Source organism: Pieris brassicae, chromosome 7 (assembly GCF_905147105.1).
Source record: "Pieris brassicae chromosome 7, ilPieBrab1.1, whole genome shotgun sequence".
NCBI lineage: Eukaryota > Metazoa > Arthropoda > Insecta > Lepidoptera > Pieridae > Pieris > Pieris brassicae.
In genome coordinates, this window is record NC_059671.1 from 20,250,075 (window position 1) to 20,322,163 (window position 72,089).

General features: G+C 32.9%; 1 protein-coding gene across 1 annotated transcript; it reads right to left on the bottom strand.

Annotated features, from left to right (window-relative positions):
- Positions 1–7,794: 7,794 nt before the first annotated feature.
- LOC123711884 lies at positions 7,795–58,712 on the bottom strand. The gene is made up of 11 exons (XM_045664732.1): positions 58,534–58,712; positions 37,817–37,993; positions 34,964–35,162; positions 23,028–23,166; positions 17,990–18,106; positions 17,150–17,398; positions 15,260–15,364; positions 13,851–14,081; positions 11,104–11,263; positions 10,275–10,402; positions 7,795–9,583 (listed from the first exon to the last, which is right to left on the bottom strand). The coding sequence occupies exons 2-11, from the start codon at positions 37,833–37,835 to the stop codon at positions 9,455–9,457; spliced, it is 1,476 nt and encodes a 491-aa protein (XP_045520688.1). The 5' UTR covers positions 37,836–37,993; positions 58,534–58,712; the 3' UTR covers positions 7,795–9,454.
- Positions 58,713–72,089: the final 13,377 nt, after the last annotated feature.

Consider the following 72,089-nt stretch of genomic DNA (forward strand, 5'->3'; position numbering starts at 1 on the left):
TAATTAAAAGGTTATTTGAAGGCTAATCTAGATTACGACTGGTCATTTACCATATAGATTTCAGCTATATCATATGCACAAAAAGAAAGGCACTCTAAAACTTGGTACATAAAAAGATTATAATTAAGTTCAGGCGTAAAATGTTCACCATAAGTGCTCATGTTCCAGCAGGAATATTTCAAAACTTCCAAACTAACTAAAAAAATAAAATTCCCTCTTAAATTTACGGATAACTTACATAGACATAAGAAAAATCTTATACAGAGTAAAATAAAATGTGAACATCCGTTCCATCCAATCCCGAGAAAGGGCTCCTCCACTTCAATCCCCATTCTTCATGAAGCCTTGCCTGCAACCTGTTTTGTGTTCTTTTCCCATCTTTTGTACTGTCTTCTTTCTTTCATTATTGTTTTCTTTCAGCTCCACTTGTCTTTTCGAAATCTATGTTAAGTATTCCAATCTAAGGTAATAAAATCGGAATTTGGAAGACATTATTGATTTATTTACCTGAAACATTCGTATAAATAACAAGATACATAAGTTATTAGGCAACCTTTGATCCTTAATAAAAACGTAAAACCTTATCTGAAGGTGAATGAGTAATAATTAATATATATAACATATGAGAAATGATGAAAATTAAGAATCTTGAATAAATTTCAAGACTAAGCTCGTTCGATATCAAGAGGTAAGGAGTTCCAAAGCGTGATAATATGCACATTAATTACAAAACCAATACGGTGATAGTTTTTTGAACATCTCACAATCAAAACATTTGCTAATATATCTGCGGTGTATATTAATTAAAAAATTTAATCAGAATTCTCGTTTGGGTGTGACGGAGTGTTTGACAAGAATGATGATTGAAGTGCGGTCTAATGCGAACGAATGATGTAATAACTGACCGTGATATGACGTGTCGTTAAAGATTGACATCGGTCACGCTACATTCATTTAATACCAGATATTTTATCGTGGTGTGTAATTAGTATGAAGTACAATAAATATTTAATGATTTATGAAATTTATCGTAATGTCACAGTTTTTTCTATAACAAAGAGATCTGCTGGATATGATAAACGTGATTATAAGTTTTTTTTTTAAATATGTAACCGAAGCGAACCGGCACGAGGCTAACCTTTAAGGTTTTAAGTATTACCACCCATAGACATTCACATTGCCAGAGGCTCATAAGTCCGTTTCGTCCGTTTAAAAACTGTTATTTTATTCTTTATAATTAAATAGGGTATCTTAAAGTAAAAACTTTATCAGTAAGATTATTTTTAGTGATAAATAATGTATGTACTAGTAACCCGTAAAAAATGATTTTCCCAAACGACATTGGACATGAGCTAGTGTATTGCGATATCGCAAAAAATTGGGTGAGAGAATCCAATTAATCGTGACGTCATGAACATTCCCAAATACCAAGCGGCATCGTCATGTCATTAAGCCTTTATCAGGATTTCTTCATTCTGCTTAAGTGTTATCAATTTAAGCATGATGAGTTCGATGTGATTATCGAAGAGGATGTTACGCGGTTTATAATTCTTAAATTTGTAATGTATTTTTAAAATATAGCTGTAAATAGACAAAGATCACTGTTGCCTTTGTAGTTTCAGCGACTCACCCCTGACTGAATCCTATTGAATAGTGGCTGTGGATCTTCACATTTAAATCCAAAACATCCTCCTAGAGACTAGGTTATATGAAATTAAAACAGAAGCAAAGTGAGACCAACATCCATGACTGTGGAGGACACTAGCGTAGGTCAACCACAGACCGATACAGGCCTTGTACCTAGTGTCACCTTATGTCTAACGGACATGACACTCTTTTTTTTAGGAGGAAATAGAGGCGGGAGAGGACAAAAGACGCTTTCTTGCCAACGGCGGCTATGTGCTTACGGAAGTGCATGCCGCTATCGAGCGTGACTCCTAGATATTTGTCGGACTTTTGCCACGGGATGGTTTGCCCGTATAGGGTTTAATTTTTTATGAAGCGGAATTTTTCCCGAGATTAAGCGAGAGCACCGAGGTTGCCCCTGGCAATCAGATCTGCGACTGTAAGATTTATTTGGAACAGGTCTATCATAGTGAGAGACCGGTGCCTATAATGGGACTAGAGAACATTTTTGGTAGCAGATAAACCTTCCATTGCGGTAAATATATTGTAAAACAGCCAGCTAACAGCATTTGAGATCCAAAACTTAAATAAAATTCATATTTGTATGATATACATGCTAAATCTTAACTTGATATAAAAATATCAATAGGGGTTTTTCAAAATGTTTATTACACTTACTTAAGTATTGAGCGCAAGTTAATATTAAATAAGCTATACAGTTTTTCTTTCTCAGTAATTTGGCATTATGAGAGCAACATTACTGTACAATTAATACTCAAAAATTTAAAAATAATGTAATATGGTAGACCGTTGATTATATACTGGCAGGAGACTCACCTGATGTGACATGGACACTCTCAATCTCAGAAGGCTTGCGAGTGCATTGCCAGCCTTTCAAGAATTGTTACTTGTAGATACTTTCTATTTCATATATTACATTTGTGTACTGCGCCTGGCCTCTTCCAATTGCTACTGAGTCTGGCGTTTTTGTATGAAATTTGTTTTTTTTATATAAATGTAATCTCACTGTTGGCCTTTAGGGCCTTTACAGCTCAGTTTGAGAAGTTTTGGCGAGTGGAGGCCGGAATGTGCGTTTTCCCGCAACTAGCGCAAGGGCGTCTACTGCGAGACTCGGACTGGGCCGTCGCGGGGTGGTTACTGGAGGAGCGAAGTACGAAGTAGACTCCACACTTTCCCCGGTTAAGTCTGTTTTTTACCGATTATCTGATTTTGACTATTACTTGCTGCGCATCTCTTAACATCGCCGTCCGCTTTTAATTTGACGATGTCGATTTGTATATCTCAATATCCGAAGAGCAATCTCGCGCTGTTCAAAACTTAACGGATTTACATAGTACCGGCGTACTCGAGTCTAATATGGAACATAATATATCATGACTGAGATAATAAATATATAGAGCTTTCTCGTGTCTTCAACATGATGTATGACGTGCCAATATTCTTTGTTATCATATTACACACAATATACGCGACATAGGAGTAGAATGAATAACGCTTAGAAATTCCAGCATAAAAGTGTAATTACGGTCTGGCTTACATCATTTTACTGACAATGAGGAAAATCTACTAAATTATTTGGAATAAGTAAAATAAAATATTGTAAAGTTTATCATACCTTATCATAAATTTATTAAATTAATTTTTTTTGACTTTTAAAAACATTGTACTGGGAAGGCACATGCTGGTCACAGAATTCTGTTTACTGTAAAAGACTGATAATAAAACCTGTTATGTCCAGACAAATCCGTTACCTTTAAGTTACGTATAAGAAAGTACCTAAGAATATGCAATACTTCTATTACATCACTCAACAAGTGATCAAATCTTGATAAATAAAAAAAAGATTTTAAGTCAAAGTCAAATCCTTTATTTTAATTATTTTAAAAAGGTACTCGTGAAAGTCAAAATATCGAGTTAAAATATTAAAAAAATAAATGACTCCATACTGTTTTAAAATAGTTTATACAATATTTTGTAGACCATGTACTAACTAAAAACAACTATATTAAAATAAAATAAGCGGACAGTGCAGCATCTAAAGAAATTATTATGTAGATACATGGTGCTCACATATCTACACTATTAAATATTAAGTTTAGTTTATATAAGGTTGTTTACGAAGTGCCATCTTCGTAGCGTGTTCGCAATTCAAAATCATTTATTCGTGTAGGTTACACAATGTACACTTATAAACGTCTAAAAAGAAATATAAGTGAAATGCTTCTAATTTAATATTTACTGCCAGTTCTCAAATCAAGGGCGTAGAACGGAAGAGAAGAACTGGCAATAATGTTTCCGTCACTATTTTTAATCGCCAAGGCTTTACACAATGTTTCTAAGGAGCTGTAACCATTACACCATGTTCCACGTGACATATTAAAGTAATTAATAATAATAAAAATAAAAAACAAAGATTTGTCCTATATCAACAGGATGCAAGGTGAAATAGGAGAACGCACTTACATTCCCGTGGGAATAACACGCAAATACTCAGGCTATATAGAGGAAGTTTTTCGCAAATAATATTGTGTTGGTGTTTACGGGAAGCCGAACGTAGCCCTCAAAAATGTATGAATTGGGGAGTCACAAACTCTATTTCTTGCCACGCAATGGTAAATCTAAACACCCCACGGATCAGTATTTAGGACACTAACATCAGCCTGGTTATAGAGATAAATTTACTGGAAAAAAGACGAGGGACGTTTACAAAACATAAAAGCCGATAGAAATATACAAAAAGGGGCAAGAATGGCAAATCTGGTTTGGGGGTAAACGGTGATATATTAAACGAAATATACCGAGCAGTGATCAAGCCGATCATAACTTACGCCAACTTGGGCTTCGACGGAAAAAAAGTTATGCATACGAATAAACCGTTCTCGCAGAAATTTGCAAAACTTACCGGACTGCTTCGTTAAATTCCGCGAACTAAGAGTTAAAAGACTGCAGATATTTGCGAAGCTAGAATATTATAATTTAAAATTTTTGAAATATACATTTTATTTTATTAACCAAAATACATAGTCCATTGACTTTATATTTTTAATAATCGTAAACTATTATTTTCTATTCTTCATATAATTTATATCAGACACAACTCAAACAATGATAGCTGAAATAATCTATGTTTTGCCAGGCTATATTTCTCAATGGGTTTTTGTTGATTTCTATCACGCTATTGCCTCGTAAACACTAATCTATTGAAACAAATTACCCCACCCTGTTTTACGTTAAGTCTAAAGCCTAAATGAAAAGTGTACCCTACACTAAGCAATGGCAATGGTGTCAAACATTATGACTAAATCTCAGCTCTTGACTAGACTAGATATAAAATTGAGTTGCGTTTCAAATACACTTCTGACATACAGATTTAAGTGATATCTTAAAACGTAGATAAGATATTTTAAACTTCATTTATGCAATGATTATAATGTGCTCGATAGAAAATGTTATATAAGATCTTAACGACACACCCTATTCCCGGCGACAAAGTCAAGCGAGCAGTAGCTAGTTTCATACATTTTATGTCCTTGAGGGCTTTAATCGCTTCTTTAACAGATATAGCATGCGTTTACGACGGTTTTTGCGTAATAAAATTTAATATTTTTATACATATATACCAATGACACTACAACCTTTTAGTTCTGGGTCTTAGATTTTTGTAACTGTTCCGTGATCACTTCTAAGAGGCAAGTAGGTGATCAATCTGCTGACATGTGTGTGACACCGTCGACTATTATTGGGTCCTCTTCTCCGTACGAGCGAGTGTTAAATGCGGTCATAGACATGAGGTCCATTGGTCGAGGATTGAGCCTAAGGCTACAGGGATGAGAGTCACAAGTAAAAGATTGTGCGTCCCGTTCGTTGGATTGGTCAACAGGATCTCCAGTGACACGTCGACACGCAACGTTGCGTCTAACGTGTTTTGTTTTAAATTCTCACTCTTATAAAGATTGGCTGAGATTATGCTTATTATGGTTTGAAAGTCAAGTCGTAATAACGTCAAAAACGGTTAATTAGTGATCAAATCAAAATTTGAAAGAAAACACCTTTTTAACCGGATTAAAACTATTTGTATAAACTATAATTATTTACATAATTTTAAATTTTCCGACGTTTCGCGTGCTTTACAGCGTGCTTGGTCACGGTGACTGTACGCAACGCGACTGTAATAATACAAATAGCTTTCATCCTGTTAAAAAAGTGTTTTCTTTCAATGTGTAAAAGCTATTTTAACAAAAGACAATACTAAATCAAAATTTATTTGTCATCTTGTTATCTATGTCCACTCATATTAGTTTTAAAATAATTGTTGTGGCGAATGCCAGTGACACTTTTGTACTCGCTGTCTCGTGTTGGGCCCAGAGGAAGGAAAATGCGTGACATGCACACTAGGTTACTTTTATTAACTAGAAAGTCGTGGCGTTGTGTGACGGGTCGGTTAATTCCCTCAAATATGGTTGAGTAAAACGATGGCTGGCTGACACGTCATGTCTGTGAACAGGTGCCGCTTCGGAAAACTGGACTGCAAAGTTTTTTGTTCAGTTTTGTAATTTAATACAAATCAAGAGCTGATCGCCCTCCTTTCTGGTTTAATTTTGTATGATGATTTGATAATTTCAAAGATAATCGAGAGTTTTTTTTACCCCGGCTTTATATCTCGGCCTACAACTTTATTTTTTACTAATGAGTAGGTGTATCTACTGAAACAATATTAATGACGTGGAATAAGTGATACCTGTATCTTATATTCCATAATAAAAAAATTTACTTACGAAGGTAAAAGGACAAAGCCCTTCAAGAAAAGAGCGTATCAATTCTTAAAAGGTCCTCAAAGCACTCGCGAGCCATTGAGAGTGTCCATGGGCGGTGGTATGACTTAACATCAGGTGAACCTCCTGCCCGTTCTATAAAAATGGTTGATCCAAACCGCTGTACCTTTACTGAATTGTCCTTTCAAAGAATACTTAGTTTCATAGTAAATGGAAATATCGTGCGGTTAGACCGAATAATTTCAACATAAAAGCCAAATGAAGCAATTGATCGTTAAATGGTGATTATAACATGTAATTTATATTGCATTTGGAATCTATACTAATATTATAGTGAGAAAAAAAATTGTGTTTTTATATATATGTTTGTAATGTTTTCATACAAAAACTACTGGACCGATTTGAAAAACTGACGGACATAGGCCATTTTAGATTTACAAACAGAAATGCAATAATATACCCAAGGTGTGAAAAAATTATCCATACAAAATCTGTCATCACATGCGCTGTGGAAACTTGTGATGATAGAACAAAAAAAAATATTTGTACAGTTATAAAACGTATCAATATCTAGAAAAATAATGTTTTATCCATGGGCAATTGTATATTGGTATCCGAGTTGGAACTACAAAACATGACATTGTGCTACTGCTACAAAACAAAACTATGTCAAATGTTGTGTATAGGGAAGTTCTAAGACATTGAAGTTCTTTATTTGTAATAAATCTCTTCTCTAATATTAAAGAAGTTTTGCATTTCGAATGTTTGTTTTTTTTTCCCAATATATAATTTCATTAATTACTAATAAATATTTTTTCAATATATATAGAGTATTTTCAAATTTACTCATGTCGAGCATTCTACGTAAATGAATTAGATATATATTCGTTTGAAAAGTAAAATATGTATATTGATTATAACTGTAAGTGTGAATCTACTAATCTGAAAGGAAGGAATTAACAACTAAGTAAAGTAAAACTTTTATGATAACAAAAATATATAGTCCGATTTAGTAGCCTTTGCAATACCGAGATGTTTTATAGGTAGATACCGATCTACCTGAGTCAATCCGCAGGGCATTGCTGGTAATTAAATAAAACAAACTTTTATCATTATTTATTTATTAATTCACATTTAAATACTTCATTTTATTTTATATATTTATAAGAACACAATTTTATAAATTTCTATTAAACGCCTGTATTTATCTCTGTATAAATTATTTTTACATTATATTATTTGTATAATTTATAAGTTGATATTATTATATTTATACACAACATTACCGTGTTGATCTTAATTATTTAGTTGACATTTAGGATTCATAGAATTCAACGAAGAATATGAACGTAAAACACATTAGTCGGAGGAAAAATTAAGATTTGTATGAATTTATTAATAATATAACCATGAAACTTACGCCAGTTAAAATTAATGAAATCAGTCTTGACAGATAATAATGGATGGAAAATCTTATATTTAAGTGCATTAATAATGACTAAACTAGTTCTAAAAGTGCTTTAAGTACACAATGCAAACCATGCTAACATTAAATTTTCTTAGGCAATTTTGCACTTATAATTTAAATTACAACACTGTAATATTTGACACTTAGCGCAAACTATAATGTATCCAATACGTTGCTTTATATAGGAGATACAAAAAGTCTCGCCTTTGGATCTCTCCCTACGAAACACGCATTGTCGAAGCAAGACTAAACGTTTAGTATTGAGTTACTGGTGTGTATATCCTTCTGTGAACTAGCGAGCTGTGGAAGCGGCCAAAGTTCATTAACACCCTACTCTGAGGCCGGAAACGCCAAAATTGATGACGCGGTCCATAAGCTAATAGGCAAGTAATTATCAATATATAAGAAGAGGATTTATGCTTCTATTTATGAAGTGATGTAACAAAATCTTCGCACAATACCGCTACAATACAATTGTATAATTGTATTTTTTTTGTAATCACAAATGAACAACTTCAATTGAGAACAATTTTTAATGAACCATAAATTACATAGTTACGTCGAAATAGGTTCAAAGCCGCATTAATTGAGCGTTTATAAACTATATAACCTATTTTATACTAAACTATCTTTATAATTACTTTATGTTTGGTGTTTGTGTTTCATTATGTCAAAAAATACTTTGGCACTATGAATGTCTATACTAAAAATAATGTGTTTAGAATTTGAGCTTTCTCATAAGTTTACAATATTACGCTTAAGATTATACATTAATACATTGACATATTACGAATCGTTATCTTTACTTACATTACATATATATACCACTTAAGTGAAATGAAACTGACACAATGTTATACTCAAAATAAATAGATAATTATACGACCTATTTTGATAGAATATACTACACTATAAATGTATAGTTTTATCCACTTAGCTATACATTAAGGTGTTCAATTTTAAAATTTAAAAAAGACGTAGAGTGGATGACGGCAATAAAATTATGCACGAGTTGTGGATGTGAACATATTTACATTTCTGAGGCAAAAGATTTTAATTTCATTAAAATTTCACCTCTAAATTCAGTTTCATATATTTCATGAAAAATATTTTTCTTTTGGGTTTTGTTAAAAGTTCTTCACTTAGTTTTAATGGTAATGATCGATTATGACAGCTTAGTTATTTAATATACACTTATGTTAACTACGAGTATAAGCAATTTATATTATAGTACTTATTAGGGTTAAATGTAAAATGAGATAGAAAATAAATTGAAATATTGACAAAGCTTATTTAAAATAAACTATTATTTTTCGAAAATTAAATTAGACTATTTAAAACTTCAAATGTAAGGTTACTTATAACTAAGACAGTTCTTTAGTTTTCTAACACACATGAGTTTTGATTATTTAAAAACCACTCCCACTTACAATGCATGCTATTATTAGTTCGAGAAGCTCCATAGGTGAGGAGCCAGTATTTACTCTACAACACAGGTGTAACCTAACCGTACACTAGAGCACACACTACAAGTGCAGTCCAGCGACACGCCGTGAAGGGTTGGTGCTCAAATCGCGGGCAGGAGGGGACTCGGCGAACGAGGTCGCCGCACACTGCTCCACTCCATCATATCCTCGTCTCCCTGTACACGTGCACTCGACATACTCTCAGCATCACACTCCTCAACTTCCCAACTCTGAGATCGAGATGTGATCATTAACTAGGACGGGGCACTACCGGGTGATCTAAGACTAGGACTGGACACTATTTGCGGATAATTGTTGGAAAGGTACCCTTGGAATAGAACCTATCAAATATCTGGAAAGCACGAAGCGCGAAGAAACTTTGAAAGATTCATGCAGCACCGGAGCTAGAAGCATACTGCATAGGATACGGACGAGGACAAAAGCGAAGGAAGACAGAAGATGCCCAGAATCACAATTAGTTCAAACAGATTTAGCCCTTATTTCGTTGTGATTTGGAAGCTGAGGAGTGTTGCCAACATTTAAACGAAACCTGAATATTGAGCCAAAATTAAGAAAATTATTTATATGAAGAACTTATTACGAGTGGCAGAATTAGGGTCTATCGGAAGGCCAAACACTATGGGGTGAAAGCATAACATGGTCATCTAAGAACTAAAATGATAAATGAACATCTATGAACGTTTGGAAGATGGAACAAGTGGAATAAGAGATGTACTCTTCTCTTGAAGCAGCATGCCAATCGGAATAGGGGTAGAAGAACTTGACTTGATGACTTAAATTATTAGTAAGTATAAATGAAATTTAACGTCTCAAAGTCCAGGCGTTCCAACTACAGGGTAGATGCAGGATGGTGCGATAAACCACGTATGAGGTGAACACTTACATATAAGAAGTAATTACCATCATCGTGTGTGGCGCGTTGTGCGGCGCAGGGGGCGCAGGTGGTGCCATAGGGGGCGGCGGAGCAGGCGGCGGTTCCGGTGATGCAGCTGCAGGTGAGAAAGATGAGGGAGCTAGTGGTGATTGAGCTGAAAGAAGGCATCATGTTGTAATGGTGTCGATAAAATTAAAAATCATTACGGTTCATTCAGTCTAGTTTAATTACGTTTAATTACGAAATTCAGTATCTGTAATATACAGGCGGACCACTTTTGAATAACACGCTATTTGTAAAATGCATATATTAACGCTTAGAAGGCACTTTAAAGGAATTTTATTTTTATATTTCTCAAGTATTAGGCTCGTATTTCCATAACTAATAATAGAATAGAGATTTTATATGAGAGTTTTTAGTGAGATTTTATACACAAACATATTATAGTAGCCAGTAGTATACAAATATTCAAGTGGCGTTATATCCATCTATTTGTATTATCTTACTATCATTTCTGTATTTGTTTTGTAGTCGTTTTCTTTTCTTATAATAAGCATGTAGGTGAGCCTTCTGACACAACACTTTTTTGGGTTAAACCGGCATGCTGTAGCCGTTTTATCACGATGCTTTCCTTCACGTACGGTGAGTGTGAATGTTAAATACGCACATACAGAGAAGGTCCATTGGTGCAGATGAGAACCGCACGCTGATTCACTAGGCCAACACTGCCCAATGAATGGTTAAACAAATAATAAATAAACAGACTCAGACGTCACCAGGTAACAGTTTATACGGAAATTCTTAGGAAAAAATACCGTGTAATTCCAAAGATTCCCATTTAAATAAAATTCTTACCAGCTGCTGTTAATGCGAGGACAAATTGGCTCCAATGCACGCAACAGCCACAGCAGAGCTGCAACGCAGCGCGCCGCAAAGCTCGATGCAAAGCAATAAAGAGGAGAGGGTTTACCGCCGCATGGACATACGAAATGTGTAGTGTTATTTGGAAATATAACTGGAAAAAATAGTATGTCTATTGTTAGTATTATTATTTTTACGGGCTATACATAGTGGGTGGATAGATATCCCCTTTTTGCTGGTTGATTTCTATAAGAAACAATCCCCCCCGAATGCGACAACATACAATTGATAGGAAGCGGGAGAACTTTAGCTTTATTTAGCAGAAGTAACAATTAATAATAATAATAATTTATAGTTCTTCTCTCACATATACACATAAGGTTATTATGATTAAACTAAGATGATAACATTTGTTGTGTATGTGAGAGACTGGTCTCTGTATCAGGAGACCTGAGTACCAGTTAGCCAGCCTCCACCACCGGACCGGAACACGTACAATCAGGTCATTGTCATAAGATACAATAGAAGGAAATAAGTAAGTGCCAAAAGAAAACATTGAAAACGGAGTCGTAAAAGTAAATTTGGTGTGTGTTTGTGTCTGTGTGTGTGTGTGCGCACGTGTGCGTGTGTGTGCGCACGTGTGCGTGTGTGTGTGCGTGTGGGCGCGTGTGTGTGTGTATGTGTGTGGACGAGTGGGTGTGTTACAGAGTAACAGTTATTAAATCTTCTGTTTCATCATTACTCAACGTCTTCAGCCAATTAGTCACCGTTTTTTTACATTCATATTTAGATAGTGGGTAAATATGTATATATTTTTTTTCATTTAATTTATTATGTAGGTAAAAGCCTAGGAATTGTATTGTTTAATAAAATATGAAGATGTTTTTCCAATGTTTCCGCTTTTAGCTAAGTACAATACAAGTTATGTAGATGTATGTACCAAAGAGGATGTGAAGAAATATTTTATGAAGCGGGAAAACTTTGGCTCTATTTAGCATTAGTAACAATTTTATTGTTTTTTAAAATATTAAGTTGTATGTTTAGTTCGTATATTTTATTTAATATGTTATCTGTGGACTTTGTACACTGTCTAAATGTTTTCTTCCTTTCGGAGCTAAATTATTGTATTAACTTGAAGTAGATTCATTCTTCGCTCACATTATATTAAGATATAGTCGGGTTTTTCTTGTTCTTCTCAAGACGGGCGCAGTTCCGAATGTAAATTGAGGCTTAAGTGACTTCATGAGTGGCCTATTGAGACTTATTGAACGACTTCGTGACTGAATAATTTCTACGTAAACATATCGTAAATGAATAATCAAATTATTAACAACACGTTGTTGGTTACAGGCTTTATTAGCTGTGTTCAAGAGCGATTCTGAGTCTTTGGAATGGAATTTAATTATTATCAAATGATATATTAATACTATTTCGTACCTAATATAAATAATGAAACATATAGATATGAATTACACACCAGCCCGCCACAAGCAATGACATTTAATCGAGCATGATGATCCTTGAAATGTGAAATTGGCTACACAATAAAATATTAATAATTATTATACTGAAATAATTTGATACCATATTCCCACTTTACATTAAAACATTCGTGGATGTTGACGGTCGCCCCAGAGTCTAGAAATGCAGCCCAGAGATTTAGTCGCGTTACCTCATTATACTTGAGCAATACATATCCAAGCACTAGAATCTTTTAAATATTCATTTATATTATAATAGGCAGTATTATATATAGCAGTATATTATGTATAGCAGTTTTACTTTAATCTACGATTTCAATTTATTAATTGACAACACTAGTAGTAGGGATTTTGTTGAAAATTGTTATTGAAGTTGTGATATTAAGAGACAGGTGAGCACTTTAGTTAAACTGTACAATTACACTGATAATTGTAGTGATGTAAATATAAGTGTACTTATTATATAAAATAATTGTAATACCAGTGAATTTCAAAAAAAAAAATGAATAATAACTCTTTTTCTAATACTTGGGTATGGATGTGGTATTTATTTTTCTAAGTTATTCAAACTCAGTTTTTGATTGTATTTTTCAATACACGTGGGTGTGATTATGGTATTTATTTTATTCAAGTCTATGATAATAAAAGCCATTTGTTAAACTTTATCTAATTTAACGAATTAAAGTTGCATATAGTATATCATTACCATATCAGTAACGTTTTACGTCTTACGTGTGTACACTAGTACGTGTACACATTTTTATAACGTAAATCTGTGTAATAGCACTTCGGTTACTCTTTTTCAGAGCAAAAACTATTAATTTATACCGTGCTACTTTACCTGCACTATAAAAATGTCATCGTAAAACTGCAAATACTGTTACACAGCAATCTAAATTGCGATATTGGAAACTGTCGAAAATGTGTGATGATTTTTAGTTTACAATTTAACGCGTTATGTTTTTATCTAAAATAAACTACAAAACTTCGATTTTATTCTACCTTGCATCGTTTAGTTTTTTCTAAACGGACATTTGAGTATTTCGGCCTTACAATGTGAAGAGGCGATGAGAACTTGGAGAAGCTAATCGAGGTTGCTAATAAAGAAGGCAAAAGATCACGTGGCCTTTCACCAACCCTATGAACCGATCTGTACACTGTTATAAGAGAGGCGCTGGGTAGAAACCTTGCTGACCACGACGCTCAGACATGAGCTGCCGACTGAAGGAAGGGATTTCAGTATTTACTACTACGACTTACCTCGTACGCAACATGTGAAGTCAATGCTGGGTGGTGTAGCAAAGTTATGATAAACAGCGGGCCCCAGAAAAGCACATACGCTGCTGTGATGACCAGGAACATTCTTACTCTCCTGACTCCCTCTCTTTCTACCCTCGCGAGATAGCCTCTCAACCGTCTACCCCCTCCCAGAGGCAAGTTGGCACTGCCAGTTGGACGGCAACGGCCGTCTGCAAGGGTGCCGTCGACAGTCTAGGAGCATAATAACATTTTAATTATCTGTTCTAATATAATATTCTAGAAGATTAAGAGAAAAATATAGACACTAAAATTATTAGTCGAAAACAATTTTAAAGATTCTTAAGCACCTAATTATATAATCAGCAACATTTAACTTTGTCGCTCGCTAGAAAAATGCAAAATATATATGTTATTAAATTTAAACACGAAGCCTTTGATAGTAAATAGAATTCTAATCAACATCTAAGAAGAATTTAGAAGAAGATTTATTCGGAATTTTGAAAATGCCTTGAACTTATTCAAGAGAAATTGTATAGTTAGGATATGTGTATTTGTACTAACCAACATGACCCATTAATAATGTCTTAATTATCGCTTAAGAATAATTTTATGAGCTATTATTTATTAAGTTTTACGTTTATACGCAACACATTACTTATACAGCTTAATTGTTTTTGTATTATTTTACATTTTATTTTTTATTGCATATTAAAAGGAAACAGTAGGACGATTCACTTATGACACATTAAGGAAATGTTGGAGAACTGCAGAAATACGTTTCTTTAGCAAACGATAATAACAACTGGGTTTGCATCATTAGAATCGCCTCACTGAAGTCAAAATAATTAAAATCACGTCTAATTTATGTTTTTATGTTACCAGCTTTTGGGCTTTATACATTTTACAAAGCTTATTAATGTTTTTTATTCATGCACTTTGCGTACGAATTCTACGAAGCTCACAGCCATATCGTATCTATGTTTACCGACGTGTTAATCACCTAATTTCAATCCCAATTTTTGAGGTGCGTGTTGTACTAATAAACATTTAATTCTCTTGAGAATACATAGAAATATACTTTTATATATATAAAAAAGGAAATGGTTGCTATAACCATTAGCTTCCTTATATTTATTTTTTCGAAAATTATAAACCAGTGAAGTTTCACAATGAATAATAATAGTTACTGACACTGACGTGCGTGGTCACAATAAAAATTAAAAATTATGTAAATAATTGTAAGTTTTTAATAATAATACATAGCTTCAATTCGTTCAGAAAGTGTTTTTCTTAATGTGTGAAAGCTATGTTAACAAAAGGCAATACTATAATAATAGTTGTTCAAAATTTAAAATTGCGGACCATTAATACATCGGTAAACTGTTATCTAGGGTACATGCAATAGTTACCCTGGGTCCTACGCTGTTTGGTAGCGAATCCATCCGCCGATTGTCCCCTGCCATACTGACCAGTGTGGTCACTAATCCTGCTACACGTACTGCCTCTACGTTAGCCTGCATGCGTTAAGATTTAAATTATTACCTCCAGCTTTTTAAAATACGTATATATTTAGCAGTAATCGCACAAAACAAAAACAAGACTGGAGGCTAAATTTAAATCTTATAAAATTGATTATATTTTGTATTAGATCGCGTATTTGATAATTCAAACAACACTATGCATTCTTCAGCCTTAAAAGCAATGGGTGACGTGGACTTACGTTAGTTCAATCAACTGTAAATAAACTATTTTACATTTTCCACCATACCAAACAGGCTGTGAGGATATATATATTATATATTTTAGAAGCGGGAAGACTTTTACTATAGTAACAATTTTTAAGTATAGTAAATGTCGTTTGTTTAATGTTTAGTTTTCTTTTTTTTATCTGCTATCTAGCAGATTCGACAGTCGTTGTCCTGTCAAATCAAATACCAATTTTCAAACTTAACAAACATATAATTGTAAATAATCTGAACTATTCTCGAACACAATTAAATACTCATCACAATCGATCCACTCATTTATTGCCTTACGGCTTTGTCGGGAAAGTTTCGATCATCTTGGTCGTGGCATTGTTAATGTTAATGTCGGATCGATAAGCTAATAGACACTCGTAATAAACACATCAACTTCAAAGTTTTTCTGCTTGTTGCGTTTTGTTATACGACGTTTCATGTCACGTCCCACGCTATCAGGATAAAAACAATTTGTCCGTCTTCTGGTTCTAAGCTCCTCACCAAACTGAAGGCAAATTAATTTAGCTCTTCTCTATAATAGTGTGACTTATACGACTTTATTTATATATAAAGATGTACTTAATTGACTTATGTTTTCTGTTTCTGTATATATATTTTTTTTAAATCTGTTTTGGGTTTGTATATTGTCTTAGTGTATGGTTTTATAATATAAGTGTAGCTGTATGATTACTTATTAATAAATAATTAATTTTGATTGTCTCCTAGGAAAATATTGGTGTTTTAGAGTACTGAATACTTTAATTGACTGAAATAACTGTCAGTGTGGTGGGCTTTTATACTATTTATTAAAATTAATGGTTTGACACGTATTCTTCTTAATACAATATATTTTATAAAAGAGTATTAAAAACTGAATTCTAATTAAGTATGTCATAAGCCTAGTTGTAAAATTCGTTTATTTTTCAATCCTAGTTATTTTATTTCGCGGGATTTATAAAATGTACCAAAGGTAAAATACGAATGTATTGTCACAACGCCGTGTGACTATATAACAAAGTGACATTAATCGAAAACTATTGGCAGATCCGCTCTGCGAGCCAAAAATTAAATCACGTTGTTCTCGTAAATATTTCTTGCTTCGTTCAATAAATCCGGTATTTACACAATCGTGAGCAAAGGCAAATTCTGGCAAGTTGATTGAACTATTCACTTATAAAACTTAGCATTTATACAAGTATTTTAATTGAAATAAAATAACTCCAGGTTTGGCTTAGGCTTATCACTCGCCACGCAGGAGATATGATGGTGCACGGTTGTGCGCAGAAAAACGAGTGCACACTATTCCATAACTCTCATACTACGATGAGACGGATGTCCAACACGACCGCAGTATCACAAGACCAAAACCCACACCCTTACGTCATTAAAGGATCTTCAACATCCAAGCTAGAAATTTACCTTACAAAAGTCTAAATTTATTTTTGGTCCCAACCGGGAATCGAACCGTATACCTCATGATCTGCAGTCAAACATGCTAGCTACTAAACCAATGAGGCAGTTATATAATTAATACACACAATCATAATGAAATAGCCTTACCTTAGTCAGATCTCGGTGTAATTTCTTTAAGTGGAAAAGTGTTAGTCCTACGCACACAGCGTTGACTCCAATCCATAGAGCATTAAGTACGTAATGCCTGAAGGGTCCTCTTACTAAGGGGCACGATGGGGACGGCCCATACGATCCATAGGACCCAGCACTGGCAGCTAAAGCCCCGGATAAAAATGTTGGCCCCAGGTTTATGGTAATTGATGCGAACCATATCATAAATGTACCGAAGAGAACGCACTGGAAACGATAACACTTCTTTAATATTATTCCTCTGTCAAAAACATTTCTTGTAGATATATTTACTATTGGATATTAAAAATACGACGTTAAAATATCTAAAAAATCACAGCCGAACGGAAAATACAAAATATTCAAATATTCGTAAGACAAAATTGTAGACTCGTGCGACGCTCATGAATTCTAGGCACGAATTCTAGTTATTTAAGTGTAGAAGAGAAATTGTTATTATGACAACATTTTGTCAACAATAATGTATAAATACAAAGCTAGCAAAGAATATGGTATTGAAGATTTTAATATAAATAGTTCATATAAATGAAATAATATATTAGATCGGTTTAAAGTTTTCTGAACTAATTATATTTCTTTTAAAACTGCAAATAGTTTCATTTAAAACTTATAGCCAGAAAATTCTTCGTCTGTACTTATGACTGTAAAATTTTGACGTAAAAAAACATAACGTATGTGCTATAGATAATGTCTGAAGATGTTGAGAATCAAAGCAGCTAATTCCAGGTCAAACTCACCATCAAGATTGAACCATTTCCCTAATTTCATGGTTAATACTTCTGTAAATATCTTTCTAACCTGCGGACTATCCATGAGCAATGGGGCGGAAAGATCTGCTTGCTCCTCCTCATTTTCAGGAAATATAGGACTGTCGTTAAGTACCGTTGTCAGCATATTCACCGTTGATACTGTGACCTGTTCAAAACAGAAAATGAAAATAGAGTTTTAAGATAATTTACTGAAACATCTATACACTCCATGGAAAATCGCAATAAATCTTGAAGCTGAGTCCAACGGACGGCCTAGAAAACCTCTGCTAAAAGACTGCTAAGAGAGCACAGAGTAGTGTAAAAATACAAACATAAGTAAATGTAATAAATAAAGATATTACAGACATAAAATAATATAAATACGACTTCTACAATAATCACAAATTATCACCTAATTTAAGCATATGAAAAAACAAGGTGTGATATTAAAAAAAGTAACATCACAGTGGTTTTACAGCTGTGATGAAAGGGCCGGGTGACTGATCCGCAAACAAAAGAAGCACGGGTGCCTTAAAAATAATGTTTTTGACAAATTCATTGAAAGTTTAAGTTTTTGTTGATACGCTAATTAAACTCAATTAGTTCTCAAGTATTACGCAAGCTAGTTTAACATTTGTGAATGCTGATCGTAATTGGGAGCATTTTTACACTTTATTTATATTTAATTTGTGTATTTATACTGTTATTTACAACGAAATAATATTTATTTTTATAAAATAAAATTTTGAAAAAAAAAACACCGCGCTTTTTCAATATCCCGCCAAGAATCACAAATTTTCAATCCATAGATAACATTACGTTTACATGCTAGTTGCGTTTTGTTATACCATATTAACAAGTAAACGCTAGACTGATGTTTTGACTAATACATTTTTTGTTTATCTCCTGGTTCTAAACAATCTTCTCCCCACCAATTTTCAGCCAAATCGGTTTAGCAGGTCTTGAGTTATAAATTATAAATTTAAGTTTTTGTTAATATGCTTTAATATTGGCATTTTGTATTAAAGACAATTTAAGCTAGTTTAAAATTTGTGAATGCTGGTTGTAAGTGGAAGCACTTTCATATAAATCTTCTTCTTACATTGTGTATTTTGTAAAATTACAAGGCAGCTCTTGTGAGCTTTCTTGTCTAACTAAATAAATAAAAAGAATTACCTAAGAGAATTAGAAAATGTAATAATTTTCTAGTGACGTCTTAGTGCCGGTCGTTAAAACTGATAATTGAACTGTCCTACTGTTTTATACCCTGACTTGAAATTAGGTCAACTAAAATATCACTAGGTTCAACCCAGTCGTGGTACAACCTCATGTGTGATTAATATTCAAAACTATTAGTACAGACAGTTGAAATAAATCTAATATATTTAATTAATTATGTATACTACACTTCTTTGCACTATTCTGTGTTTTTTAAGTAATTTTTAGCACACCTGGAAGCTTAGCGATAAAGCCGCCAACTGCCCTCAGAGTATTTTTTCAGGTATTATATAATATAAATTTATAATTTAAAATAATCACATCAATGGTCGTCGATTTACGGGCACTGTAAACAATTCCTGGTGCAAATCAACTTCACAGTAAGCCCTTTAAAAATACTGTCAATGCAAACGAATCAACATTTTGGAGTTGAAGGTACATAACGATAAACTATAAAGGAAATTCAGTAGAAACTATATGTGTCTGCTTTTCCCTATAGTACTATACACAGAGATCTAAGCGATGTAACATGTTAAACGATCTGTATCGTGTTCTACATCATGAAGAACGCATGCAGCATTCATAAGCTACGTGCAGATTTTAAGTGATACCCATTGTTGAGCTGTCCTGTACTAGAGCCATTGGGTATAATATCATGTTAAAATACTTGTAAGCGAAAATAATTTAATCAAGTTTTAGATTTGGGTTACTTAACATTCTTAACAGCTCCAACCTCGTAATCCTACTGTGTTTCGGCTTTCTTTCGATATCAACATCTATGCAAAAAAAACAGTTTTGTACTGTGCAGCCTGGACTTACAACGACCACTATATAAGCCTTGACATGTTAAAGCTATCGTAGACCTTAAAAGGAGTATCCATAGTGCTAAATCACCTGCACGATGAGCACACCCCACATACACACACACTTACATAACCTCAATTTCACACCATCACACAACACAGTCGAATTATGCATTACTTATTGAAATGTATTTAATAATTTTTATTATATTTTTCCGTTGTTAAATTTTGTAACTTTTTTGTACATTTTTGTAACTTTAGTATATTTGTTTTGTGTTATATAAATTGCGTTCTATAATATTGCGAAATACAGTAAAGTCCGTCTTCTTTCAACGCCACCTCAAATAATGCAATTAAACTGAAAGGGTTTTTATGAATGTATTAAACGGGATAATATAAATGTGTTTGAAGAAAAAAGTTAATAAGTGTTAATAAATGAGAAAATTAAAATTAAAATTCCGCTCCACCAATTACCGCTATAAAATTAGACCTATAATTAAAGTTTCTCTTAAGTATTTCCACTTCAAGTCCAAATTAAACCGAGTTTAAGATCCAGCGAATCTTAAGAGAACGGTATAAAACTTTTAAAGAAATTTTCGTAATTAATAATTCAGAGTGAAACCGAAGTGAAATTCAGCTTTAAGCATTTATTGGCAAAAAATTGGTAAACAAGCGATGATACATTAAGAAAAGACTCATTGGTCATTATGCCCCTTTGGAACGTCCAAATCTGCCTGACGCATTCGATGACGAAGAAAATGCCGAATCGGTAGCCGTCGATATAGTGGAGCAGTGCACGCCTTATCTCGACCACAGCAACCCAGCCCACGTTGAACACGTGAAAGACTTGGATATCAGTTACACTAAATTGTTCTAAAGGTATTCCACGTTATTATGGTTGACTTATGGTTACCATCTGTGGGGCTGTACCATTGATAGCCACATCCAAGTAATCCAACGATTCCAAAACTCAGTGCTCAGAGGAATATTCAATTCACCCTGGTACATTCGCAATTACGACCTCCATCAGGACTTACTTATTAGTAAGTTAAGCTAGATCGTAACGATGTCTTAGTAAAGACACATACATAAGTAAAAAAAGGATGTTCGTATTTTCCAGGCCATTCTAGGCAACTTTAATAGATCCGCGATGATTTTTAGTGTATAAAATTCCGAAGGGGTCTCATACTGAAGATGAAGTTACCAGATATAGAAATATTCTAGTTGATACAGAATTATCTCTTGTAAAGATGTTGATCACGTATCAGTGTAGAAACGATAATGGCAAGATGCCAATTCACCCGCATTGCGATTCAGTCTTAGCTACAGCATCTTAGTTACGGTAAGGCTAAATTTTAACACAATATACAAGAAAATTCATAAAGTATGGAGGCAAATGGTTTCAAAATATATATTTGTCGTTATTTTACCACTGTGTTGGTACGACTTCGACTTAGAGTAAGACAGAGATGTAACGCTATATACGATCGACATAAAAACGATGAACATAATTGCCGTGACATAGGCCCAAATCCCTTTTTCCGTACGAGCCTAATGGACGCCAAAAAGAGGTAGTCATCGCTGCCCATGTAAACCCATTACAACGGATGTAGTCTGAGGAAGGATTATACTCTTTCTTTAAACAATTGGAGGTCGTATCTACCGGGAGTCGACATTACATGTTGCTATTACGCAAAAGAAAGTGTCTTGTAAGACTTCCAGCCTGCAAGGTGTTACTGATGATCTTTTCATTTGTGGCAAAGCTCATCTATAAAAAAAGATCGATCAGTTAAAATTTGAGGCAACAATAGATCGTACGGTTATGTTAACCTTCCAAAAAATGCTGAAAATGCACAATAAAATTCGTATCTCCATTATAAACCACAATCAACGTTCTCGGTGCTATTGGAAAATGATAACAGTTATCTTATGCTTCATAAACTTTTACGTGAGTATTAACTATTAACAAGTATCGGTGGTACTCAGAGAAAGTTTTGCTTCAAGTTGGAAGCTCATTTTTTTAATAGTGATTAGGGCTAAGGAGACACGGCGAAACTGAGCTGTATTTTCTCGGTCAGCGTAACAATACAAACAAATATTTGAATATCAATAAATTAAAAAGGTTTAATAGTATTTTATATAAAAAAATTAAATAAACAATAAGACCTCTTGTATGATATTACATTTAAATTTAGAATATACTTAAGTTCTTTGATGTACAGTTCCTGTGTGGATTCACCAAACATATATTGATTAAGGATTTTTTGAATGTTTTTAGGTATCTGCTCTAAAAGTGTGATATGAGTTTTCATGCAATAGGAGCTTACGGGCAGGAGGCTCACCTGATGTCAAGTGATACGCAAGTCCGATGACGGCCTTTTGTACTATTGTAATATTGTAAAGTATTAAACAGTATGCAGCTTCGATTTTAAATATTAGGATGAAAATACTGCAAGAAAGACAACATTGTATTACTAATGGAAGAAACGAAGAGTGAATTCCAGGGGAAGTAAGACAAAGATTCTGGTGACATAACAATTGTATTGAGGCAAAGAAGATCGCCGCCATGAAAATATTAAACCTCAAACCTTAGACCTCAAAATGTTATACCACGCCTTATCAAGCGACATATTTTTTTATATATTCTTAGGATATTTCGTACATTCTAACTTCTTTTTTAAATTCCATGATTAGCGTATGAATAATGTCTGGTTAATAGCTCAAAGTTGAATGCACTAAGCACTTCTTGAACGTAATTCAAGTTCATACCTTGGCGTACTTCCAAACATCACAGACATAATACCGTCCTATTACGTCTTAATATAAATTGTATGATTATACAGCAAAGATGAAAATAAACATCGCTAGTGAAAAATATGATGGGGTTAATATATAGGTTATTTCGTGTATACGTTGCATAGAAATTTGGCAAATTTAGTACGATCACACATTAAGGGAAAGTCAATGCAAACAATACAGGTAAAAGTGAAACTATCAATTTATAATAAAAATCCAGGTTATCCTATAATGTGTGGTTTTCGAGATTACGATGTTAATAAAACTCACCAATAATAGAAAAGCGGTCTCCACCAATGAGCATTTGTATACAGGCTGACATCTAAACACGGCGATCCCAAGTGGCAGTAAAATGGCAGCGCGTGCGCAATCCACAACTGCTTGATGGAAGAGTAGCCCGTGAGACCATCTGAAATATAATGAATAATATACGCAAAGTAGACATTTTGAAGTTAATGTCATTTGTTATCTCCATCTGGGTGATTTAATGTTAAGTGAATCACCATATCAGGCATTAGAGGTTTAAGTTTAAGGACGAGAATGATTTTCTTTTACGGCACCGTAATTAAGTTAACCTCCTTACTTAATTATGCTTAAATCGATATCATAACGAATATGCATTTCTCCAAATAAATAATTTTATGCAATGTTATGTTGAGCTGAGTGGTTACACGATAAGTGACAAAGCTAATTACTTAAATACTGCGTTGGGTTATCTTGTCTCTATCCAAGGAACTTTATTTTATTTTTTAAGGTTGCGCGTGCGGTAGAGTACCAGTTTATACATGTCACTTTGATTAATTAATATCGTCTATAGTTTACGCGGGTAATTAACATAATTATATCTTTGACGAATGTGAGTATATTACGTTATGACAGTATCAAATATAATATATGTAGTCAATGGAATAGAAACATTATAGCTGAATGCTCATATGGAATTTTAAAATGTTTGTAGTTTTATAAAGTGAGTAAGTTGCAAGCCCCGTCGTCCGAATTCGGCAGGCGAAAGATGATTGTATCTTTTCTTGCTTCCTTCGTATGATAATTTCACCAATAATTTTTTTTACTTATTCTTCCTTTCAACCATAAAATCACAATTTAACTGCCTTTCATTTATTTTTTTATAAGTAGAGCCATTTCCAAATGGAACTGTGTAGTACAGGTTTGTTATGTGTTTTATCTTTATTTACATACTGATAAAAAATACTAATAAATTGAAGCTACTCTAACTATTCATATCTATGTTGGTAAGAAGTTATGGTTCTATTTGCAAAACAACAGTGAAAATAAAACTAAACTTTACACAGTTCCGACGGGTTCAAGCTCGTAACAAAACATTTTAGATAAATGTATACAATATTTATAATTCCAAATTAATTCCTCATTTAATATTACTTTTAAACATAAAGCCGAACACCAAAAAGGAACAATAAGAACTCCACATTGTGCATATGCAAATTTAAGTAGCAGATAACATTCTTTTGAATCTTTTTAAAGCTAGAGAAAACTAACACGAAATTTAAAAATGATACGAAATGTAACACATTTATTTTATTTAGACCGTATAAAGATAAACTTTAGACATACTGCGTTTGTTTTACCTTTATGTGTATATTAATAAAAATTAATAGCAAAATATATTTATAGGCGCAAAACTCGTAGACGTCTGAACCAATCCGAGCACTTTTTTTAAGTTCATTTCTGAAGGAAGGAGGAAGGTTTTTATGGGGGAAAAAATTGAAAAAGTGCTAAATTAAAAATAGATGAAGCCGAAACTATATATTTTTTTAATTAACATTCATTAGATACTTAGTTCCAGTTATACGCAGTCTCTATTTAAATGCAATTTTTTAACCTCTTTGTTAATCTATATGGCAGAGATTATGTAATCACAGAACATGATGGCTTTTGTTTTATTAGAATGGCAACACCATATCATCTTACTTGTTGTAAAATGTTAATGCGTCAAAGTCAATTTGTCAGTATCGATCCTTGAGGTTACTTGTTGCCATAAACAAGAATTGCATTGAGGTTCTTTAATTGGCAACTGCAACCGTGCGTGGCCTTGTTTAAAAAAAATGTCGGACGACGATAGTGACAACAACTTGGCAACCATTAATCGTTTCGAATCTGCTACATATATGAACGTATGTTATGCACAATCTTCTAAGATGTGGTTTTAAGATAAGACGTGAAATTAATTTAAAAAATATTTATTATATCATTTATTCAAAATCACGAATATATTCATAAGTTATATTAGTACAATCCTTCGTAGATATGAAGAGTTATTTCCACAACTACTTCTATACTAAGATAAATAAAAGCATTAAAAGCAAAGCTATCGTCTTATAAGCGGAATCTTATATACCCAGCAGCAGAAAATCACAGTCATCTTAAGATATTTTCAATTACTACAACGATGCGGTTGTATTATGTATGTATTTGATTCTCCGTCGGATACGCTTCTTCATCGAAGAGATTAACTTTTCTGATATTACTGCCATCTCGGTAATCCTACGAGATATACGTCATGTTATGCTTCGGGATTGATCTCAAAAAATGCAACGAGATCTGATCGCGTATAGTTTAATTATTTTATGTTACATAGTTATTTCATTGGTTTTAATAAACAAGTTGTTTACATTTCGACATCCCGGTGGACAGAAAAACTGTGTCTACTACTCTCATCTCGCTATTCAGCGCTTATAAAGACGAAGGTACAAACAAGGACTATGGATCTGTAAAACATTTAAAACCTCGATTTGAGCAGTTAATGCAATGTAATTTATATATTTACATTTAATATATTTACATTTAATATAAATTACATTAGTTGTATATATATATATATATATATATATATACAACTGTACAATAGATGACTGGCTGTGGCACCTTACGCAATGTTAGAGATGCTTCTGAGACCTAATACGTAATACACACTTCATTCATTCACTCACTGGCTCACTCATTCATTTTTATCCACACACTTACTCATTCACTAACATTCACCCACACACTCACTTTTATATATAACTGTACACTAAAGGACTGGCTATGGCACCTTAGGCAGTGTTGGAGATGCTTCTGAGACCTAGTACGTAATACACACTTCATTCATTCACTCACTGGCTCAGTCATTCATTTTTATCCACACACTTACTCATTCACTAACATGCCCCACTCACTCACTCATGCACTCAGAGGTGTTGAAAGCAGTTGAAAAATCAAGAACAAAAATAAATAAAATAAAAGATGCAATTATATAATATATTTATAATTATACTTTTAAGTATTTAAAAATTTAGTTTGTTATGGAACAACTGGAAAACCCGATACAGGTTTTTTTTTACTTAAAAGGGTTCCCAAATTTAGGAATGTAATTATAATGAATAAATACATGTGTTTTTACACTATGTTACCTATATCAGTAAATTATTATTAGAGTTACTAGTACAACTATAATGAAAACTGCGTGTTATTAAATCTTAAAATTAGGAATGATTTCAAATAATACAGTTAAAATCTGAACCAGTAAAGAAATTAATTAACTTAAGCAAGCTAATACCACGTGCTAAATTCAATTTCCGATATCCAATCCGATGCTAATTAATTCACTAATTAGTCATCAATATAGATCTTCAAATGCTTTCGAAACCATATTTTGCTACAGTATCTATTTTTATGAAATATATGAAGGATTACTTCTGTCAGAAATGTTTGATAGTCTGTTCTGAAATCATTTTTATTCAAGTAGATGATGTCGATTTCCACATGTTTTTTAACTTATATATGGTACGAAAATAAACTAAAATATATATCGAGATCAATTAAATCATGTTTATTCTAACATTAAAAGTTTTAATTAAGTTATAATTAAGGGAACATTAAAAGTAAAATCAAAAAGTGTACGTGTAATATCCGTATGTACCTAGGTAAATTTTTATATACGATTATTGAATTCATCCTACAAACAATATGTATGACTCAAAACTTAGCGATTAAAAAGGGTGGTGGAGGTTTTCTTACCAGTTCTTCTTGCTCGCTCTACGCCCGTGACTTGCGAACTGAATTTAAATTTAGAATCAATTTAACATCTTCTCTGTTGACGTTCATAAGTGTATTAGGTTACCTACAGGAATAAGTTATTTTGACTTTGAGTTTGAACTTGGTCTTAGTTTATATACTTGGTCGTATTATATTCTCTTTAATACTATCTTATTTAATAAATGGAGAAATATAAATAAAAAAATAACATCATGAAACATGAACACTTCTTTCAATACACGAATTCTCATTCTATGTTAATTATACTGTTCAATACATTATCAAGTCTGCAGATGTTTCCTCAAGAAAACTTTAAAAATCATAGATATCACTGGAACACAAACACTAACAACTTGTCAACGAGGAATGGAATGTATGTACTCAATACACAACTAAAGGGTAAATTCAGAAGTAGGAATAAGAAACAAAACGAAAGGTATGAAATACAGTATCCCATTGCAAAAACTTAAGTGAAAATGGGTGGGCATACTACTCACATGAACAATGGCAGATGGACAAAGTGGAGAGGGCCACCAGGAATAAGAAAAAGAGGTCGCTGTAAGAGGGCTGACGAGCTTAAGGAAGTTGATGGAGAAGATTGGAAGGAAATGCTCAAGACAGAGAGAGATGGAGCCAATTGGAAGAGGCATTTACTGTAGAAGAGGTCCTGAAAAAAAATCATATATTTATTTTAAGTGTGTGTATATTTTGTAAACGTTTCAAGGATTACATGAGGTCTAATTATTATACTATAATAAACTATACACTGTATGATGGTAGTATAATATTAATGTCACTTGTTTGATATGAAATACCCAAACAAGCAAATTTAATTGAGCCCCGCTTAGTAAGAAACAGGGTTAGAAGGACCTCAAAATTATAATTATAATAAAAAACTCATTAGAAAAAGAATTTTCACAACAACAAATTTTTCAAAGAGAAAAAGTAAAATTGTTGCTCATATAAAAAGTAATTTCAACATTTCCAGCTTTTTCACAGTAATTCGTACCCCAACGTTATTACCGTAATTGTTGTCCCTCGGTGAATTTCGCATTTTAAAGTGTCTTTATTATGAACTGTTTTCACATAATTTTAGTAAATTTTCTCAGGGCGAAATTTCAAACATCTTTATTACCTCAGAAATGTAGTATATTTGAACCTGGGCTACGAGATCACAAAATGTAAACAAGTATCGTAGTCACAGCTTCTTCGTAATTATTGTAATATTATAATTAACTGGTCTAGGCTAGACAAAATAAAGGAAAGGATCTAAAAGGCTTGACGAAGCCATAAAATAATTAATGGGGGCGAAATATTATGAAGATATCTCGGTTTACGGAGTGGACGAATGCCTAGGCTTGCCCGTATCTGCTGATAGGTCACTTTCTTTTCCTCCTCTACCATGCGTGGCACAGCAATGGTGTTATCTTCAGTAGTCGCTGTTCTTTTAACAGCAACGTCCCTCGCGCGGATCATCATTGAGATTGCTACCACGCTTAAACTTGTTAAACCAATTTTAAAAAGTGGCACAAGAAGGGGCTTCATTAAGAAATGCTAGTCGCAACCTGTCATAGCGTTATTGTTGAGTAAGCCCACAACGAAAGCCATTACAAATCATTGACCGATAATTTTCTCGCGTTAGGTTCATTTCCAGGTGTAACAAGAGTTATAGATTTGCCTCCAATACACAGAAACAAATGACAAATGTTACCAAAGGGTTCTAAAATTGAAATTCAAAAAAGTTTTCAGTGCCAATGTTTCTAACTGGCCAGTTCTAAACAGTTTCAGTGTTACCTACGTATAAATATAATATATAATGAAATATTAATATTATGTAGTACAGACTTTATTCATTCACTCACTGACTCACTCATTCACTCACTCACTCACTCACACATTTGCACTCACACACTCACTTATGCACTCCAGTGTGTTGATAACAGTTAAAAATCAATAACAAAAAAAAAGAAAAAAAAGTTAATAGAAGATGTAACTAAATTATATATAAATTAAATATTTTAAGGAATGTATAACTAAGTTTGTTATGAAAGAGCTGGAAACCCTGACACAGGTATATTTTTTTAAATTTTCCTCTCAAATTTGAGAGGAAAATTTAAATTGGATTTACATGTGACATGTGACACATTCGTTTTTTTGTACCTAATGTCAACCATCAGATGAATGTTCTATAACATTCATCTGATGTTAAGTGAAACCGCCGCCCAATAACATGTTAACTTGCTACTCTGGGCCATAGGGCGGACATTTCTGTGTATGTTTTAAGGTCCTTACTCCCAATCAGGAAAATATATTATTTTAATAACCTAAAACTTGTTTTTCATTTAAATATTATTTTTGTAATAATTTTAAGTCGTAAATTATTAAGTAACACAAAAATGTCTTAACCGGGTAATCGAACTCGAGACACAATTGATTAGACTACTAAGCTAAGTAGGAAATAGTACTGTTACTAAATCAAAATTCACGTTAGTAATCGAGAATTTAAAATTAATTGGAAAACGAAAAAATTATATCTTGATAGAGGCTTTATATTTGCATATGACGTTTCAATGGCAATGTTAATTGGTTTGCGGTCGGACCTGGGTCATATGAATAAAAATTTAAATTTTATGTGTTAATTATGATAAGCTTGTTGAGTGTGATTTTGACCGACTCCAATACACGATGGTTACAATTACACGTATGTCCATAAAACCATTGATGATGAAGATGTTGATGAGTACGTTACACGATTTGGACTTGTTCCAAAATAGGTTTGATCCAATCAAATGTTAAATATTTTCTATATTTTTGATTGTGAATGAACATAATACCAAAAAATTTAAAGAAAATTCAAATTAACAATTAGTTGAACACTCATTCAAGTTTTGGCAAGAATTTGTGTATCCAATCATTTTATGGAGCAGCAACTTTTCATCCCTGAGGACATCCCATGGTTCCAACATACATATGTTGGAACCCGGCTCTGCATCACTTTCTGACTAAGTACGCATTTTAAACTCGCTCATACGTGGCGGAAACATCGTGAGGAAACCTGTCTTAGACACACACGACAGCATGTGTCTGGAACAGGAAGCTGATCATCTACTTGATGAACCAAAGGTTTTTAGCGCTACTGACTTTTTAACCAACCATTTCAAAGTTGTTATTGAACTGCATTTTATTCCCGTTTTAGCAACAAAAGTTTTATTCCCGTTTTCTGCAAGTAAGCAACGCTTTAGATATTATTTGATGATAAAGTTAGTTGTACCACCGATAACGTATTAGTCTATGTTAAGTAGTTCTACCATAATACTTATTATCAAGATCAGACTAGACGGAAGACAGAAGGTATTGTTTTGTACAATAGCCCACTTTGTCCTTACTACTTGCAGACTTTTTGGTTAAGCGTACATAGACCGTATTTAGCCAATATTAAGAATACTCCTGGTTGGCGATAACAAAACTGAGCACATTTAAGCCGTCTATATCGTCGCAACAAAAAAGTGAATGTTTAGAATTTCTAAAATTTGTCATTGGCGGATAAATATCGAAGTAAGAAGCGTGTATTTCTCCAATGCCAATGCCAAACGTTTTCACATACGAGGAACCTAGTAAGTCGTGATTAACAATCTTCCCCTTAGGATAAATAGGGCTGGTTGTGATAAATTACGTAAGTCAAAATGCAATTGTTAATGTTAATAATACAAAATATTAATTGCTATGCTTTTTGAACGTTAAGATTGGTTACTAAATCTAGCTTTGCACGTAACTATATTAGTGTTTTTTATAGAACAGCAGAGCAAACTGGCAGGTGGCTCATTTAATGTTAAGTGATACCGCCGTCCAAGGACACTCTCAATGCCAGAGGGCTCGCGAGTGCGTTGCCAGTGCGTTGCCGGCCTTTTAATTCGTACGCTGTTTTTTTTAAGGACCCTAAGTCGAATTCGGTTCAGAAATACTTCAGCGGAATAAATAAATAAAAGCGTATAATGGTTTAATGTATTACTAAACCGTGTTTTGTTTGAACCTCTGGAGAACGTTGTGCACAATTAACACTTCTTTGAACGCTAAAAGATTTAACTTAAATTGAATATCCCAGTCAGATGCTGAAAAAGAGAAATCATCAAAAAACAAATGCTTCTGAAAATAAAGATTTTTACTGAAACCAAGAATAACCTTTCAATACAATTCTATATTAAGGACATATGGGAAATGTCGAGTGACACTTATATCGGCAAAAGGTTTACGAAGGGAGTTGACATATATCGATTTAAAAAAGTTCAAAGTTTATTTCACATATGGTCAAAAATGTCGTCTAGAGATATTAAAAACTAATAATAATCGAGTAGCCTCAGATTACATTAGTTCCTTCGATAATTTATATTTAATAGACAATAGAATCCTTCTTTGTCTGACACTTGACATCGATTTTCAGATGGATGCTAATTTCAGACAAACAAAGAAAAGTCCATTGGTTCACAGTTGGTGATGATTCGAACGCACGACGGAGATGCGGTTCGCACGCTTAAGCCACTAGGCCAACACTACTGGCGAGAGTAGATATTTAAGACGTGCTCAAAAGTACTAGGTATTGTATTAATTTAGCTTAATCATATTTTTTTTATTTTGTATATATATTTATATAATACTGTAGCTGGAATATTCGAAGTGTTATTCGAGTTTACGTTTCGAAGTGTAAATAGTTACCAATATTTATAATAATTATGTAATTTTAATTATCTTACACATTAGGTATTTGACTCATTGTTAAACCCGTTGAACGTATAACCAAGATTTTGTCAACTGAACCAGTTATAAGTACAATTGGTTAAAACATACGTTTAGCCCAATTATTGCATTTCAAATCGCTTAGGCCTATTTTAATGTAAGGGGCTGCTTCAATGATCAATTGAAATGAATTTATATATTTTTTTTAATTCATAAACTTTGTCTAAAACATTAATCCCGGCTGTGTTTTCACTTTAACATGCTAATTACGCCGTATTCTCTATTCCCTTTAGACATTGTTTTCTTTAATTGTGTTCACGCTGTTATTAAAAGAGGCAGTTGAATAATTTTGTTGAATAATACAGATATATTTTTTATTATGAAGAAAGTTTTTAAAGTAGGTTTTTAAATTAAATTCGCAATATTAAATTGATTTGTCCTGATATTTTGCGTTTGCAAAATTCATTTATACATATTTATGTAAAAAATCGAAAATATAGACAAGTAGGCATCAAAAGCACTTGGGGAGAATCTTGGATACAACTAAAAATCAAATCAAAATATAATTTATTCATATAGGTAATTTAATGTACACTTATAAACGTCAGTAAAGAGTTTTAGTTGTACATTTTCTTTACGGGCAATTTTAAAATTAATGGCAAACGAACGAGAAGAACTGGCAATAAATTCTCTGTCACTCTTTTGAAATGCTAAGTTATAGACTACACTTGCTTGCTAAATGTTTGTAAGCAAGTGTAGTCTCTTACATGCCGAAGGATAGAAAAAAATAGATAGTCGAAGTAGATAGATGAATAGTCCGTACGAGGCTTCTACTCGTCATGAACTTTATACACCTAAGGATTTATTAAAATTACGTTTTTTATTTGATATTATTAAATATATATAACTATACTTTTAATATGTAAGTCAAAATCATTCGTAATATTTCAATTAAACTATCGGACACGTACATGGAATTCAATTTCGGAACGACTCGTCGTATCTCTTAGGACATGCCTGATTCAATTTCCAATATTAAATTATTGTAATGTACTGAGAATCCTCAAAAGCTTACTTAGAGGAAATCCGATTACTAAAATAAAAATATGTAATTCATTAAAAACTGTACCTTTTTATAAGAACATTTGGAAAGAAGTCAACGAAATAATACATTAGATGTAGATTTTATTTATAAGCGTATAGATTTAAAATGTTGTGTGTTTTTTGTAACATGGGCAGGATGTTCAAGGTCCTTTTAAGTATTGGTGTCGAGACCCTTGTCCGTGGGGTCCAACGCTATAAGGTTTTTTAAGCAAATATCAAAAACGTTAGTGGATATCACAGGAGATCGAAGAGCTGGCAGCTATGTCATGCAAAAAATGTAGTCTAGCTATTTAAAGGGGGAATGCTGCCAGTGTCTTCAGAACCTTGCCTAACGGGGCAAATCCTTGCCTTTTAATAATATATTTTTATTTGTGTAGTTATTGGTTTTTGTTATATAAATTTATTTTATACGTATTATGTTATGTTTTAAGAACTGGTATGCTCTTTTTTGAAGGACCCTAAGTCGATATACTTCGAAAATACTTCAGTGTGCTGGTCTTAAGAAACGCTCATTTGTGGACGGATGTCGAGGTGAAACGGATGATATTTTGTATTCTGCCTTGACTCAGATAAAACTCAGCAGCAGGTAATTGTAAATTTACCACAAATTTTGTTTTATTGTAACGACATAATAATTGGATTATAAATACAAGTATCATAGTCAAAAAATTTTTTTTACAATTGTTCAATAAAAAAATCAAGTTTGATATATTAAAGATAAAGTGATTATTAGTTCACTATTATTTACTGCGTCTTAAACGCGATATAAGTTTAAACTGTGTGTATGTTATACTGTTTTGCATATTTTTTTAGTATCTACATTTGTCCATAACGACCAACAGAGAGTACTAATTGTTAAACAACCAGCAACGCACTTGCAGCAGCAGTGTGAGCTTCCATGGGTGACGGTGTAACTAATCGGGTTCTCTTGACTGTTTTCCATATGACCTACAAAAAACTAAAAACAAATAAAGATGATTTCATATGACATGAGCATTCCCGAATATGTTAAATCGGTAACACAGCTCTTAAAACTAGATTACTACACACTTGAAACAAATTTATGATCGCAATGTGACGTTAAAAAAACATAGTTGTTATAAGTTCATGTTCTATATTTAGATAAAATATTTGTTTCAATGTATAAAATGTAATTTCTCCCTAATACCTCATAACGTGTAAATGTCTGAAGCAATCAGAAAATCAATTAAGAGACATTGGTACATTATACGAAAGCCAACAGAATTCGCTGACTCTACGTGATTCGGCACGTCTGAATTTCCATTTTCCATATGTTACATGTCTATAGAAATACAGTAAAGCGAAATGTTCATCTGATAACACCTGGCATGTGTTTGCTATTGGAAGCACTTAATATTTAAGAATCACAAACTATTTCAAACATAAAAAAAATATGGGAGCGTTAGAAAATCAGGAGACTAGAGCCTAAGTTTTACCAGACATCCTGAAGGAAAATTGTCAATAAATTAGCCAGATAAAACCATTAAACATGGAGCAGTTCAAACTTGTTACGGTTTACGCTTAATAATCTTCAATATCAGTGACTCAGGTTCGTTAACTGTGGAAACGGTTACGATATATTGGTTTGTTTGTGCCATATTTGCTCTCACGTAATTAGTGTGAGGCTAATTAACCTTTGTCTTTACCCAGACGCATTGACTAATAATTCAAGTGGCGTTTATGGCTCGAAAATATAATATTATATGTTTATACATGTACGAAAAACTAATATAGTCGTTGAATGCACAGATTATTACGTAAATGCTACAATATGTGGACAATAAATATACCTGACATTGCAAATACAGATAAACATAAAGTAAATTATAGATCTAATATAATGTTTAAGATGTTATTTTAAAAAAGCATTTAAACGTTATGTCTTTCACGTCTCCAAATGTTGTATAAAATATTAGTTTATTTTATAGATTGGTTGAAAAATGTCATTACTTAAATACATTTATCTATATTAAATTTTATCTTTTAGTTTCTCCAGAGTTTCTCTTGAGTTGCAAGTATCACTTAAATAAGATAGCGAAGATCGTATACTGTTGTTTGCTTAGAAATTTTGTCTCCGCTTTACTTATCCTGGGAATATATATAAAAGAGATGTTAGCAGTTTTCGTGCTCGATGTAGTATATTTTTATATTGTCACATTATCTAATAATGTGTATACATTTTGCAAAGGGAATCTAAAAAACGTGTAGCATCGAAGTCGTGTTTTTAGCAATCCATTAACTATCATAAAACATAATTATAAATTAATTTATTCAATTATTATATAAAATAATCCTACCTTCTTAACTGTTTCTTGCTAAGAATGACGGCCATGAGCGCTAAATTCGCAGACATGCCCAAGCTTGACAATGCCAGAAGTGCCGCAGCACTTGCTGCTCCACCTGGTGGGCACAACCTGGTGTTATTGACTATAGAGGCGTTGGTGGCTCCTGCTGATCCAAACCGGAGGTTGGCTCCTATCATCGCCACCGCTGACCCTGCTGAAAATATACTTATATTACGTATATATTATAAGTCGTGTCGAGTTCTCCTCTTTCTGTGTTACCTTACCAATTAACCTAGGTATAATAAACATACTTTAGGCCCTAATCTGACAATATATTATCAGTTCTATTTATCAGTTAATGTTCTATTTATCAATTTTTAAATATTATTAAGACTATGTCATAAGAATATTGTAATTATATTTTTGTGTTGTAAATATACCTAACAAAATATGCATTGAACATTCAAAGTACATGCATGGGTCATGTTGATAAGGTTCATGTACAGATAATTAAATTATTTCTCTAGAAAAATAATTATTACTAAAATTACGCGGATCTATTTATAAATTTATTCTGGAAAACAGTTGTCGTAAAAATATAACTAATGTGACACTTCGTAGCTTTAAGTTACATGGAATGTTTAGCCCTTTCTAATCGTATGTTAGAAAACAATTTAAAACATTTTTTTTAATTATTGTGAAAAAAACAAATTTATATTTTTGTAAAAAAATTTCATCTACATTTAAAATACCTGCTATACGAAACTTGTGATTTGGCTAACTGCAAAGGCATTATGCAATACAATTTGTTGAGTAATGAAACGAAATCTGTTTTCTCATTTAAATTCTGTTTGAAGAGCTTTTATATTGAATCGCTTTACTATGGACATAATGTACTTAATATTTCATACTCTGTAGTGGTGTAAAAATTACTTCACACGTTACTAGTTTATTTAAGTTATTGTATACATAATAAAAAAAGAAGTCTATATCAGTGTGGTGAAACACAAACTGGATACAGTTCAACTACTAAGGTAGCAGATGTATAGACTAAAGACAAAATATCACATGGGAAAGAAACATAGATAACGTCATAAACCAATAATGACGGTAAAGGACAAAATAATTTAGAAAATGGAATTATCAAATTAAGGAAATAGCCGAGACACGGTTTGTAACAGAATACAGAAAACTTACAGGACTTGGAGAGGGCTTTTGGCACAAACAGATATATATAAAAATTAAAAACCAACTCTAATCAGTTTGCATAGGTCATCTACTATACATATGATTGCCCCTCAGCCCTTTCAATCATAATAATGCTGTATTTATCAGTCCTCTCTTTTAGAAGGTAACTGAATATTTAAAGTTTCTTCATTTTCTTTTTTCATTTTCCTACTTCATATTATTTTCTTTTTACGCTGACATCTATTATAAACTAAACTCATCTATCCTCTCATCTCTGCGCTCTCTTGTTATATATGTAGTTGATTTATAATAAATTACGTAAATTTTATGTCTTCTGGTCAATTCAATTTAAATTGTTTATTCCACTTCTACAAGTGTTTTAACTCATAGATTCAAATTTTATTTGTACAGGTGGGCTTCTTGCTCATATAATACAGGATGAAACATAAACTGATTTGGATATTATTGCATAAGAATATCTTCTAACTGGTTTAAACTCTGAAGTTTATAAAAACAGTTATAAGTGTTTTATGGTGTGACTAAATCACTAACGAATATCAATATCCCATCCTAAACAATTACTTCTCAGAAACGGTATTTAAAAAACGAGTAAATAGTTCCGGCAAACTGATAAACTGGTGCTGGTGCCCTAGCAAAGTATAATTGAAAAGTGCAGGAATATCATCATTCACAAAGATATTCATCTCAATTAGGCCTTGTTTTATAAATAGAACAACGTTTATTCAAAAGATTTTACCTTATTTTATAGGTGTATTTATATCATTGATTGGTTCACCTGCATCTTCAAAACAACTATCGCCAACATGGCATTTACTTTAATCACTCCCTGAATCGATTATATAATTTACTGTAACACGATAGGTATTGTGACAACATCAGTTCTCGACAGACGTGACGCCAAACGAATACGAATGTTTTTGCTATATAAATTCGTTTGGCGTTAGTGGAGCCCGCCTGTCGAAAAGCCCCTTGTCAAACCGTGTTTTGCAACGCAATTCTCAATCTTGCCGCCAAACAACGAATCAGGCGTCGACTATTCGATATCACGTGATTTTCAATTGTGCTATATTTTCATATTTATTTATACGTTCTAAAGCAATGTGTATGCCTAAAAAACTACGAGAAAATATGACTTCAAATATCAGTTATACTAGAACATAAATATTGTTTACTCAAATCTAAATTTTGTTCTGGTGCAATATTTTTATTAATTATTCCGTCTATTGTATATGGCTTTGTAATAAAATTCGTAGAATTTCCCTTTATGCCCAACTCCTTCAAAATGAACAGGTATTCATAATACGTTTCGTCTTTTTTGACGACTACTGTATATATTTGATTCGTGGGAATCCACTGTTTAACTGGAATTCACCTAGCAACTTTTAAATTCCTCATAAGTTTTAAAAACATGTTTGGCATTAACTCATCATTCATTCAAAAAAAATTGAAATGAACACACAATTAATTGTTCCACCACCTATCTAAATGTAATTACTTGTAGAATAACTTTAGGCCGGACCTAAAGAAAACAAAATAGTAGGTGGGTGCCAGGGATCTAGCTAGCTCTATTTCAATTAACTGGATTACAGTGAAAATGAGGTTTAATTCATAAAAGTATCATTCAAATTATTAATATATGAAACAAATATACAATACCTGCCGACATCTTATCCATGTTGGCGGGTTTAAAAGCTCGTATCACACAAACGTATACCACTTATGCCCTCCACCTTTCCACTGCATCTTAGGTTGTTCTTCATTAGTCACTTGCATCACACGTTACACTTAAGTGTTAAACATCATTTCACTTCACACTTATCTCGTAAATCTGACCTAGATTAGTAATAAATATGTTTTTAAGGATGCTAATGTTGAAATATTTTTCGCTTCGGTTTTTACGAAGTTATCCGTTATCCGGTTATCCGTTTATAACGAATCTATATTCGTTCGGATGTTTATAAAATATTTTCTTCTACTATCGTCTAGATATATGATATCTAGAATTGAGTATTTGTGTAGATTTCAAGAAATCCGAAATCAAAACAATGAAGGTATACCACTACTGGTAGCCTTACCAACTTGTTATTTAGTTCATATGTGGCATGAGCCATAGCTCATGGAAACATATAACATACAAAAGGAACTCTAACATTCATAGTGTTTGTATATGATGCAGATAACGTTATACGACATTGTTATGTTCAATCAATCAAGGTTTATAATAATTTACCGAAAACATTCAATCGATCTTCCTACTACAGTTTTTAAAAATCTACTTAATGTACTACTTTTAGAAAAAAAAATTCTTAATGATTATTTACGTGAAACATTATAATTAATATTAATTTGATAACGTAAATATATTTTAAAATGTGATAATGAAGTGATCAAATAAAATAAGAATTGACTATTATGATGATGAATGATATGACTCATAATGTAATTGTAACTTCTATTCTACCTTTTAACACATATTTTCACGCCATTATGTGTGGCAAAATTTGCAAAGTTTAGATTGTACAACAATGATATTTTTGTACCATATTATTGCAATTAGGTACTGGAGTTCTGTTAATAATGCAATACCTTTTTAATATAATTAAAATTCTCGTGTCACGATGTTCGTTCCCATACTCCTCGGAAACGGCTCGACCGATGTTTATGAATTTTTAATGCATATTCAGTAAGCCTCAGAATTAGCTACGATATATTTTTCAAACCCCTAAGTGAAAATCAGTATCTACCCCAAAAGAATTTTATTTTATTTTTTTAGGCAATTTTTTTTTGTTTTTACTTTTTTATGATACAACATACAAATAAATATACAAACAACCCTAAATTGTCACCCCTCATCAACTAATTTTTTATTATAGTAGATAGGTTATTTTTATTGAACTAAAAATGTTTGCCGGTAATAATGTACAGTGCAAAACGCCATTTGCCGGGTCAGCTAGTATATTATATCGATAACAACGCCTATTATACAATTTTTTGCCAAAATAAATGTTAATATTAACAAGTGACCAAAGAACAGTTACAGAAATACAAAGATTGCAGCGCCACTGACTTATTATTTTTCTCGTTATATTTAACGAGATACAGAAAATAGCGTTTATTCAAATCTACAACTATAATCAGCAACATAACAAGCTAAGTTCTTGTACATTGTTAAGTATTTCTCTCACTGCCCTCCCTCGGGAGGTATCCATTGTGAAACACAATTTATTATATTGCTTACACACAAAGATACGTTTTTCTGCGTTCCGTATACCACAGTCGTAATGTATCTGTAAAACTTAATTAAAATGTATGCTTTATTTACGTTGGGTTGAGATATCTATTCTCGTATAAACAATAATGACATTAAGGTATATGTACAATAATAAAAACAATACATAACAGATTGGGTCACAACTTTAGAAGAGAAATAAAAAAAAATACAAGAAAAAACAAAACACGGTTTACAAACGAAACGCTATCTATAGAGACTAAGAAAGACTATCTTATAAGGAGGTTATGAACGCCCGATCAACAATTTTGTACTAAATTTTATACTGTACCGTAATGCGTTTTGGTATAACGCGATTTCCATATTGCGCTGTATTTTACGTGGATATTTCTCAAGTTATATATCTGTTGTATGAAATTTATAATGATTTGTGAATTCCATAATTAGCTTTGCGTATTGCATCTGTTTCAATTATGTTATTATAAAATTAAATTATATAACTTTATTAAATTCGTGTACCTAGTTTTTAAATTATTAAAAACAACGTGTTTACCTACAACGCGGTACTGATCTACCGCGTTATAGGGGCATTACTGTACTTGGTCTTTTGTAAATCCGTGTGATTGCCGAAGACAACTGGACTTTTATATTTGCTGTGTAAGTAAATGTACTACAAACCAACCAACGAATTTAGCTACCCAAGAATTTGTGTGCTAAATAACACTGTGAACACATTTAGTACTTTAAAGAAGTTAACATTAAGAAATGCACATATTTATACACAAACAGATATTTAAGACTATGACTGTATTTAAACTTGATAAATCAAGATTAGTAAATGAAATAAAAATAAAGTAAATAAATTGCGAGTCGATCCACGATATGTGTCATGCTTGCTTGTCACACTTGCTGCTGCCATATCAGCACTACAGACATTGAGAGAACTACAACAAAATTTCATAGAAACACGTCGGGATTGATAACACAATCGCTGTTGGAATTCACACTACCTAGCTTACACTTTTACATTACCTAGCTTATGCTAAGGAAACTTGATCAACGAAATAAGTTTAGAAATTTCAGCCCTATTGTAACTCAGTTTTCGCATTAAGACACACATTCGGTCCGTTGTGCGTTACGTCTTGGCTTATGGGATTCACAATAATAATATACGTCAAAAATTGTTAAGTTCTAAAAGTATTTAAAAAGTTTCACCTAAACTTCGATAATACTGTACAAAATTTTCCAAGTTTTCAAATTACTTCCTCACCTTGGAGACTCAAACTGGGAAAAGCTTGGAATTTAAAATGCATTTTATTTTTCAACTGTCGGCGCCGACCCAGTAACCTTTTAACTAATATAACAATTTTTATTTGGGAGGTTAATTTGCCAAAAGCTGATTTTTGACATAGTGATGATTTTATGAAGAAACAAAGCATAATTCAAAGACTATTAAGAAATACTTATATTTGCCTAGCTATCCTTCGTTTCGGACTAGTCCGATTGGTTTATTTAGACTTTTTAGTAGCTACTTACGAACGTATGGAATATTTTGTTTTGCTACCCCACAGGGGCTGTTTGCTTTTCTGAAATAAAAACTAAACCTTTTTTCATTTCTTAATTCAAGGACTAAATTAAAAAAAAACTTGAATTGGTCTAGCCATCTTCGAGTTTTGCGAATAATTTATGTTTATGCATAGGAACAACGAGCTCTTTTAATCTTACTATGATAACGGTGTAATCTAATAACAATAAATACAATAACTGACCTTATTCATTTCAAAGGTTGGGCAACAAACGCCTGAATTATAATATTTAGTGACAAAAACCTTGTTAATATGGAAATGTGAAAACCATTTTCTGAGATAACATCACGCTATATGTGCAATAAAAAAACATAACACATTGGGGTTACAACAATAAAAGAGAAATTTAAAAAATTACAAGAAAAAAACAAAACACGGTTTCTAAACAAAGCGCTATCAAACGATAGAAAATTGGATACTACGAATCTGAGGGTGTTATGTAAAAAAATATGACCTAAAAACATGTTGTATATGTGCCACATACTCTTTCAGTCCCAAGATACGCAGTCCATTGAGATCTTGTCAAAGAGGTATATTTGAAATGAGTGAAAAACCGCGTTATTCATATGTAACTTGTTAAAATGGTTTTGCGCTTTCTGTTGTAATAAATTGATAAAGTTTTCCCAAACAACTGACCAAGGTTATATTGATGATTCATGGCTCAGTTGTAAAACTTTCTACTTACAAATACGGAAATTTATGCATTATAAGTACTGTAAATTATGTGTTAGCCTGTTAGTCTCGCGATTAAGTGTCTTACTCGGGATATACAAAGTTTCTTAATCACGTCTTTACGTGAATGACATTTCATTAGGTCGATAAATTGAGAACGTGTGTATGAAGAAAACTAAAATAGAAGATGTATATATATTACTTAGAGCAGTGTTGGCCTAGTGACTTCATCGTGCGTCTCTCATCCCTGAGGACGTAGGTTCGTTCCCCAGCTGTGCACCAATGGATTTTCTTTCTATGTGCGCATTTAACATTAGCTCGAACGGTGAAGGAAAACATCGTGGGGAAACCGGCTTGCCTTAAACCCAAAAAGTCGGCGGCGTGCGTCAGGCACAGAAGGCTGATCACCTACTTACCTATTAGTTTAACAAATGATCATGAAACCGAAAATATTCACTTGAAATGCAAAAGAAACAATAATATTTTTTCATAGCAAAACAATATCTAGAAGTCCCCGAGCGAATTGAATGCCCACAAGTTAATAAGTACATAGTACTGGAGATGTGAAACTTACCTTGTAAATATATTCTATAGTTTTTATTTTCTTCTTTTAATTATCTACGAATTAAAGTTCATCTATTTACTATACCTAAAAAAGCGTAGAAGGGTTACAGCATTGCTACAACGCACGTATCATGTCTACGAAAAAGGAGTCGTAGCACGTCTACGAGACTGTACGTAGCGTTAAAAATACTTGCCGCTTTTACAAAGACGAGGAAGTGGAAAGATAATACGTGTACATTATGATTTCAAGAAGGCTTCATTTCGTATGAGTGTTCTTACATGATACGTGACAAGCTTTTATATTCTTCGCTTACCACAAGATTATTTCGTTGCAGGCAATCGTGGAATTAATTAACCATAATTTACTTTTTATTTTAAAGTAATTTGATTTATGAGAAATAATATTTTATAGTTATATAATAATAATAAAAAATTACGTAAAAAGTGTTTTATATTTGATGAATAACATTAACAATACATGCATAAATAAATATAAGTTTAACATATTTATATTTTTCGACATAACGCCACTAACAATAGAAAAAATATACTGCACGGACCACAGAATATGTCTACAGATATTTTATTGATAGATGGAAGTGCCCAGGTTTATATCTTAACTCTAGGACTTTCATGTTTTGGCTTAGGTAATTGATAAATTACTATAAAAAATGCGCGACCTACTACAGGTTTTGATTCTTTTTATCTCCGTTTTTTAAAAGTAAGCGACTTAAAATACTTAGTAACATTTTGACCTAGGAACCTATAACATCCTCTCCAGAAATACGTGGATACCCAAACCAATATTTATAAAACTTAAACTTTTCCCTCATATGAAATACGCTTACATCAGCTAGTAATGAAATGTTCGATTCGCAAAAATCGTTTAAAGCGAGCCAACCGACACTCGAATATTATTAGGTTGTTATTTAGGTCTATAGGTTGCATATAGGGAAGGTATAAATAGCGTGCCCTAAAATGTGAAATGAGTCTCTTGATGTCAAGGCCCATTCCAATATCCATACAATAGTATGGTGGTATGGTTCGTTTCGAAAGCTCATTGTAAACGCAAAATTGTATTTAATACAAAATTTAAGGCAAGTTCAAAAGTAAAACTAATTTGTACATGAAGTTAAATTCAATCTTCATGTATTTTTGTTATATAATTAATGCTTCAAGAAACCGGAAGCTTTGTTATGATTGCATCGTGACAATCGTACGTCTGGATATGTAAATAACGATTTTTGACGTTATATAAATCAATTATTGATATCTGTTAATTACTTCTATGCTAAAGTTTAATTTAAAAATCAGCTTCCGTTAAAGCAACAGTGACCTTTATATGCGACTGGTATAAACGCGATAATATCTCTCTGACTTCTCGATATAAGCACTTAGGAATATTACGATCGGTTTATCGCAGCTTATATCAATAAAAATGCTCTTAAATTCTGAAAACATTTTGATTTAAAGATTATCTGTATTTATTTTTTTATGTAGAAGAGATGGCTAACGGGAAAGATGTTTATCAAATATATGACGCCGCCCATGGACACTGGCAGAAAACTGAAAAAGAAACGGTTATGAAACAGTTATGAAACAATGGAAACCAATGAATGGAATTTTATAGTCTGCCTTGATGTCCAATGATGAAACCGTTATACAGCTTATGTTCTGCTATATTATTTAGCACCAGCTGTTCTTCTGGTTCATCTTATTAGAACAATAAACTAAAAATATAATATTCTAATAAAAATAATGAAATATGACGGACTATGACATCAATGCTACATCTAGTAAAAAATCTAATTCGAACTATGTTCTATGTTTTGCTTTGTTGACTGATCGAGTTTATTATGTCTGTTTTGTTTTGTTATTTTATATACCTACATCTGTTCGCTCTAATTATTCATCTTAGTTTTACATTTGTTTCTCAGTAAATTATGTATGCAACTCTTACGAGAAATAAAGTTGTTCCTAAACCAAAAAAATCTTGTGTGTGAGGGGATATTTTAAGACTATAATAATAGTGAAGATAGTGAACACAATTTTATTATTTTTTATGATTTGCAATTTTTTTTGTAATAGGATTTTTTTACGTCATACCGCCGCGCATGTATAGTCACAAGTGCGTTGCCGGCCGTATATTATAAGTCATAACCAACCCCATTTTAAAAGCAACACTAGAATGCGACACTACTGCTTAACGACATCAAAACAGGAAATATTAAAAGCGTACATGTTTCGTAATAAACAAAGTTATTCAACCAGTGCATATCACAAACCTCAAATCATTTTAACTTTCCCGCCGCGGGATTAGGGACTTGTTAAAAATTACGCGCAAACTTTGTTAAATAGGTTACAGCAAAGTTTACGCAAACTTATAATTTGGTTCAATGTAAATCTTATATAAAGTGAAGCTCGTACGTCGAAGATATTTATAAATTTTTATACATAGCTCCTCCTTAGGTGTTCACCTGCTATTCCAGATATTTCAGAACAGCTACATTTTTGGAGAGGGCGAAGGTTCTAATTATAACAGACCCGCCGGCTCGATAGCCTCTCTCCTATTTTTATATTTTAATTTAATTTACAGTCTTATACTACATACGTAAGTAAACAATGATGGCATCCCACCATATGTACGTTTGCATATTGTAAGTTTCGCATCGGACCCTTGTGCAGTTTTCATTAGTACAGATAATTGGAGAAAAAAGGACTTATTAGTTATGTTAGAGAAAAGACGCTTCGACGATTAGGGCTTCGGTAAATCATGGTTTTATTTTGGTTACAGAGTATTGTACTTTTATTAAATTTTAGTTTGCTTACTAACATTGTTTTTGTTTTTTTAATTCCATGACGATTGTCAACTGGCATCATTGTCAGAGGAGTCAGGAAGTCAGCATTTCTATGTATGTCAATATCATTGTGTAAAAAATAAATGGAGGAAGCAAATTCAGGCAATATATGTAAGCATTTACTCTTGGCTAAAATGCTTGAATGCCTTGCCGAATAAAAACGTATTGCGTAAAAGTGGATCGTAAAAAGATTTACGAGTTTGGAAATATTTAACTTAAGATGTGCGTGAATTGAAGATGCTTTGTATATGTTAAATCCTATTTTATATAGTTATAATAATGTATTTAGTGTAAATTCAATACACTAACAATTTTATTGCAGTTGCACTAAGCATTTTAGCACACTTTAACTTTGACATCATTTTTGTCTCCTGGTTTCTGTTCTTAAACTGTGTTAAAATCAAAACTTCAATAATAACAATGGTTTGATAGATATTAAGACTAGATTTAATAAAAGTTATTAAACCTAAAAAACAGTAACTGGTACTAAACTAGATATAAAAGTTCAATAATGAGGTTATTGAACTTTTATCATCATCATATCATCTTTTTAACCCCTGGATGGGGCTGTGGATGCCACAGTGAGTCTCCATCGCGTTTGGTCTTAAGCCTCGTATTTCACCTCGCTCCAAGTCTTTCTCTGTTTGCCTCATCTGCAACTTTTCCTGGGACGGCCACGCTTTCCTTGCGGATTCCAATCAACCACCTGCTTGGGGATATAATTGGAATTATTCGTAGTGTCTGGCTTACCGATTATATTTTAAATCTTCTACCAAATATAAATCATGGCTGGAAGTTTCGACTGTGCTTCAGAAATCAGATCAGTCATTGGAATGAAGCGTGAAAAGCACTTAGTACAAAAATAGAAACGTGAGGTAAATAGTGAAAAAATGTGTAAAAATAATACTGCTCTATTGACTTTATCCATTTAAGTTTATACCTTTTTTGTAGCAAACTCTTCTGGCATAAGTGTCAGCAAACGCTTCATGGGAATCCAACATAAAAGGGCTTTTAAATACATATAATATACATATTTTTATATTATATTATAAATAAATTTTATTCCTGACGTTTTTAACTGTATATTAAGTTACATGAATAAATTATGTTTAGATTTTTGTATCTCGCGTTAAGCCTCAAAAATTGTCAATGTATTTATTTTTCAATTCAATTGCCGCCATGCTTGAGACAAGTTTGTATGCAACGGTTAACGTGTCAAAGCAAGACTAATAAACAGTACTTGACTATTATATATAGTAAAGCAATAAAGTAATTTTATAAGAGTATCTTTAAGTGGACAAACCTGAGTTCACGAGTCCACGTAAAAATTGATTTATTAATTAGCACTTTATTGTGACATCAACCATCGTAAGGAAACCTAAATCTACAACACGTAGCACCCACAGAAGACTCATATGTATATACTCTATGTATAAAACACGTGAAATCTGTGGTGAAGACCCATATTTTATTTTTCTCTCAAACATCACACCTAATAATAATGAGGATAATCAGACACTTATGAAAAAATATACGTGTGAAAATTACATGAGAACTTAAGAAGGATACCAGATGCATGTAAGTTCCTCATAATCGAGTAGTCTGCACACAACTATTTGTATTGAAGCGAATATACACTGTAAATACTTGATAATGGAGGGATAAAAAAATAATAATATTATTATTTTTTTGCTATTATTAGCAAGGTTACAAACCTTATAAGTTCGTTAACGGTATAAGTTCTGGCACCACTGCGTTATTACTCTTTTCCCGAAGAATATTAACAAACTTATGTAATCTCTCATGTTTCTAATTCTCAGTTACATGTAAGCCATCTTAATCTTTTATCTTTAGCAACGACTGCCCTTTGGCGAGGTTCTATTTTAGCCTAACCTACATTCGGGAGATCTTGTAAAAAGCATTTAATTTTACACGTATTACTTTGAACGTTAAAAATGTAAAGTCTGTGGTATCTTAACTTGGAGGTCGTGAATTTGACCCTCTTTGCAACAGTTTTTATGCTACTGATTCTAAAAATATAGAAAACAACTTATAGCACATATACGCTTAACTTTCTTAGTAATAGAGAATAAAAAATTATATTGTTATTTTTTGTATAGTCGGTTGCTTTTTAAAAGAATTTCTGTTAATATGGGGGCAGTTAACACTTGCTTGTGTGCCTATGTTATGCCGATATTTGAGGCTATTATAACAATAAAAAATATGGCATTTTAAAACACGAAACACATATTTCATCTTTATAATACTAATATATTATATATGTCGGAGCAAAGGCGTTACTGTCAACTGCCACTGTCATTATGTCACACATCTTATTACTCTTAATAATAATATTTAACTATAGAACCCCTATTGCTATCGACTATTGAATAGGCGTTAATTAATCGATCTAGCATCTAGATCTCGCATTGGACAATCAAAGAAATCACTTGTATTGCTAGATTGAACTGATTTCAATTTGACGTTGTTAATTTACAAGCTCTGTATCATATATTGACATTGACAGCTGACAGTAACGTCATTGCTCCGTAATGTATAGTATATATATTGTTATACGCTATATTGTTTAAAACAATATGCCGTATTTTTTTTGTATTATAGCATTACAACCTAATGCCACTGTGTTATGATATATTCTTATAAGAATTTGTACGTACCATTCAATATATTTGTCTTTTAAGTGGGAAAGATGACCAATATGAAATTTCGAAGTCAAAAGTCGTGTTCCCCAGTCCAACACTTCAAGCTTTCTTAAAAGAAATATATAGATAAAAAAGAAAAAGTTGGATTGCGTTGATCGTGAATGGTTTGCCATCCAGTCACAACCAAACGTAACGAATGAGAAATGTATTAAATAAATTTAAAAATTACTGGATTGTGACCACCACTTTACAATAGCAACGTAATCTATCGTCTAAAAATGGTAACTGAACAAGCCAGAACGTTATCTATATACAACGATATGATTTATTGATAGATGTTTAAATATTCGCTAGTAGGCTGATCATTAAAAAAAGCAATGTAAAGTGCCTATTTGATACCTAATCTGCATTTTTAAGCAACAATTTACTCGTAAAGACTAAAATTTGACATGAGATATGTTTTGTTATCAACAAATATAAACATAATTGTCATATATTTTAGAAAATTTAGCTTATAACACATCTTTAATAATTAAATAAATATATATGCTGGTATTTTTCCACAGAAATACCCATTCCGTAAGACAAATAACAGATATTAAAACTACCTACGATCAACACGAAATCTTTAGCGGTTTGAGTGTAATCAACATAAAATTTATTGCTTTCCTGAAAATCTGCGCCATTTGACCGACGGGAATACGAATGTCATGATTGCTACTGTATTTTTACTGAGATCGCCCTTTCCATTTATTCGGAGATATATATAATGTGTAAAAAGCAAGTTTATTTGCTAACAAAATGGATTCTATAAATAGTAATAAAATTTATTTCCAACATACTAATTTACAGTATTTACTAACAATAAAAATAATTGATTAAAGAAAATTAAAAAACAATTGAAAGTTTAGTAACTGTGACAGTATACCTTTAATGCTGGCAGCATTTCCTCGCTGTATTGCGATACTTATTCGTTGATCAAGGAAAGCACAAGCAATCGGTACTGTCTACCAACTTAAATCTTCAAATAGCGCCTCTGGAAAATGCCACGGCAAGAGTCTACACCAGAGGTAACAAAATCGAAGTTGAAGGAAAGACTTATATTTGAGCCGTTTATTATTCCCTGCCTGCTCTGATGCTCCAAATTTGCTTGTGTGAGGAGGGTCAGACGGCTTACGTTATTCAATCAATTAATTCTTTTACAAGTTTAAATTTGTTTTCAAGAATTAAGTGTTAAGTAGTAAGAGACGTTTAATTAGAGTTGTCCTAAAATGATCTTATAATGTTAGGGTTATTATAATATCTAAGATTCTGTATATTATTAGGCTAGTCTGTATTATTATGTTTTATCAACGTTAACGAATTTCAGTTTATAGAAGCAGTATTTTAAGCTGACCCAGGTATTATTCACTTAAAAGAGTTCTTCAAATCTTACAAAATACAAATACATACAAAAATTACACATTATAATTAATAAAGATTTTTTTTTTAATTTTGGTTGTTTTTGGTTGATTTACGTTTTGCGTATTTTGAGAACGTCGCAGGGTCAGCTGTCTATATATTGTGCCGTAGTTATTAGTGTATCAGTTTTCTTAAATTCACAACTAAATTCATTTTAATGTTAGCGGCATTTTAATATTGGCCTCAATTAATTTCGACTTTTAGATAAGTTTTTAGACATATTGCCAAGAAAATTTCTACATATTATTACGACAAAAAAGAGATACTACGTCATTCCACGCAAAATTTTCCATGAATATTTCACATCTTCCGCCATTTTGAATACTAAGTTGCGCTTAGCTTGTAATATTCTTAGAAAAAATAGTACAACAACTTATGAAAGTTTGACATAAGCTACAAATATAACAATAACAATTAACAAGTAAATGAAATTACCAAGAGTAAATGCAAATTTCTAACAGAAGGGATAATTTTATTTTACCCTGTCAAAAGATACTAAAAGAACACAACACTTATTTTTTAATTTTATTTTCTCCAATTGTTAGATGTCAGAACAGAAGTCAGTTTTTGTTAAGGATTTTACCAGATATTAGGTGACGCTTAGGTTGTAGCGTACTAGACAAAGTATTAATAACATAGCGTGTGGATAATAGCTTGTGACGAACATACTATTTTTTTTAAAGTCTAGTAGGTTACAAAAGCAGGTACCCCTAGTATACGATGCATGGATTGCACTACATAGAACAAGGGATAATTTTAACAGAACTGACAATTGGATTGCTATTTGCCTGTAATGCTTTACGATAGTAAAGCTGATAAGCATAGGAAAATTATATGTAACGCTTTTTATTACTTAACGTTTTAACAGCGATATCTATTATATGCTATTTTGCTAATGTTATACACATACGACAACCGACAATTTTAGGGGGAAATAGCCAAAGAAAATATGAAAAAAAAAATGTAAAATCATGGTATTTTTTAAGAGGAACATACGACATATACAAACCTAATACATGCATGTGCATTATTGACAAGTGTGCACAACATTAAAAGGGAAACATGAAAATAGTAAGAGAAAAATTAATAATACAATAACAATAAACGTCAATTAATTAGGTTAAGCAAGCAAATTCTACTACTAATATCGATCTTTTTTCGCACTCCTCTACTGCTTCATTTAAGAATAGGTTAAAACAACTATTCGAGTAGTAAACCTTGTATCTTTCTTCTTATTTTGGCTACTAGTATATCTGTCGTTCTACCGATCTATAAACTTTGTATTGTCTACTTAAATATTTTGTTTTGCTTTACATCCTTTTTGTTTATCAGTGAAACTATTTGTGGATATATCCAATGCTTACATTCTTATGTTTATATTTCTTTTCTGACTTCTACTTTTAGAGATGTATCTGTCTGTTTCCCAAATGAATAAATAAATATTAAAGAACCTAAGCAATTTACTTCTACAATAATAAAAATATTTTATTCGAGTACACATAGTTACACTAAGTCCATGTCAGTTATGTTTTTACTAGTACTCGACCTCCGACGGAGTGAAGGCCTCCTCCAAATTCAATTTTTTCATTTTTTTTCCCGCAAACCTTTTTATTTCGTTTTCCCAAGTTTTTGGTGGGCATCCTCTCTTTTTTCTTCCCACTGGGTCTTTTAGACCAATCTACCATCACAAATGCGGCCAATGTGATGTAATATAGTACGTCTTTTATTTTCGTACGGCTTCGTATCACATTGTTTTATATCTTGTCATTTAGTTTCAACTGAAGAATCAAGCGCTCCATATTTGGTAATTTGGCATACTTCAATCTTATTTATATTTATAACGCCTTATTAAAAATCCACGTATGGCATCCAGATATAGAAATATGCATGTGTTCATGACTGTTATTTTATATCGTTAAACTAAGCAAATACAATTTACTTATCGTACTTCTATTTGATTATTTAATTAACAATTTAGTTTGGTTGTAATGTATATAAACACATCTATAAATTACAACCTTGAACAAATGTGAATCACGTTGTGGTCTCATGAACCTGATTTCCAAGCCCTAAATCATTTCCCACAAATGCATTAACCATTTTGGTGATAAATGGTTGGCATTCTAAACTAGATGTCTTGTGCCGAAGATAGATCTTAATGACCGCCTACTAATGACAGGATTTAATACCCTTTGAAGGAACATTTTCAACCTTAAAATGTTAAATTTACGTCTTTGTTATATTGCTTTGTTAAATAATATGCAACACAATTCATTAACTTGCTTCGACGTGTTTTTTTTACAGCGTTTACATCAAGTACGGTAATGGGAGAATAAATGTTTCATTCTAAACGTAACGTGTAACGTATCTTAAATGTTCGTTCCATGTCTATTAGTAAAACTTAATTAATACGTTGTATGATTAAAAAAACTATGTATAGATGAGGTTAAATTTTATATAGACTTCTTTAGTTAAAACATAAATATGACAAATACGAATTAATTTAAATGTGATTGAGGCAATGTTTTAGTATATATTTTTTTATTTGTATTGCAAAACGAATCTACCCGAACCCGAAAATACAAGTACGAAATCGAAAAACCATTGTATGAATAATATTTGCTAATTTTTTCTTGCATAATATCAAAAAGGTTGCATATGTAACAATAAATCAGTGGTGCTACAATCTGTTTAGGTCTAGACCTCACATTTCTGGATCTGTCTCATGATAATTTGTCAATCTAATAGGCAAGTAGGTGATCAGCCTTCTGTGCCTGACGCACGCCGTCGACTTTTTTTATGGGTCTAAGGCAAGCCGGTTTCCTCACGACGTTTTCCTTCACCTAGCAAGCTAATGTTAAATGCGCATATAGGAAGAAAATCCAATGGTGCACAGCCGGGGATAGAACCTTCTACCTCAGCTCAGGGATGAGTGTCGCACGCTGAAGCCACCAGGCCAACACTGCTCTTTGTAATAAATTATTATGATCTGCCACAAATCTAGAACATATGTTCTACGTCCGTGATTGATTCTTGCATCTGTATGATTATTGCAAATAATCTCTTCTGATTAGCAAAGGTTTTTATTACAAAATGTTTTGCAACCAGTTAATGCTCCATCGTCACATTTAAAGAAAAAATATCGGAAAAAAACTCATTTGAGTGAATATATTCAGTATAATTAAAAATATTAAAAAAGGTATAGAATATAAATGATAATATTTGGTTAGACAGATATTATTTTCCTTCGCATCGATGCTCTGATAGTGCTCGTTCAGCGTATCTCGGTACACTGTTATTCAAAAGTCACTTCAGACGAGCCTCGGTTATATAAATAATATTTACTTTTTATAAATAGTATTTTATACGTTATTCAAGTAAGGCGTTTATTTTTTAGTAAAGCATGTGACGGTTAACACGGTAATAAATCTTAGTTAGAGTCATACATTCGCGCTTTAAGATTTTGGTAACGATGTGGTAAGTAGATTCTAAATATTAATTATAAATAACGACTCACTGGTTTATTAGTCTTACTGAGAACGCGGACAAATATATTGAGAAACATAAAAACAGTTTATAGTTTCTCTATATACTGACGAAAACAAAACACAAATATAGAAAATAGATTTGCCGAGATAAAAGGCATAGACACCCAACAGTCAAACTTAAATAGCCAGAGAATTAATGATGGCTGTCATAAATCCATCCCGTCTGAAAACTCCATCAAGCAAACATCGAGGCCATTCCGAGCATCTGCTTCCTTCTCGCGGTATTGAATTTCCCTCCCTATAAGTGTTGCCATAAGAATCTGTATTTATTTCAAACAAAGGAATTCGTATCAATGTTACAAGATAAATCGATTGAAAGTTCTTCCATTATAGGAATCTGCGTCTAATGTTCAACAAGAAAGAAACTTGATTAGATCTATTGTGTTCAATGAAAGTAAGTATTATATTATTAAACCAAATGAAACTAACAAGTTAGTTATGGATTTTACATTTAAGATCTAACTTTTAGCCAAAAGTAACCAATAGTAACCACTTTATGGAACCAGATGCCCACTGAAGTATTTCCGAACCAATTCGACTTAGGGTTCTACAAGAAAAGAGCGTACCAATTCTTGAAAGGCTGACAATGCACTTGCAAGCCCTCTAGCAATGAGAGTGTCATTCATGCCTCATATGTCTGACAGATGCCGCCGTGTTTTTAGCTAAAGCATGTCGGTTTTCTCACGATGTTTTCCTTCAAAGTGTTAAATGCGCACATAGACATAAAGTCCATTGGCGCCCAGTTGGGGATTGAAGCTACGAACTCAGGGATGAGAATCACACGCTGAAGCCACTAAGCCAATATCGCCTTAGTATTGTTTATTGATTGAAAAATATACAAATATACTTTGTGTATTATACACGTCGCTCTTGGGGGTTTTAATAATAAATAATGAGGAGACGATAAAATGTTCAAAGAAAAATATTAAATGTGTCAATTGCATTATGTAAAAAATTCAATCAGAAGTGCTGGGTATCCTATAGGAGCCTACCAAGTGTTGGCCACATCAATTAACTGTAATGTATATTATTATATATATTCACTGTAATATTTCCGAACCAATTCGACGAGGGTCCTACAAGAAAAATTCTTAAAATGCCGACAACGTTGTGGCGTTAAGAGTCATGATCATTATTAAATGTTTATCAGGTACACTTTATTCGTTACTTTTACTTATTAGATTTCTTGGTACCTGTAAGAGAAGTAAAAATCGCACTTAATATTAATTGGAGTAAGAGAGTATTGTGACTTTAATTTAGATTAATATAGTTTTAAATGTGGAAAGTTCTTCGAAACTATAACCTTCACTGAATCATAAAACTGGATACTATAAGGCTGAAGGGTGAAACCAGGGGCTGCAGTAGTGTAGCAACACAAAAAACATACAACACGATATCATAGTACTGTAACATTGTAAATGTTAACTGGCGGTATCGTGCTCGACTTGAAAATTTCCCCGAATTTTCGCACAATTGAAGTATTTGCAAACCCAATGTTTGATGTATTTGTAAAGGATTTTTCGGTCATACCAAAAATAGAAATGACATACAAATGTATAAAAAAATAACATAATATTGTCTATATGGAACTAACCCTTTGTATTTACAATGGCTATGAGCACCAAAACGTTTATGAGAAATTCAATGGAGTTCAATGGTCATTAGGTCTCAGTCTCTTCTAAATAATCTAGACGCAAGGCTTTGCTGTTATGCAACGAAAAATGTGGGTATGATAGAGAAGTAGGTGTGACAAAAAGACAAGTGGCGCTTCAAGTCTTGGCTTCAGATGTGATTTGCTTCGTGATCATTTGTTTTTTAGCAAGAAAATCAGTTTTCTGATATACGCCGTGATTTTTGAGTCTAAGGTGTGTCATTTCTTCACTGTACGGCCAAGTATTAATTGGGATGGTATGCATGCCCCACCCTTGGTTATAAGCACTTAACAACTAAGACGGAACTGAATTGGTACGAACACTTTCAACAAAGTACGGATGGAACCTATTATTATCAATTAATGATTCACAATCGCGTGCCTAAACAGACCGTTCACTAACTTTAATATTTAGTCTCCAAGTATATCTCACTAACCCGGGTACGGGAAATAGAGTGACAAATTAAGTATTTAACTACAATATATCATAAAATTGTATCTAAACTTTTATAATTGTGTTAACTGTATCAGCTTCAATATTATCTGTGAAATCCGAATTCTATTGTAATGTTCATATTTGAATTGGTTTAATCACGGTTAAAGCTCAAACATGCAATATTGCATTTGTTATTCCTGATTTACACTATTTTATAATAGACTTTTAATCGACAAACTATACAAAGCGTCCCAAAGTTATGGGACATGAAGGGAAAGTACCTAAAATATCGTAGATATTTTACTGTAAGAAGATTGTATGTTATTTTTAAAAGTCAGTAATTCTGCATTTAAAGAGTTTCTAAAAATTACATGCCTCGACTGGGAATCAATATCAATATTGTATTGTTAATACTGTATATTAATAAGTACTTTTTTGGTCGATCATAATGAAATAAAACGCGCCATTTTCGTCTTCTATGAGCGTATTTCAATTATAATTCCACCTCCAGTTAGGCTATTTCCAATTCCTTTGTTTGTATGTAAAATAAACGGGTATTTTTCAGCGTATATATATTTACTTAGATTTTCACAATTTGTTGTATGAGAATAAATTCTAAAACGTGTTTTACCTTGTTTTTAGTCGTGACCTCTTAGACTTAAACACTTGACTTTTAAAGTGTTCTGACTCAAAGCGCACAACACAGCTGTAATTATAAGGAACAATTATTTTCTTGTATATTGTTCTGTTGGGAGATAGAAGACTATGTTGCAACCATTTTGACATTTGAGAATTATTAAGTTGTAATTGTATCTTTAAAAAAAACTTCGTTTCAATCTGGAACATGGATTTGTTTTATTAATATAAGTAGGTGATTAACCGTCTGTGCCTAAAACACGCCGTCGGCATGATAAGGCATGCCTTAGACCCAAAATTAATCAGTTCTCTGATGATGTTTTTCTTCACCGTAGGAGCAAGTGTTCAATGGGCACAAAGATAGAAATTTTGCGCACAGCCGGGGCAACCTACCACCTCCGAAATGAGAGACGCATGCTGAAATCATTATGATATCACTACATATATATTGCTATATATATTGAATATGGTTTATAATTTTCTATATTTCTATCTTAACTAGCATTAAATAGCTAAGTTATGTTGTAAGTGGTTGTATTACATTACATAATAGTAGATAAATAATTATATATGTCAACAAAGGTTCAGCTACATAATGTGTAACTGCTAAGTAACTTATTTAGGGAAACAGGGTGTGTGAAAGACTATTCGAGCTTTCAGGTTACGGTAAACTAACATACTTATTAACTGGAAAGTTTAAGAAACCGTTATGTTATGGCTTGCTTCCTTTGTGTTTATACATTTAAAAAAAAGTGCGTACGTACAAAGTAAAATGTAATTATTACTAAGGTAAAAGCCCCAATAGATGATTATGTACCTAGTCACACTGTTTACGTGTGCTAATAATATAAATACATAAAGAATCTGCGTTTACTGCACAAGACGTTATGCGACAGAATTGCCATCTAAAGTTCTAATATGTAACTACTAAACGAATACATCATAATTTATATATATATATATATATATATATCGTGTTTTGTCTCGCTCTCTCCCTCAATGGGTCCCAATCGCTCTCTCCCTTTTCTTCGACTAAACGCTGCACATCTTCATAACCGTAAAAAAATTACCCTCATGCGCCTAAAGAAGTTTCACTTCAATAAATCAGTGGCGCTACAACTTTTTAAGTTTGGTCCTCAGATTTCTGTATCTGCTTCATGATTTGTTAATCAAATAAGAAAATTAGGTGATCAGCCGCACGCCGTCGTATTGGGTCTAAAGTAAACCGGATCCTCACGATGTTTTCCCTCACCGTTGGAGGGAATGTTAAATGCGCACATAGATATAAAGTCAACTGATGCATAGACGGGGATCGAACCTGAGGATCAGGGATTAGAGTCGCCCGCTTAAAGCACTAGGCCAACACTTTTACTTCAAGAAAAGAGCTTACCAATTCTTAAAAAGGCTGACATTCAGAGAGTCCATAGGCGGCAATATCAAAATGGAATATGAAGGATTGATTCATGTGTACCTACCTACTTACAAATGGCTGAGATTCTAAATTAACATTTACAGTCAGTTCTCAATCAAGGACGTAGACCTGACCCTCTTCTTAATAACAACTATTCATATATCAACTAAATAAAGCAAAAAGGATACGCCTAAAACCCTATTGCGGAGTATGAGCTGCATTCGCTGTGTCAATTGTGGGGCACTTAGTATCTACTATGGCTCAAATCTTGCCTAGAAAAAACGACCTTTGTAAAATACAAAATTTTGTAAAAAAATTATTTTCGTAATTGAATATTTTTATCTTAGAAGTATATGTATATTAACATTTTATTAATTTCTTGCTCAATATTTTTTTCTTTGTGGGCGTAAATTTGTTAAAGAAAGACGAAAGAAAAAGTATTTAATAAAGTGTAGTTCAAGATGAGTTATTAGAGATGAAATAATCTTTATTTATTTTAAAATTATAATTAAAAAAGTGAGACGAATGTGAATTTAATATCAATTATTAATTTTCATAAAAACTACAATGATTGAAAAAGTTTTTATAATGTATTAATTATATGTAAATTAGACTTTTTTCACTATCTAAATGTAGTATTAGACTTTTCTTTAAATTAATTTAGTAATTCAAAATGTTTTAAGTTAATATCAATCTTTAATTTTTATAAAAAACTAAAACTAATAAATGTAGAAAGTCGATAAACCGAAAAAGTGACAGTAAAGAGATAGTGACACAAATATTAAACCTGAGATAAAATGAGAGGCAGTTTAAACAGTGTATAAACTAAATTTGCATTGTTTCGTTTAGTTGGTATCTCTAATCCAACACGCGTTGATACCCGATATAATGCGTCCGTTAGGTAAATTGCAATCAAACGCATCGTTTCAACTCACATTTCCCGTGCAACATTCATGAGTTTAGAAATTAAAATTTTGTAATAACCTCAAAACTTATATTTTTTATTACATATTCTTTAGCTAAATCAGAGGCATAAGGTAGCTTATGTATATTTATACTTAAGTAAATATCATTGGTAACTACGTTGATTAAGCACTATTCATTTCTGTTAACAACTTCTTAAGGTTTTGTTCAAAATTATTATTTTGTAGTACGTCTTTGTTGCAATTAAAGCAATATATAGTAGATTCTTTTAAAGGTTCCCTGTTCCTAATGCTTCCTTAAATCCGTTATAACTAAGCTAATAGTCTATGCGTAGCTGAGTTCCGTTGTTCGATAAATAATTATAATTATTAATCTACAAATAAATAATATTAATGGTTGAATCTGAGTGCAGGTAGTTTTTTATTACTTAATTTATTTTACCTGAAAAAAATGATATATTGTATTTTTTTTTTGTTCTTATTTGTTGATATAAATAATTCTAATAATTGATTATATTTAGAAATTAACGTAAGCTTTCATTCGTGTGGTAGTTGGATAATAGTATGCGGTAAGCCTATAGGTATATATAACCTTGTCTCCGCAGTAATCTCACATCACAACAATCATAAACTCAATTTTTTTAAAGTGATAAGATTGAATATACTAATAAAATACTTTTTGGAAATGAATTTTATCTATATGGCTTACAATAAATAAATATCAAGATAGCAAACCATTAAACTACTATCAAACCTTTCTCCAAGTAATTCTATTTAGTCCTTATCAAATAATGAGGTTTGAACCTCTATTTATTTTTATACATAACACTTATTACTGGCCGAAATGAAAAATTTGAAAAACGAATCCGTCAAATCGACCGCGCTGTCAGCTTTCGCGCGCGGCGCGAGCGGTCTTGTCGGCACTTCAACGGGCACTGCCTTTGCGGCAGGAGCCTGCGTCACAGATAGACCCTGGCGCCTTTTGCGGGATCCTAATTAATGGCCAAGCGTGACGCGGACACAGATGATGTCAAATCTCACGGAGTGACGATTTATTTCTTGGATTAATGAAACTTTTTGCAGAATTTGTTTAACCTTTCGTTATTAATGATGGCAATTTTTCTAAAAAAACACATTTAGTGTTATTGAATTCTTATTTTACCTTGTATTACTTATTCTGGCCATGAAGAATGGTGATTTGTGATGAAAAAAGGGGATGTATTAAAATATATGTTTTTCGTTTTATATACTCTAAAAGGAATGATATAAGATAGAACAACCAACATTGGACGTGAATCCAAAACTTGTTACATTTGCAAAGCTTTATGGCTGTAACTGTTCACTGTGAGGAAAAATGCGACGTGAAATTTAGCCTTCTCGCTTCAAAATACGAAAAATTGCTTAAAAGCTTTAACGTGGATTGTCCATTCTAAAAAATTTAATAATTAAAACTACACTACCTATTTTAACTACATAATCGGCAAAATTTTATTTATTGTGTTAAGATTTTAGGTGTGTTTCGTTTATTTGTGGGTTTGGTCTAATATAATATTAATAACCAACGTAAAATATGTTATTTAAAGTTGGGTTTGTAGAGGATTTTTCCTGTTTTTCCGCGCAACGCATGACTGCCCGCATTGTTATTCTTCGATACAGCCTGCAATGGAAAACTATTACTATCTTTTGTACCTACCAAATGTAATCAAAACAAAACATAATACATATATTTTTCATATGAAATGAGTAGGTTTATATAGTTTTATATACATATGTAACATCGTTTTTACTTCTCCGTTGCTTGCTGAGAGCTGCAATAATTCTACTTATAATTGGTTAAACAAAGATGTTCTTACTTGAAGTTGCATCAAGCTGTATCACGCGGCTATCAGTAAAAACAATTACCACATCTCCATACAAATTTTTGCGTTTATAATATCAGTAGGATTGCTGTTACAAGGGGTACGTCCCGCATGTATCTATGTAAAAAAATATATAAAAAATTGCTAACGACTACTTGGGTACCTATTATACGAATGATTTACAGTCTGTTAAATAATTTAAGATAAATAAAGAATTTCAAATAAAGCCAAATTTGACGTTTTAATGTGCGTCTCCCATCCCTGAGGTCGTAAATCCGAACACCAGCTGTGCACCAATGGACTTTTTTCTGATCATCTAATGGCCTGTAAAAAAAAGTGATCACGAAACAGATACTAAATTCTGAGACCAAGACCGAATGGTTGTAACGCCACTGGGCTTTAAATGTCGAGAGTATTATAATTAATATTAATTTGATAACGTATGTAATGATGATAAAATAATATAAGAATTGACTATAATGATATGACTCATAATGTAATTGTAACTTCTATTCTTCTTCTTTTCTTTTTCTAACTTTATATTGTACCACACAATTTTGTATCATATTCTTGCAAATATTAATTTATTTGCAATATATATATATATATATATTGTATCATTTGAAGCATGGCTTAATGGTAGCACTTCCTTACAGATTCCTTCCAAAACTTGGCGATTAAAAAAAGCGCAATGGATAGTTTCTTGCCAAATTCTTCTCGTCCAACACCAATGAGTTGGGGACTGGTGGAAAATGAATATTAATATTCCTTTTTTTTACGTTCATAAATATACATAGTTACCAATATATTTATATTCGTCCTACGAGACGCCAAAAAGATGAAGGCCCATGAACACCCACTTTAGTGGGAGTGCCGTTGTGGGAGGAGTATGCTCTTTTTTAAACAGTTAGCGGTCGCATCTCGTAAGACTCTCACCGGAAGTTAATTCTAAAGTTATCTAGTTCTAAAAGATTCTGTATAACAAAAGTTAAGTCACTCTAAACCAACAAAAAAAAAACAAAATTCATAATTGGAAATAGATTGAATCGTTTCGGAAAAATTCTCAATTTTCCATTATACTTCGGTTACTTGGTGAAATTGTTTGAAAATTCGGTTATGTGGTGGCTCACGTGGAAAATTGAGGTTTCCAAAAGCTGTTCTATTATGTATCGGATGAAAATTAACTGTTACAATATACTGTAAAGTATAAATTAAACCATAAGGCATTGTATATACTATCAGGTGTTATTTAAATGTACAAATAATGTTGTAATGCTTGGAAGTTAGTGATCAGCATCATCTTGACGGCTGGAAGTCTTGTACAGTCCGCTTCACAAGACACTTTCTTTATCGAACTAGCGAACTGTGCTCGGCTGCCGTTTGGGGTCTTCCCAGAGAGACACAACCTCCTCCGCCAAAGGTCGGCAATGCACCCCCTAAAAACCCCGTAGGGTTGTTTGTCCCCCAAATTCTTTAAAAACAAAGCTTTGATACGGCCCTACTACTATCATATTTAATCATATGTATCATAATTTTTGTTTTAATTAATTTGTTAATAATCGCTAAAGTTATCCTTATGTTAGTTATTAGCTTTCAGCCTTTTCAACATATTTATCGTTTTGCTCCGAATTCCGAGTTGGTCAACGGTATTTGAATGCAATGAATGATAGCATATGTGAACCTTTTTAAAATAATTTTAAACTAAAACTACCTTTAAGATCGGCCTCAGACTTCTGCATCTGTTTATAGACGATTTGTCTTCTAATAGCCAAGTAGGTGATCTGCCTTCGTGCATAACGAACATATCTGTGACATATCAGTTTCCTCATAATACTTACAAGCGAGTGTTATGTACACTAAGTAATAATAATCCTTTGGTGGACAGTCAGTGTAAACCTATGACGAAAACTGTCAAAATTGCTCACATTCGACATTCTCCTCGCTAAATTTTAGAGTCCCATTATCATAAAATGAATAGAACCACGTGTAATAGACATTAATACGGCTTTTCACAACAACTAATGAGAAAACATACTCCCGTTTCTAATGAAACGAGGTGTAGTTTATTGTTAAATAGAAAATCGAATTATATTTCTTCATTTAAGATCGCAGTTCATTTTCAGCATCGATCTGTCTGTATTACGGCGTAAACACAGTCCGTCAAGGGCGTAGAACAGACGAGCAAAGTTTGCATGAAACAATGGGAATCATTATATCCGATTTACACACTTAAAAATAATTATGAAAAATAACCATATATATAAAAGACATACGATAAACCCATAAAAAGTTTTTTTGAGCCGAATTAACCCCTACTTGAAGCTTACAATAAATTATTTTTCTAATTAAGCGACGGATGTAACGACCACGTAGGCTGAGATGGCAAAAAGCTTACATTGCGAAAACTGAGTAATTGACTTGTCACGGTGATAAGTGCTGTTTTTGCCAAAGAGATCTCTAGGAAATTACAAGTAAGTTTTATATTTAATGATAAAATTTATATAATGTGCTATATATATATAGTCATATCTATTTATTTAGTCACAAAAATACAAAGACTACGATAGATATTAGACTAAGATATTAGATATTAATCTAATCTAGTAGTAGTAATAATAGTACTAGTACTACTAGATATTAGATATTAATCTAATATCTCGAAAAAACAAAATATATAAAAGAAAATATCGCTACTGTGAACTCAGTCTGAACATTTAGCATAGAAAGATGTCGATAGTGTCGGATACAGCATTCTGTAGCAGATTCTGTCATTGTTAATCACAGATTCCCGTGCTTATTCTGGCTCTTGGTATCGCAAACAACCTTCGCCTTTGCCGTCACACATATCCCCTATGTACAAAGAACCCGAGTTCTTGGATAACACTAGACTTGCTCACCATACAGGACTCTAAGTAAATAGTTAATGAACGTTTAGTACTGTTTCTACAGTATTGTATCCTGTGTTGACTTAGTGGCCTAAGCGTGTGACTGATAACTTGTGGTCACGCGTTTGAATCACGGCTGTTCTCCAACGGATTTTTTCTAAGTACGAGTTTAATACGCGCTCGATGGAGGAAAATATCGTGAGGAAAGCGAGCTTGACTTAGCGATTAAAAAGAGTGGCGGAAAGTTTCTTGCCAGTTCTTCTTGACTACTCTATGCCCTTGACTTGCAACCTGGTAGTAAATGTAAATTTACCATTAATTTATCTTCTTTTCTGACGTTCATAAGTGTTGTTGTTTACCTATATGAATAAACTTATTTTGAGTCGAACCGATACCTTAGACACAAAAACCGTGCCGTGGAGGAAATTATCGTGAGGAAAGCGAGCTTGACTTAGCGATTAAAAAGAGTGGCGGAAAGTTTCTTGCCAGTTCTTCTTGACCGCTCTATGCCCTTGACTTGCAACCTGGTAGTAAATATAAATTTACCATAAATTTATCTTCTTTTCTGACGTTCATAAGTGTAGTTGTTTACCTATATGAATAAACTTATTTTGAGTCGAACCGATACCTTAGACACAAAAACCGTGCCGTGGAGGAAAATATCTTGAGGAAAGCGAGCTTGACTTAGCGATTAAAAAGAGTGGCGGAAAGTTTCTTGCCAGTTCTTCTTGACCGCTCTATGCCCTTGACTTGCAACCTGGTAGTAAATGTAAATTTACCATTAATTTATCTTCTTTTCTGACGTTCATAAGTGTAGTTGTTTACCTATATGAATAAACTTATTTTGAGTCGAACCGATACCTTAGACACAAAAACCGTGCCGTGGAGGAAAATATCTTGAGGAAAGCGAGCTTGACTTAGCGATTAAAAAGAGTGGCGGAAAGTTTCTTGCCAGTTCTTCTTGACCGCTCTATGCCCTTGACTTGCAACCTGGTAGTAAATGTAAATTTACCATTAATTTATCTTCTTTTCTGACGTTCATAAGTGTAGTTGTTTACCTATATGAATAAACTTATTTTGAGTCGAACCGATACCTTAGACACAAAAACCGTGCCGTGGAGGAAAATATCTTGAGGAAAGCGAGCTTGACTTAGCGATTAAAAAGAGTGGCGGAAAGTTTCTTGCCAGTTCTTCTTGACCGCTCTATGCCCTTGACTTGCAACCTGGTAGTAAATGTAAATTTACCATTAATTTATCTTCTTTTCTGACGTTCATAAGTGTAGTTGTTTACCTATATGAATAAACTTATTTTGAGTCGAACCGATACCTTAGACACAAAAACCGTGCCGTGGAGGAAAATATCGTGAGGAAAGCGAGCTTGACTTAGCGATTAAAAAGAGTGGCGGAAAGTTTCTTGCCAGTTCTTCTTGACCGCTCTATGCCCTTGACTTGCAACCTGGTAGTAAATGTAAATTTACCATTAATTTATCTTCTTTTCTGACGTTCATAAGTGTAGTTGTTTACCTATATGAATAAACTTATTTTGAGTCGAACCGATACCTTAGACACAAAAACCGTGCCGTGGAGGAAATTATCGTGAGGAAAGCGAGCTTGACTTAGCGATTAAAAAGAGTGGCGGAAAGTTTCTTGCCAGTTCTTCTTGACCGCTCTATGCCCTTGACTTGCAACCTGGTAGTAAATGTAAATTTACCATTAATTTATCTTCTTTTCTGACGTTCATAAGTGTAGTTGTTTACCTATATGAATAAACTTATTTTGAGTCGAACCGATACCTTAGACACAAAAACCGTGCCGTGGAGGAAAATATCGTGAGGAAAGCGAGCTTGACTTAGCGATTAAAAAGAGTGGCGGAAAGTTTCTTGCCAGTTCTTCTTGACCGCTCTATGCCCTTGACTTGCAACCTGGTAGTAAATGTAAATTTACCATTAATTTATCTTCTTTTCTGACGTTCATAAGTGTAGTTGTTTACCTATATGAATAAACTTATTTTGAGTCGAACCGATACCTTAGACACAAAAACCGTGCCGTGGAGGAAATTATCGTGAGGAAAGCGAGCTTGACTTAGCGATTAAAAAGAGTGGCGGAAAGTTTCTTGCCAGTTCTTCTTGACCGCTCTATGCCCTTGACTTGCAACCTGGTAGTAAATATAAATTTACCATAAATTTATCTTCTTTTCTGACGTTCATAAGTGTAGTTGTTTACCTATATGAATAAACTTATTTTGAGTCGAACCGATACCTTAGACACAAAAACCGTGCCGTGGAGGAAATTATCGTGAGGAAAGCGAGCTTGACTTAGCGATTAAAAAGAGTGGCGGAAAGTTTCTTGCCAGTTCTTCTTGACCGCTCTATGCCCTTGACTTGCAACCTGGTAGTAAATATAAATTTACCATAAATTTATCTTCTTTTCTGACGTTCATAAGTGTAGTTGTTTACCTATATGAATAAACTTATTTTGAGTCGAACCGATACCTTAGACACAAAAACCGTGCCGTGGAGGAAAATATCGTGAGGAAAGCGAGCTTGACTTAGCGATTAAAAAGAGTGGCGGAAAGTTTCTTGCCAGTTCTTCTTGACCGCTCTATGCCCTTGACTTGCAACCTGGTAGTAAATGTAAATTTACCATTAATTTATCTTCTTTTCTGACGTTCATAAGTGTAGTTGTTTACCTATATGAATAAACTTATTTTGAGTCGAACCGATACCTTAGACACAAAAACCGTGCCGTGGAGGAAATTATCGTGAGGAAAGCGAGCTTGACTTAGCGATTAAAAAGAGTGGCGGAAAGTTTCTTGCCAGTTCTTCTTGACCGCTCTATGCCCTTGACTTGCAACCTGGTAGTAAATGTAAATTTACCATTAATTTATCTTCTTTTCTGACGTTCATAAGTGTAGTTGTTTACCTATATGAATAAACTTATTTTGAGTCGAACCGATACCTTAGACACAAAAACCGTGCCGTGGAGGAAAATATCGTGAGGAAAGCGAGCTTGACTTAGCGATTAAAAAGAGTGGCGGAAAGTTTCTTGCCAGTTCTTCTTGACCGCTCTATGCCCTTGACTTGCAACCTGGTAGTAAATGTAAATTTACCATTAATTTATCTTCTTTTCTGACGTTCATAAGTGTAGTTGTTTACCTATATGAATAAACTTATTTTGAGTCGAACCGATACCTTAGACACAAAAACCGTGCCGTGGAGGAAAATATCGTGAGGAAAGCGAGCTTGACTTAGCGATTAAAAAGAGTGGCGGAAAGTTTCTTGCCAGTTCTTCTTGACCGCTCTATGCCCTTGACTTGCAACCTGGTAGTAAATGTAAATTTACCATTAATTTATCTTCTTTTCTGACGTTCATAAGTGTAGTTGTTTACCTATATGAATAAACTTATTTTGAGTCGAACCGATACCTTAGACACAAAAACCGTGCCGTGTGTCAGGCAGAAAGGCTGATCACCAAAATGCCTATAAGAAAAAATAAATGGTCACGAAACAGATATAGAAATCTGAATCATTTCCCGAAGACACAGAAGGCCTACTTGTCCCTAAAAAATAAAATTATCAAACATGCAATGTGCGGTCAACATAGGGTTGTTGCGTCAATAATAGCTACATTAACCGTCCGAACAGGAACAGTTTTGCCACATACGAGAATACCAAATTATTACACAAAACTGAATCTGCGCTGCTGGAACGTATACGTAGGTCAAGTGGAAATATGCCTTTTATGGCAGTTGAAAACGATTATGAATATTTTAATGGCTTAAATCATTTTCATACAATCTTTAAAAAAAACTATCATTACAGTTGTTGTTTAGTACGAAGTAATCTTTTGATATTTTTGGTACATTATTTTAAAAGTAGTTTCAGTTACATTGAGTAAGCAAGCAAGCTAAGCTTACACTATGGATATGGACCCTTGGATTTCCGTTGAGAGAGAGCCTTCATCGCGTTCGGTTTTGTGCATTTTATCAACTCTTCTTCTGCAACTTCTTCACTAGGTTCGGACGGTCACGAGTTTGATTTTCTTATTGGGTTCCAATCAAGCGCCTGTTTGGAAATATGATTGGAGTCTCTTCGGAATGTATAGCCCCATTCCACTTATGTATCTTGATTCGCTGGATAATGAAGGTTTCTCGGCAGGGCTCATTACGTAGATATGTAGAGAAGATTCTTGGGCCATCATGTTTTCCCCCCATAAAGCACAGTTTTGACCTTGGATCTGAATACAGTACACGTAGGAGATATTTTTATGTATTTAGCAATTAACAAAGACAAGACTGTTTTTTGTTTGTTGTTTGTTTGACAGAGAAATCTCATCCTACCCTTTAGCATCAGGAGAACATATAAATTTTACTATGTACTATGTAGGCAATTAAAACTCGTACGTAAAATGAAAATATTGTGAGTTAACGAGCATCTCATGACTCATATATATTATGTCTTTGTGCTCTATTAGTTTTGTTCAGTTCGGTTGAGGGTAAATGCATGGATGTTATCATTACAGCTTCTGAACAGGTTTTTTTATGCTGGGCTAAGAGTTGTAGATAAATCATTTAACGAATGATGATCCATGGTTACCTCTTGAAGCTTACATGAACGAATATCTTGCTTTTTGAGCTGGTTGTAGACTGTACGTTATTTCGTGACATAACGGACAGAGGTCAAATCGACCTTTCCATGACAGAGTTCAAAACAGGCGTTCTAATCATAATAAAAAACTTATTTATCTTACCCATACGGGATACCGCAGTAAAGTTCCACTTCAAAGTTATCCCAAGCTAAGCAACTGACTCCCAAACGGGTAAGTTACGAAGTTAGTAAGTGCCAAATATATACGATACGTTGAGAGCTTAAATTATTCATGAGTACTCGGATGTGCACAACAGATCAATAAAATATTTATTATGTATTACTTCTTGTGTCTAAATACCCTTTTAAGAAGTAAAAATAATGTGTAGGAATATAACTCCCAATGATGTATGGCGCAGATAATTTTCTATTGCGGTTTCATAAAAAAACTTTGCCTCACACATGATTTCTCCCCGCGAATTTATAATTTATGAGACATAATGACTTTGTTATTTTTTATTAAATAAATTAGGAAGCGTCTTACAATTTATATATTTTATAAGTATATTATATTTGTATGAGTAGGTAATAATTGTTAACTGTTTTAAGTTAAGGATTGAATGTGTATTCCGTTTTCTGGTTTTTGTATGAAATGTTTAGATATTGTATAATAAGTGGCGGTAGGAATACTGATAAGTAAATTAATAAATAAATATTCACAACATTATGTCTGCAGCTACAATAGCCTTCTTCGTTATCAACTTTGGTATCCGGCCGTCCACAGGGTTTGTTCTGCAGGTTGAAATTTCCAGAACGGAAAGTTTGGAACCAAAAACGCACTGTGTTTTTTTTTGCGACACCGCCGCCATACACATCATTGAGCCTTTAAGCCGTTTCTGCAGCACTGGTGCCACGGTGGAACGAGTACTCGTAAATAACGCGATATTTCATATTTCCATTTTATAAATGGAGTGACGCAAAGAAAAAAAATTATAACGGAAACGAAATGAATCATTGTTTTCGAAAAAAAAATGCACGTCTAAATAGCTGTGAAAAATTGTATTTGGAATTCCCTTTGTTAGGAATTCCAAATTCAATTTCACTTCTCTTTAGATAATTGAGATCAAAGTGGCCAGTACGCCAAAACAATTTCAAATATAAGGACCTAATAACATACTAAGTTATCTTAAAAGCAAAGTAACCTTGTAACCAGTAAAGTGCTTCATGCCGTTGTAAATAACATTTACCAATGGGATTTAAACCACAAATCTTAATATAGGATAGACCCGTATTATTTCGATCAGCCGCAGCCGTTAGCGGAAATATATTTCAATCATTTTCAGATAGCTTACGAACCTCACTACCAATACGCGATTTAATTTATCTTCAAGAAAGGTGGATCTTAAAAAACCTGTTTTCAAATCTTCAGTTTGCGTCTGACGTTCGCATTAAAGGCGGGATAAAGGTTGGAAAGAATGACGTCATCCTTTATGATACCTAGGCTTGAATTTCTCTTTTTGTGGCAAGAAAGCATTGTAATAATTGTCTTTGCTTTTAGATTATACTTCGATGAATTGTAATAATGTAAAATTATCGTTTATGTTTACTGTATTATTTTTGTATTGATTACACTATTGCAATGATTCATTTGTCTTAGTATTATCAAAGATAATAACTCAATTATCTTTGGTGATATACATTTATTTCTAATGAGATAATTAGTATTAAGTTATAACTATTAGGTTAAGAATGCAGTCGCATTTTTGAATCTCGGCAATGTTCCAATGTAATTTTCGTTTTACTTTCTGGAATGTTACGGGATCATATCACAAAATCGACGACTTATCATACACAGAACACATTAGCTAAAAAAATAACAAATTAACATTTGTATTTAATGAATTAACATGTTTTGATATTTACAGTTTAATAGAGCTGATGTGGATTTTTACGTTTGTAAAAACCAAAATTAATTATTATTTATGAATATAGTTTAGATAAATATTAAAATACGTATGTGTGAAAACAGATAGAGAAAGAACTGTAGTATTGTCCTAGTGGTTTCAGCGTGAAATTTTCATCCTTGAGGTGAAAGATTCGATCCCCTGAAGTGCACCAGTAGACTTTCTTTTTATGTGAGTTTTTAACATTCGCTGGAACGGCGGAGAAGACCGGCCTTGACTTAGACCTAAACAGTCGGCGACGTGTGTCAGGCACAAAGGGCTGATGACTTAGTTGGCGATTAGATAGATTTGATCATGAAACACAGAAAAATTAGCCTCTGATCGAAAAACGTTGTAGCGCCATTGATCACGAAATAATTAAAATTATAGAAGTATTCGTTATACTTATGTTGACGTATTTAAAAAGGATAGACATTCTGTCAGTGCCAACTTACAAAATCATCATATTTTTATTATAACCGTCAAACAATATAAAACAAACGAGCAAGCTACGCTACCCTAGTACGATTGATGTAACGTCAAACTGAAATCACCTCGGGACAGTCCCTAGATAAAACAACCAATATATCTTTCTTCAAAGATTTCTGTAACACTATCGTTAGATATATATGAGACGAATCCCAAAGCTCCTTTCAATTCTGTTAAGGGTGTAAGCTGATAGCTCTTTGTTTAGGTTATACTTAGAGAACCGTTTCGTCGTTTAGATTTCTAAATACATTTTTCTTGCATGTCTTTCTTTCAGATTCTGGCATTTTGTCGAATTTAAAAGACCTTGAAGAATGGACCATATCAGCTCACTTTTATTTAAACGCAGCGTTCTTTTTGTTTATTCGTATTCATCGCACTCATATTCGGCTCATTCATTCTTCTTTTTTGCTTCTACAGACCAGGTTTAATTGGTCCTGAAGTTTTTAATTCCAAATTTTAATTTAATTTTGTCTCAATAACCGTAACTGATAATGTACATAACACTTCGCTGAGACTCTTTGGTCTTTGGATAGCACATAGTATTTCCTAGCTATATATATATACACTCACGCATTTTTACCTCTTAAGAGGCAGGCAGAGACCGGGGATCCCCACACTGACTGTCCTAATACACCTCTCCCTCTCTTCCTCTTTCAAGACATTCACCATGCTCGTTGGATACTTTTGACTTACCCCCTAAATTGAACTAAAGTTTCAACTACTTTTTTCACGAGGCTTTGTAACCCGTCTATATACGGACTGAGTTAAAACAATAAATTATGTGACGACGCAGAGCCTCCGAAATCTTAAATGGTACGATTGTCGTTACTATAAGTACACTGGAATTATATATCCCTTCTACCCTCCTTACCCACATCTTTCGTGTTTGTTAAGGCTAGCAACTTTGTGTACTCTGTCAAGTATCAACATATACACAATAGATTTAACTACTATTCATAGAGTAGAGTCACAAAAGCGACATTATACGTTTTATGTTGCATTATATAAATCGTAAGTAAATTTGTAGATGGACTTATGTTTGACCTAACCTAAATGTTTTAACTAGTATGGTAAGTTAAATCCTTTTTAGCATGAAATATTTCAAATTGGTTTGAATGAAACATTTCTTCCCTGAGAGACATGATCCCTAACTATTCAAAGTTAGGAATGTACTCTTCCGGCAAAAAAAACCCTTACATTTATTAAGATACAGAACGAATGTTCTGACTGACTCACCTGATACTGAGTAGCTTTGTGCAGCTAACTTTATTTGAAACAATCTGTTGCGTTAAATAACCAGTGAGCATTGACCTTTACCCTTCAATGTTAACATTTTCCTGTTCAATACCTCTGAGGAAAAGTAAGCGATACATTGAATGTTTTTGTTCAACCGAACCCAACTAGGATCATATATTAATGTTTGATGTTGCATGATTTGTATTTCAATAGATATTTAATATTTTGAGAGAGATGTTATAACTATGCGATTTTCAACCTTACGTCTAAAACCCCAGACTCTTTATTTCCATTTACGCCATTAACACATGCTCGTCTGATACAGGAAGACCTAGACTTAACTTAATAAATTATATATAACAAATGAGAATTGTACTAAATATATAGCCAAATAGGGAATACATATATACAAAAAGATTCAAACATTTACGAAAGGATTTTTTTTAATACTTATGTACGTGAGGGTGTCTATGAAAGGCTTACTCATGATGCAGATGATATAGCGCTATGGATATTCTTAATACTCGTTTAAAGCATTTTGCTTAGTTAAACTAAAGCTTTTTGTCTCCTCCTGTCAAATTTTGCTAACGCTGTGATGAAAAGTAACAGGTGAGTACTTTAGCTAAAAAGGGTTATTAGAATGAGCTACCTGTTGTGAATAATGGGGTATAATCAACTCACTTAACCTCATTGTTGTATGCATATCATAGTAATAACTTGTCGTTATAGTCTTTACTCCAAATTAAGTATACACAATATGAAAATACTTTTATTTTATTTTTCACAAAAGCCTACGGCTTTTATCGCACAGAATGAGACATCGTAGTAAAAGCTTTGATTTATTGAGGATTTGGCACGTCGCGGTCTACTTGTTTTGTTTCTCACATTTTTATTATTTGTCGAGTTATTTTTTATTCAACGTTGGTCTTGTGGCTTGAGCGTGCCACTCTCAACCTTATAACTTAAAATCTTCGCGCAACGGCCTTTCATTTCTCGTACGGTAAGCCTGCTGAAAATTTAGTTCGATTTGTTTTATTAAACATAGAAAGTAATGCAGAAAATTTTTCAAAGTATCTTTTTAATCAATAAAGTAAATATATTTTATTTTAAAGGAAAAGTTTCATTTCCAGTTATCTACAATATTGTATCTATTAACATAAGTTTAATTGGGCCAAATTACTATATGTCAGGGGCTCTATTTATTATATATTCTACTTTAATTAAATTGCCTCGTTTATTCAAAAGAAAGAAATTTAAATTAAACATCGCGTCTTTGCTCTGTTAATAAGCTAC

What these genes read in the sequence shown, in the direction of transcription:
- LOC123711884 (XM_045664732.1), bottom strand. An exon ending in TGCTCATGGATAGTCCGCAG is followed by an intron (nt 17,399 to 17,989) that starts GTTAGAAAGATA and finishes TATCGTTTCCAG; the next exon opens with TGCGTTCTCTTCGGTACATT. An exon ending in TACACCGAGATCTGACTAAG is followed by an intron (nt 15,365 to 17,149) that starts GTAAGGCTATTT and finishes TAACGCATGCAG; the next exon opens with GCTAACGTAGAGGCAGTACG.